The sequence below is a fragment of the Ornithorhynchus anatinus genome, chromosome 16, assembly GCF_004115215.2.
Source record: "Ornithorhynchus anatinus isolate Pmale09 chromosome 16, mOrnAna1.pri.v4, whole genome shotgun sequence".
NCBI lineage: Eukaryota > Metazoa > Chordata > Mammalia > Monotremata > Ornithorhynchidae > Ornithorhynchus > Ornithorhynchus anatinus.
This window is the reverse complement of record NC_041743.1, coordinates 38,259,671-38,330,548: the sequence shown is the minus strand read 5'-3', so window position 1 is coordinate 38,330,548 and position 70,878 is coordinate 38,259,671. Positions and strand designations below refer to the sequence as shown.

Below are 70,878 nucleotides of genomic sequence, written 5' to 3'. Positions count from 1 at the left end.
TACGGTCTAGAGGGGAAGAAAGTCCACCTCTTCCAACATGCCCTTCTTGTGTGCGTATGTGTGGGTGTGGTTTGTGTTGCCGGGGGAAGGGGGGGAACGCGTTAAGCACCAACTGTGTGCCAAGAACTGTACTAAGTGCTAGGGTAGAGACAAAATAATCAGGTTGGACTCAGTTCCTGTCCCACATGGGACTCACAGTCTTAAGCGTAGGGAGAACAGGTGTTCTATTTAAATTATCTGAGCCTCAGTTTCTTCATCTATAAAATGGAAGTTAAATATCTGTTCTCCCTCCCTTTTAGACTGTGAGACCCAGGGAGAGGCAGGGACTGTGCCTGACCTGATTATCTTGTATTTACCACAATGTTTAGTTCAGTGCTTGGCACGTAATAATAATAATAATAATGTTGGTATTTGTTAAGTGCTATGTGCAGAGCACTGTTCTAAGCGCTGGGGGTGATACAGGGTAATCAGGTTGTCCCATGTGAGGCTCACAGTTAATTCCCATTTTACAGATGAGGTAACTGAGGCACAGAGAAATTAAGTGACTCGCCCAAAGTCACACGGCTGACAAGTGGCAGAGCTGGGAGTCAAACCCATAACCTTTGACTCCGAAGCCCAGGCTCTTTCCACTGAGCCACGCTGCTTCCACATAGCATGCGCTTAACAAATACCACAATTGTCATTATCATTATTTTAGTGTCTGTCTTCCCCGCTAGACTCTAAGGTCCTTTAGGGCAGGGATCATATCTGCTAAATCAATTCTGCTTTCCCAAGCACTTTGGGTAATGTTCTTCACACAATTGGCATTCAACAATCAATCAATGGTACTTAATAAGCGCTTTCTGTTTGTACAGAACGGTATTAAGCACTTGGGAGAGTCCAGTACAGTAAGTAGACATGATCCCTGCCCTCGGAAGTTTACAGTTAAGCTGGGGAGATAGCCACTAAAATGACTTACAGGTAGGGGAAGCAATCGAATATAAGGTATGAGGCTAAGGGTAGGAGCATAAGAAAATGATAGTCAATATTGTACTATTGATTGATTCTCAACCACAGCGTGGGGTTTTCATCTTTTTCTATAGGAGAACACACACTGGAGTTCTTGTTAGAAGCACAGACCTCAAGTGGGAAGAAGAGAAAGGAAAACCTCTGAGGAAAGTCACGAAAACATTGATGCTCAGGGGGTGATTTGGAACACGAAAGCCCCCAGTGATTAGTTGAGTCTGTGCCAAACAGTTCCAACTTCTCGGAGACAATGGAGCGGAGAGAGGAAGGGGGAGGAGAGAGAGAGAAGCGCCAAGAACCCCCTTCAGCGAAGGACACAGAAAAATGAGAGTCCCTGGTTTGAGCCGAGAATGCCTTCCCCTCAGAATTACAAAGACACCAATTAAACTGGAAATACAGTAGGTGCCGACGTCTCTGGCCCAGGATCCGGCTCTGCCTGAGATCCATCTACCGTCTGTCACGTAGGAAAAGCCGTCCCTCCGTGACAGGCAGAAATGACAAACTGAAAAACGACCTCTGTATCTTAAAAGTGGAAGGGGCCTGCCACAGGCAGAAACTTTTTCTGGCCTTCTTCTCCAAAGGAGGAGAGATCCTGGTTTCAGCTGTGAGCGTGCAAGCCTCTGAGTCTGTTTGTGGGTGTGTGATGGGTGGGTGTTTGTGACAGAGAAACTATGGATGTGTGTGTGGATGTATGTATGGAAGGGGTGGGGTTTTTAAGATGTTAAGTGTTTATACTCTGTGCCAGGCACTGTTCTAAGCATTGGGGTAGATTCAAGCTTATCAGATTGGACACAGTCCCTGTCCCACGTGGGCTCCCTGTCTTCATCCCCATTTTACAGATGATGTAACTGAGACACAGAGAAGTAAAGTAACTTGCCCAAGGTCACACAGCAGACAATGGGGAGTTGGGATTAGAATCCAGGTCCTTCTGATTCCCAGGCCCATGCTCTATCCACTAGGCCAAGCTGCTTCTGGCGACGATTAAAGCTACTGGCTCCTATTACCGTAAATTTTCTCTGAAGAAGTTCCCTAAACCTGTTTGGTGATGTTATTAACGATCGTGGTGCCAAGCCGCCAGGGTAGATACAGAATAATCCATTCGGACACACACCTACAAGGGGCTCTCAAGCTAAGGGAGAGGGAGATCAGGTATTGAATCCCCATTTTACAGGTGAGGGAAGTGAGGCACAGACAAGTCAAGTGATTTGCACAAGGTCACACAGCAGACAGGTGGCAGAACTGGGATTATCAATCCATCATATTTATTGAGTGCTTACTATGTGCAGAGAACTATTAAGCATTTGTGAGAATTCACTATAACAGAGTTGGTAGACAGGTTTCCTGACCACAATGAGCTTACAGTCTAGAGGGGGAGGCAGACATTAATATAAATGAATAAATTATGCATATGTACATAAGTGCTGTGGGGCTGAGTGGGGGTGGGGTGAATAAAGGGAGCAAATCAGGACGTCACAGAAGGGAGTGGGAGAAGAGGAAATGAGGGTTTAGTCAGTGAAGGCTTTGAAGGTGGGGAGAGTAATTGTCTGTCGGATATGAGGAGGGAGGTCGTTCCAGGCCACTGCATGCCCAGGTCCATGCTCTTTACACTAGGCCACACTGCTTCTCTGTTTGCTTGTTTTATAGTATCTGTTAAACTCTTACTATGTGCCAGGCACCGTACTAAGCACCAGGGAAGATACAAGCTAATGAAGTTGGACACAGCCAATGTCCCTCATGGGGCTCACGGTCTTCACCCTGATTTTACAGAAGTAACTGAGGCACAGAGAATTCAAGTGATTTACCCAAGATCACACAGCAAGTAGGAGAGCTGAGATTAGAACCCAGGTCTTCTGACCCCCAGGTCCGTGCTCTTTCCACTAGGCAAAGCTGCTTCCCTGTCATAGTGTTCACTGGGTCACTGTACCTCGAGCTCATCTATCTCACCAACTGCCCCTTGCCAAGCTCTGACTCTGCCCTGAAACTCCCTCCCCCTTCATATCTGACAAGCCATCACTCTCCCCAACTTCAAAGCCTTATTAAAATCAAATCTCCTCCAGGAGGCCTTTCCCAAATAAGCTCTCATTTCCCCTACTCCATCTCCCTTCTGCATCGCCCATGCACTTGGATCTGTATCCTTTAAGCACTTTGCTATTCACCCCCCTCTCAGCCCCAATGTACTTATGTACATATTTTCCTAATTTATGTTATTGTCTGCCTCCCTCTCTAGACTGTAAGCTCCTTATGGGCAAAGACTGTGTTTACCAACTCTGATGTATTGTTCTCTCCCAAGGGTTTAGTTCAGTAAGTGCTTAATATTGATTGATAGAGACCCCCCCCCACCCCACAAGGACAGGAGTTTGAAACAAAGTGAGGGGAAGACAGGAAGCCCCAAGAGAGCAGCCTTCCTGCTGATAAGGGAAAAATCAGAGGATGCTTCATCATGGAACTAGATTCACAAGGACGGAAGAGAAGGAGGGGGGTGAAAGAAGGGAGGAGGGAGAAGAGGAGGAAATGGGGAAGAAGAGATGAAAAGAGGAAAGAAGGGAGGGAGAGAGGGGGAAGGCAGTGCTGGAAAGGAGCCAGACATAGGGAGGGAAGAAGGTGAGGAGGAGCGAGGGAAGAAAGAAAATCCCCCAAAAGCAATGAAAGATATTGAATGTTCCCAGCCGATTCCTCCCTGCAACAAATTTCGGCTGATGAGTTGGAAACAGTGAAAGGGGAAAGGCCTTTGGGAAATACGATTATCTCTATTTTCCAGAGAGCGGAAAGGGGTTCAGATCATTGTGCAGTCTCCAATCTCACTTCCTCCAACAAGCCTTCCCGGATTAGGGGCCTTTGGATCAAGTTACATCTCCAACTCCAGAGCTCTCCCCCACCCCACATGGTGGTCTCCTTAAGACCTTGATCTGACCCACCCACTAAGTGATCTCTCACTTTGGAACCGGCATTGTAGTGGGTGCTTAGAAAATTAAAAGGAAGAATATTGAAAACAGTCCCTTTCACCCAGAAGTAGAGGGGACATGGGGATGCGTGGGTGTGCCTGTATGTTCATGCATATGTACACATGTGTATGCACATGCAGGTGTATGCAAGCAGATGTGTGAGCATGCCTGTGTGTGCACGTGTCTGTGCAAGGGTGGGTTGCAGGTATGTGTGCAGGAGTGTGTATGCATGTGTTTGTGTGTATGCAGGTGTACTCATGCAGATGTATATGCATGTGGATAGGTGTGTGGGGGTGCAGGTGTGTGCACGGGGGTGTGTGTGTGTGTGTGTGTGTGTGCGTGCGTTCACTTTCCGGGCCTAGGCCAGATCCCGTCCCCTCTTCCCTCCCCACTTCCACCCACGGGCTCCCAAGACCCCCCACAACCAACCACCTCGGCATGAAATCTGCAGAGTCGGAGAAACGGAACCCGGAGGCTGGCGGTGTAATTAGGAGCAATTTCCTTTTGTTTGCTATCAAAAGAATATGGGGAGGGGGCTGGAAGAGGAAAGTGTTATTTTCTCCTTGAGCAAGAGGGAGGATGAATAAAAGGTGCAGCAGTTCATGAATAAAATCGCTTCTATTTTTATGTACGTTCGGTATTGGCAGCTGTATCGCCAGAAGATTTGTCCAAAACAGCCATGCAAATACACGCCTTTCCCAATGAATTTCAATCAGATAGTCTTTCTGCAAAGAGTAGTGATGGTGGGGAGGGGATGGGGGGGGGCTGGGGGAGGAAGAGAGAGGGAAGATTCTTTAAATGCCTCAACTACTCCTACCTCCTCCAAAAAGCACTAGGTCAGGTATACAGCTGGCTGGGGGCGGGGGAGAGAAATGGGGAGGGGGGAGGAGATTCGACATTTGGTATTCTGCTGTTTATCTCTCGGTTCTGCTAATGCTCGGGCTGCTCACGTGCGAGTGACAGCGGGGAATATGGAAACGGCAGGCCTGGGGCCTCTATAATATCGCATGATCCGCCCGCTCCTCTCCCTGATATTATCCCCTCCCCACTGGATTACTGAAACGGGTCTCCTCACCTCTGGCCTCTCCCCTCTTCAATCGCTGCTACATTTTTTAGACTGATGTATTGTTTTTTGATATGAGAAAGGACGTCTCTTCCCTGTTCAATGGTTTCCCAGCTCTTCTCGGATTTTAAAAGAAACTCCTTTTTGGTTTTTTATGGCATTTAAGCGCTTTCTATGTGCCCGACACTGTACTAAACCCCGAGGTAGATGCATCAGATTAGATACAGTCCCTGTCCCACATGGGGTTCACAGGCTCAATGCCAGTTTTACAGATGAGGTAACTGAGGTACAGAGAAGTGAAGTGATTTGCCTAAGGTCACACAGCAGACAAGAGGCAGAGTCAGGATTAGAACCCATGTCCTTTTACTCCCAAGCCCATGCTCTTGTTACTAGGCCATGCTGCTTCTAGCCTGCTTCAAGCAAGGCAGCCCCACCTGGCTCTCCAGTGCAAGGATGGAGTTGGTCCTGCAAGGAAACTCAGCTGTGTCTAGTAATAATTATTGTAGTATTCCTTAAGCGCTTACTATGTGCCAGGCACTGTTTTAAGCACTGGAATAGATACAAGATAATCAGGTCCCTGTCGCACAGAGGGCACACAGTCTCAGTCCCCATTTTACAGGTAACTGAGGCCCAGAGAAGTGAAGGTACTTGGCCAAGGCCACACAACAGACAAGTGGCGGAGCAGGGATTAGAACCTAGGTCCTTCTGACTCCCTGGCCCATGCTCTAATAATAATAACTGTGGTATTTGTTAAGCGTTTACTACGTGCTAAGTAAGCTAGTACACTGTACTAAGCACTGGGATGGATACAAGCAAATTGGTTTGGACACAAGCAAATTGGTTTGGACACAGTCCCTGTCCTACACGGGGCCCAAAGTCTCAATCCCCATTTTACAGAAGAGGTAACTGAGGCCCAGAGACGTGAAGTAACTTGCCACAAGACCACCCACCAGACAAGAGACATTCACTAGGCCACTCTGCTTCTCGACTGAAAAGACCAAGTGAAATGATGTAGCAGCTTCCCAGCAAATCCAATCCACACAAAAAAAGGGTTTGAATCATTCCCTCACAGGTCATTCCAGTGACGCTCAAGGTCTCTGTATGACCTTCCCAAAGAGGCTGAGGGGAAGACGGTAGGCAGGGAAATGCCTGAACTACTGCCCAGACTGCTTCTCACTAAAAGTAATAATGGAGTGTTTGTTAAGCTCTTAGTAGGTGCCAAACACTGTGATAAGCTTTAGTAGGGAGAAGACAACCGGATCAGACACAGCTACTGTCCTACATGGAGTTCACAGCTTAAGATGAAGGGAGAATGGCAGTTTCATCCCCATTTTACAGTTGAGAAAACTGAGGCCCAGGTATGTCAGGTGAAAAAACAGAGAGAGCCCAAGGAGTGGGGGGTGAAAGAGGGGCTCAGAGAGTTCTTGGGGCCACTTAGATTGTTAGTTCCTGGGAGTCTCTTGAGAAACAACATGGCCTAGTGGAAAGAGCCCAGGATTGGGAGTCAGGAGACCTGAGTTCTAATCCTAGTTCTGCCACTTTTCTACTGTGTAACCCAGGGCCTCCATCTCCTCATCTGTAAAATGGGGATGAAATATCTGTTCTGCTTCCCCCTTAGAGTGGAAGCCTCATGTGAGACAGGGACCATGTCTGGTCTGATCACCATATCTCTCCAGGTGGTTGGCACAAAATAAGCACTTAGCAAATCCTACAATTAACTACAATTATCATTTGTCCCTGGATTTACCCAACCCTGCATCCATCTCTCAGTACAGACCCTCCCTTGGAGGGACCCCAACTCAGGCCACAAGTGACTGGGATCCAGGGCTTGCAGTTGTCCACTAGAGCCCCTCCTCAATAAATTCATCAATCAATCACATTTATTGAGTGCTTACTCAGACCACTGCCCTTAGTGCTTAGGAGAGTACATTACAACAGGATTGTTAGGCATTTTCCCAGCCCACAATGAGCTTACAGTGTAGAGGGCCCCTCCTCGCCTTTTGATAAAGAGCAACCAGTTTGATTCTTTCTGCAAACTTTCCGTTCGGCCCCACCACCGATCCAAAAAGAAAAAAAAACCAGAAAAGAAAAATCTATATTTTGTGGTGTTTCTAATTTAGCCCAAATCAAGCTCTGGGGCTGAATATCCCCGCTCCGATCTTTACTTCCTGCCGAAAACCTGGAGAAGCAGACCGGCATGTTAAAACACAGCTAGGCCTTCAGTTCAGGCCGCGGTCCTGGTGCTTCTCTGTTATAAATAAGAGAAAAGGAAAAGGGGGGAAAAGGTGAAGGCGGGCAGCCCTCAGAGAGCTCATTAGCTCAAAATGCTCTTCAACTTTTACCTTCTGGTCCTCTCGCCCGCTTCAGTCAAGCAGTCGACCAAGAGGGGAGGAAGAGACGGAGAAAGATTGATGGGGAGGGACAGAAGTAGAGATGGGGAGACAGAGAGATTTATGGAGAAGAATAGAGACAGAGCTAGAGACAGGGAGACACAGAGAGACTGATAGGGAGAGACAGAGAGAGAGAGAAGAGACAGACAGAGAGACAAAGAGGCAGAGAGAGAAAGATGAAGGAGTGGGGTTGGTAGGAGACTGTGTAGAATACAAAGGAGAAGTGGAGCCAGTCAGAAGAGGTCCAGGGAGGGTTGAGCTGGGAAATGCCGTTACTTCAACTTGCAGAGTTTTGCTTAGCTCTCTTTCCTCCCCGCAGTCAATCAATCACTGGTATTTAGTGAGTACTTACTATGTGCAGAGCACTGAATTAAGCACTTGGGAAACTACATCACAGAGTTGATAGAAGCAATTCCTGCCCACAAGAAGCAGCATGGGCTAATGGAAAGAGCTCAGGCCTAGGAGTTAGAGGACCTGGATTTTAATCTGGTTTTGCCTGGTTTTGCCACTTATCTGCTGTTTGATCTAGGGCAAGTCTTTTCACTTCTCTATGTCCTCAGTTATCTCATCAGTAAAATGGGGATTAAGACTGTGAGCCCCACGTGGTACATGGACTGTGTGCAACCTGATTATCTTGTATCTACCCCAGCACTTATTACAGTGCTTGGCACAGGTAAATGCTTAATAAATGCAATTAAAAAACAACAAGGATCTTACAGTTAAGCACTGACTGTCACCTAACTGGAGAAGGTGAATCAGCTATTGATCAATAACAAAATGATCGTAGAGGGTTTTGGGTTTTTCTAGTTTTTTTGGTATTTGTTATACTTTTACATGTGCTAGACACTGAAAGTGCTGGGGTAGATATAAGATAATCAGGTTGGACCCACCTGCACCTCTCCCTTTCTTCCTATCTCAGCCACCAGCAGTAACAAGAGTAGATGTTCTTTAATCAATAACAATAATTATTATGCTGATTGTTAAGGATTTAATATGTGCCAAGCACTCTACAGGCTCACAGTCTAAAGGGGAGAGATCAGGTATTTAACACCCACTTTACAGATGAGGAAATAGAGGCACAGAAAACTTAAATGACTTACCCCAGGTCACATGGCAGGCAAGTGGTGGCATCGGGTTTAGAACCCAGGCCCTCTGACTCCCAGCCCTGAGCTTTTTCCACCAGCTCATCAGAATTATTTAGTAGTAGTAGTAGTAATTATAGTTATAATGGTAATAATAGTAGTAGAAATAGCAATAATAAACTCATTTTGGGCAAGGAACTTATCCACTAATTCTGTTGTATTGCATGCTCCCCGGCGTTCATTACAGTGCTCTGCACACAGTAAGCACTCAATAAATACGATTGAATGGTCTCAAGATTAATCTTTTTTCTACTGAGGTCTTCCTGGCTGTGTCAGTGCCTAAGCCCTCATTCAGTGGTGAGGTAATATTGAGAAATGGGTAGCTTTTATGGACAGACAGCCTCGTTTCGAACCTATGAAAGCAACCCTGAGTAACTGTTCTTGGTAAGAAAGTGGACTCCAACTGCAGCAAGACAGAGTTGAGTTAGACGCAAAGAACTTTCTCCTCTTCTGATTTCCATTCCTGTCCTCGATTCCCTCCAAAACAACACTGCCCTAGGTGTTGGAAATCACTGGAGAACAAGGCGTTCTCCTCTTAAGGGTGTTTTTTTTCCTCCCTATACAATCTCCTTCCCCTGTATTTCAAGCTAAGCCTCACTGTCAGTTGGATAGAAACAAATGGCTGACTTAATGGCTAGACCCACATTAAGGAGAGTGATGTCATCTTAGACCACAAAGGGTGATGGTACAGCAATGATGAATCATGGTGGCATTGAGACCTGTGTGTTTACAGCAGGGGATTTCAAGGCCCTGAAATGACCCCCTCCCCTTTCACCTTTCCCCCTCGGGAGCTAGAAGAGTTAATACACCCTTCAAAGTGTTTGACACTCCCTGGGAGGGACTGAAGTCCCTAGCTTTTTACAGCACAGATATTTCCAGTGGTCTGTCATGACAGCCCAGGTGATACCCAACAACCTCTTAGAAACCAGGCTGGTGTTTGCTTCAGTAAGAGATGAGGAACGTAGTCTGCTTGCTTCTGATAATGAATAAAGATTGCTCCACACCTGTACTTCAAAAATGAAAAGCTGGCACCCCTGCATTGGTGCTAACGGATTCTTTGTGCCAACAGAGGTTGTGGTGGTAGAGATAAAGACTCCACGGTTGCCACTGAACTCCAGGAAAAAAATCCACTCTTTCCAAAAGCACTGGGCAGATCTCCCCCACCTTCAAAGCCTTATTGAGGGCACGGCTCCTCCAAGAGGCCTTCCCAGATTAAGCCCCACTTTTCCTACTATCCCCCTCCTTTCTGCATCGCCCTGACTTGCTTCCCTTTGCTCTTCCCTTCCCACCCCCACAACACTTAAGTATATATCTGTAATTTATTTTATTTGTATTAATGTCTGTCTCCCCTCCTCTAGACTGTGAGCTGGCTGTGGGCAGGCGGTGTCACTGTTTATTGTATTGTTCTTTCTCAAGCGCTTAGTACAGTGCTCTGCATATATTGAGCTTAATAAATATGATTGAATGAATACTTCCAAACGGGGGATTCAGTCTGACCTCCAGCAAGAGGAAAGGGAACCAGGGCAATGGAAGGAGATAGCATGGGTAAAGCAGAGAGAGCGGGGAAGAAACACTTTTACAGATGGTGAACTCTGCTGCAAGTAATCTGCAAAAGGGATAATCCACTCGTGGGTATCTGAAAATTGGTTGTTTACAGCCACCTCTTAAAATCAATCAGGGGCCAGGACCATTTTCCGCTTAATGTATAAAGGATTTTCCAGCCAAAAAAAAAAAGAGATGGTCAACCCCTCGAGGCCAGGGACTTCATCTCTTTTATGGTATGCTTCCCAGAGCCTAGTAAAGTGCTCTGCACACAATAGGTGCTCAGTAAATACTGATGATGACAATGATGATGACAACTCTATTGATTCTCTCTACAATTTTCAGCTTTAAAGTATTAAATCAGTTGATCAGTCAATGGAATTGACTATCTACCTAGTACAGAGCACTGAACTAAGTATTTGGGAGAGCGCAATAAAGATATGAACATGGTCCCTCACTCAAGAAGCTTACAATATCTCTCGGAGACAGATGCTAAAATGAATTGGGAAGCCGTGTGGGTCAGTGGAAGGATCACAGGCCTGGGAGTCAGAGGCTCTGAGTTCTAATTCAAGCCCTGCCACTTTCTGCTGTGTGACCTCGGGCAAGTCACTTCACTTCTCTGTGCCTCAGTTCCCCCATCCGCAAAATGGAGGTCCAATCCCTGTTCTCCTTCCTACTACCTCTGTGAGGCCCATGTGGGGCATAGGTGCTTAAGAAATACCACAATTATTATTATCCTGTTTCTACCTCAGCGCTTGGTACAGGGCTTGGCATATAGTGAGCGTTTAACAAATATGCCAATTAGAGGAGGAAATTTTTGAGTACAAAAGGTAAACGCATTTAATCACTGGAACGGTCTTCTCTCCATTCTGCTGCTCAGGATGATAGATCTAAAGTGACTTCCTCTCTCTTCCCCCTTCTTGACAACAGCTGCCATATGGCCCATCTCTCTCTGGGACTTCAGCCACGAGGGCGGCAGCTGCAAAAGTGGCCCAGGCCGAGAGGAGGCAAAAGTTTGTCTCTTCCCTACAAACAAAACCCCAACCATCTCTGCGGCGCAACATGAATAATTAAAAGGCAGAATGCAAAGTGGTCCCTTCTGAGCCCCCGAGCTCGGAGAAACAGGACGGGCCTCATTAAAAATCAGAAACGGATCCCATTGTTGGTTGGTGCCAGAGCCAAGCTCCCTGAGGAAGGAGGAGGAAATGGGACGATGGGAGGCTTCCAGGGAGCTTCGCAGAAAGGCGGCTTAGAGAAACAGTACTGCGACTGGGAAATCGAGTCAGGATCCAACCGGGAATTTTTCCAGGCCGGATCAGCCCACCCCAGGCCCCCACAAGAACCGGTTCCTGCAAACACACCTTGAAAGAGAAGGAATTGGGGGGTCCTGAGGAATCTTAGGTTCAGAAAATGGGTCTGAGGCTGCTAGGGAGAAGAGAGGGAGTTGAAGGCAATGGAAGGGAGGAGCAGGGCCAGGGAGATTCCTGCACGAGGACTAGCAAACAGGTTTCAGGCTTTAATCATCAGTCAGTCAGTGGTATGACTGCTGTGGGATCTTGGACAAGTCACTTCACTTCTCTATGCCTCAATTTCCTCATCTGTAAAATGAGGACTAGGACTGGCAGCCCCTTGTGGGACTGGACTGTATCCAACCTGATTAGCTTGTGTCTACCTCGGTACTTAGTACAGGGCCAGCTAAATAAATACCATGAAAAGAAAAAGCTGGGGTGGGCTATAGATGAGGAGACTTATATGGAGCACATTGTCAAGGCTGAGTCCTTACCCCTTTCCACCTTCCACACTCCAAAGAGACTGAGATGGCTAGCCACAAGGAATGTCGGAAGCCCGATGGGCAAATGTTTCTAGCTTTCTAGAGGTCTTGTCTCCCTGAGCTCTTCTTATCCCTCTGGAGTGCCTTAGATTGGGAGAGACAGTCTCACCGTATTTGGGATACACTATTATTAGAAAGTAAGCAAGTATTAGATTTGTGTACGTGTGCACACACATGTCCGCACATCCCATTTGCACAGGTATTCCTCTAGCTTATTGCTTCCAACTTGGCCAGCCAAACGTTATTAATCACTGTGGCCTTATTGAAACGATCTGGCTAAATGTTTTCTGGGAGAGATAAATTGGTTGCCCAGCTGGGGGACTCCTCTTTATGGGTTGTCCTTCCCCCACAGCTGGAGCCGTGAGAGAGGCTGAGGCAGAGGCTGATCCAGAGAGGGCAAGGGGGGCAGAAGGGGAGACCAAGTCTATCACCCTCCTGCAGATGCCAGGGATTGTTGCTGAGGAAGCTTCCGCCATCCCTTCCCCTTCTGCTTCCCCGGGCCTCTCCCCTTTCCACCTTCCCTGTCTCTTTCCCTCTCCCCTTTTCCCTCCCTCTTTCCCTTCTCCACATCTTTCTCCTTCCCCTCCTCCTCCTCACTCTCCACCCCTAGACAGATGGATCTGGTGCTGAATTAAAAGGAGCCAAAAACCAGAGTCCCAGGCAAGATTAGAACTAGGCCCCAGTTGAGGTGGTAATATCCTTCCAGAACTTGCTGGATCAAACGACAGAACCTGCAGCCTCTCCCCTGATGGGGGGGGGGCGAAGAGAAGAGGATGGAAAAAGTCATCTGAGGCTGCCTGGCCCTTGTAGGGGTCTGGACAGGGAGAAGGCTGCAGTTCATTACCCTTGGCATTATACTTTAAAGCCTGGTGGCCAGAACGTATCCATCCCCATTCTATGACCCCAGGGATGTTCCCGGTCCCTGATTTGCAATCTCTGCAGCATGGCCAGCCGATGTTTGTTTGGAGAGTTCATTCATTCATTCAGTCATATTTATTGAGTGCTCACTATGTGCAGAGCATGGTACTAAGCGCTTGGGAAATACAATTCAACAACAAAGACAATCCCTGCCCACAAAAGTTACTCTACACTATGATGGCTGCTGGGCAGAAGACAATAGATTCAATAGACATGATCCCTGCCCTCGAAGAGCTTACAGTGTAGCAGGGAGACAGACCCTAAAGTAATTTGCAGACAGAAGGGAAGGGGAAAGTGGCTATGTAGGTGAGTAAGTGCTTAAGTAATAGGGAATGGAGGAGGGAACTGGTATGTTGTCTTCCTTCCTGGTGTCCTCTAAACTGGGCACTGAGCTGGAGGGAGAAGAGGGAAGCTGTGGAAGGAAGGAGCAGAGGGCCTCTCCGTCAGGGGCATGAGAAGGGTGTAGAGTGATGAATTGCAGTAACTGGATAAGGAACACAGCAGAGACCTCCAGGCAACTGGTGAACAGCGGAGGAAGCCAGCGAATTCATCATTCGATTGTCAGAGGGAGAGCCTGCGTCCACTTCCCCCAGTTCCCTGATTTATTTTACAGCTCAGGAGGGGGACTCGGTCTTGCCTTCTCCCTCGCGCCTAATGATCGAAGGCAATGAATTGGGTCCCCAAATCAAGTGCCGCATTTTGGCTGACCAAGGAGGGAGGTGCAGGATGCTAGAAAATCCAAATGAGGTCGCTTCCTGCCATCCTCACTGCCCCCAGCCCCTCCTCACTCCCTGATCTCTGGGGCAGGAACATTGTGCCTCCTTAGACTTCATTTGCCATTTGGTTTTCAAGGTGGTCAGATGGGAGCCCTCAGAGAAGTGGCCATTGGAGAAGCAGCGTGGTTTAGTGGAAAGATCAGGGGCCTGGGAGTCAGAAGGACCTGGGTTCTAATTCTGGCTACACCACTTGTCTACTGTAATGGGATGAGAACCTGTGACATTTGACTCCCATGCCCGTGCCCTATCCGCTATGCCGTACTGCTTCTCATAAGTATAATAGTAGTAATAGTAGTAGCAGCAATACTAATAATAATAATTATAATGGTATTTTTAAGCACTTACTATGTGCCAAGCAGTGTTCTAAGTGCTGGGGTTCATTCATGGTTATCAGGTTGTCCCACATGGGGCACACAGTCTTAATCCCCATTTTACAGATGAGGGAACTGAGACACAGAGAAGTGAAGTGACTTGCCCATAGTCACACAGCTGACAAGTGGGGGAGCCGGGACTAGAACCCATTACCTCAGACTCCCAAGGCCGTGCTCTTTCCACAAGCCACGAGCAGTAGTAGTAAGAGTATTTGAGTACCTACTTGGTGTTAGGCTCTTGGGAGGTACAGCTGCTCCACCACTTGTCTGCTTTTTGACTTTGGGCAAGTCACTTCACTTCTCAGGACCTCAGTTCCCTCATCTGTAAAATGGGGATTAAGACTGTGAGCTCTATGTGGGACAGGGACTGTAACTTCTATCTACCCCAGCGCTTAGTACACAATGCCTGGATTATACTATGTGCTTAGTAAATTCCATTTAAAAAAAAGAAAGCCATTGGCTCCCTGGGCCAGCTACAGAGGGGAGAAGAGATGAGAGCCCAGGGAGATGGTTTCTCCGGCCCTCTCACGGCCCTAATAAACCCCCAAGGCCAGGTTCCCTCTCAGTACCGAGGTGCCAAAGCAATCCAAATGGCCCCATCCAGATACATTCTTACATAATCTGCCGATCAAGAAGGATGGCTCTCAGCAGCACCAGGTCAGCTCGCAGCCAGGGAGCTGGTTTGAGTGGCAGAGTTCTCTGCCTCCAGCAGAAGAAACGGGACTTGGAAGGAAAAGATGACCGAATGGACCGAGAGGCCGGACAAACTCACATTTGCCCAGAAGAGCCATCTTGGAAGCAGGCGGGACTCGAATGCCAGGAGAAGCAATCAGACCTAGGTTGTCCAGGGTGCCCTCTGGGAGCTGGTTGCCCTACATAAGATGGATTTAACTTTCCTGTTCTCCAAGGCAAGCCACAGTGGGTGGAAGGGGGCAGGGGCTTTCCTCTGGCCCCCCAGCCCTCTCCCCCCACAGTCTCACACCCTGGTGATTGCTGCTTTTTGGAGACACCCTCAAGTAGGATCTTCATGGAACTGCCCCCCCCCCAGCCTTTGACTGTGTTCATTCAGGAAATGAAACTTCATCCCCTAAGACCCAAACTGTGGAAAGAGGAAAGTGGAATGAGGGAGTGGGGAAGGAGAGGAAAGGGGAAAGGGGACGAGGAAGGAAAGGAGAGGGAAAGGGGAAAGAGAGGGGAAGAAAAAGAGATGAGATGAGGAAACTGAGGCACAAAGAGAATAAGTGGCTTGCCCAAGGTCAGCCAGCAGACCAGTGGTAGAGTTGAAACTAGAACACTGGTTTTTTAGGTTGTGAGCCCAGTAAGGGACAGAGATGATATCTAATTCCCACCTGGGCATCCTTTCCCAGCATTTAGTACAGTGCTTTTCACACAGTAAGCTCTTAATAAATACTATCACTACTGCTGCTACTCCTACTTTGGTACCCACTCCCATGTACCTTCCACTAGACCACGCTACCTTCTGATCCTGATTGTCAGGCTGTTCTGTAGTTCCTAAAGGTCGATCCCTTATAGTAGAACAGCTGCACCTGTATTCCAGACACAGACCTATCTGAAAAGGACCCTTTTGGGGTGTGGGGTGAAGGAAGAGTACTTAAAAGTCAGCTCCAAACAGAGTGGCTTTTAGATATGCAAATGAAATTTTTTTTCCAAAATGTGATAGAGCTGCATGTCTCCTCTCCCTGTCCCCAGGCCCCCAAAATATCATTCTAACCTTCAGATGTGTAATCACTGTCACCGGCTTTATCTAAAGTTCTCCAGGTGGGATTGAGCTGGAAGGGAAGGAAGTGCAGATAAGATCCCGGTCTGTTTCTCCGAAGTCCTTGGAGCTTTTAATAACAATAATAATAGTATTTTTTAAGCACTTACTATGTGCCAGGCACTGGACTAAGTGCTGGGATGAAGACAAGCGCTTAGTACAGTGCCTGGCACAAGTAAGAGCTTAATAAATACCACCATTATTATTACTATTATCATCACCCCCTCCTGATCCCAGGACTGAGGGAAGCCCTTTCGATTTCAGGGCTTGTTGTCCGCTGGAAGGCAGACCTTCCCACGGAAATGAGTGAGGGGTGGGAGCAGCTCAAGGCAGAGCTCATTACACACCACAATCTTGATGCTCTACATGTGGTCCTGTATGCTTGCCTGGATGGGAAACTCGCCAGCCCCTTATTTCAGCTTTTATTGGGTGTTTACTGTGGAGAAGGCTAGCCGGGGACACAGGTGTCCTACCTAGAGTCAGAGGAAGGGGCAAAACTTCTTTTAAAAAAAAAGGTATTTGTTAAGCACTGACTATGTGCCAAGCATTGCTCTAATCTCTGGAGCAGATACAAGTAAATCAGGATGGACAGAGTCCATGTCCCACATGAGGCTCACAGTCTTCCCCATTTTACAGATGAGGGAACTGAGGCCCTGAGAAGAGAAGTGGTTTGGCCAAGGTCACCCAACAGACAAGTGGCAGAGCTGGGATTAGAACCTGGGTCCCTCTGACTCCCAGTCCCGCGCTCCAGCGACTAGGTAACGCTGCTACTCTTCTGGATGAAAGACAGGGTCTGATGATAGTGGGAAATGCCAGAAAACCAGCCCCAGGAGATAGATTATTGTGAAAGCAGAGCCTTCCTGCGGGAGTCTGACCCCCCTCCTGCTTCCACCAGGAACGAGCCCATCGAAGCAGGCTTGCGGTTAGTTGTAGGCCCACTATGTCCATCTGCATTGCTTCTGGTAGGCCAGAGGGAGGAAGCAGTGGCTGCTTTGTCTTGGTCTGTGTTAGAGAAACAGCATAGTGGATAAAGTACGGGCCTGGGAGTCAGAAGGACCTGGGTTCTAACCTTAGCTCCGCCACGTCTCTGCTGTGTGACTTTAGGCAAGTCACTTCACAACTCTGTGCCTCAGTTCCCTCATCTGTAAAATGGGGATTAAGACTGTGAGCCCCATGTGGGACATGGACTGCCTGTATCTACCTGATTAGCCTGTATCTACCTCAGCCCTTAGTTCAGTAACAAATACCACTCAAAACAAAAATAAAGTGGATTTTTTTTTTTTTAGTAGGACGTTGATGATGGGGTCTGCTGGATTGGGGGTGGGAGGGGGAAGGAAGGAGTTTCAAGCAAGAAGGAGGGTACGAGCATGAGGTCAACAGCAAGATGGGCGCAGTGAGCGGAGCCGGGACTAGAACCCAGATCTCCTGACCCCTCATCCCATGCTCTTTCCAATGGGCAACACCGTCTCTTAGGAGATTAATCCCGGGGTCTCAGAGTTCATTATTATTGGCAGAGTTGGGGGGACCACCCCTTTTGGAACAGTTAGCGCGATGAAAGAACCAACATGTAATCCGATTTGGGGACCGAGGAGATGAACAAAAAAGCCCGAGATTGGGAGCTGATGAGATGATGATGATCATAATTATGATAATGATTCCCAATATCAAAATAATAATTACATAAAAGAATGGTCCTTATTTGTGGGTGTGCTGCAGATCCCAGCCTGTCTGAGTCACACCAGCGGTTGGAGAGAACAATTCTTCTCCCCTTTGTGTTTGCCGAAGCCCCTGGAAGGATGTCTGGCTTCGCTTCAGTTTCCTCTCCTGTCCCACTATTCCCCAGCCCGCACACTTCACTAACCCACTAGCCCCCAGCCCACACACTTCACTTCTCTAACACCAACCTCCTCACTGCACCTGGTTCTCATCTCTCTCACCATCGATGTCTTGATCATACCCTCTCTCCTGCTTGGAGCTCCTTTCCCCCTTCACATCCGGCAGATTACTGTTCTCCCCATCTCTTTCCTGTTTAATGGTATTTGTTAAGTACTATGTGTTGAACACTGTTCTAAACGCTGGGTTTAGACAAAGTCCCTGCCCCACAAGGGGCTCACAGTCTAAGTCTAATGGGTATTGAATCCCCATTTTAGAGCTGAGGAAACTGAGGCACAGAGAAGTGAAGTGATTGTTTAGACTATGACCCCATTATTGGGCGGGGATTGTATCTGTTGCCCAATTGTACACTCCAAGCGCTTAGTACAGTGCTCTGCACATAGTAAGCGCTCAGTAAATACTAGTGAATTGAATTTACCCAAGGTTACTCAACAAACAATTGGTGGAGCCTGAATTGGAACTCCGGTCTTTCTGACTCTCAGGCGTGGGCTCTTTTCACTGGGTCAGGGGGCTTTTAAGGGCAATCCAAAGAAATCTCACCTTCTCCAGGAAGCCTTCCAAGACTAACCTCTTATCTCTCCACTTTATGTCCCTTCCAACTGTGTCACTTGAGTCCATGCCCCTTAAGTACTTAGGTCTTCACTCTTCCTCCTTCCCCCTCAACCTTAAATCCATGGCCTTATCATTTCTGTCTCCCCAAGAGACTGTAAGCTCCTTGAAGGCACGGTATTCTCCTGAGTTCTTAGTATGATGCCCTGTATACAGTGGGAGCTCAGTAAATACCACCGATTCAATTGTATTTACTGAGTGCTGGGTGCAGATGATGATGATGGAATTTGTTAAGCCATGTGTCAAACACTGTTCTAAGCGCTGAGGTTTATCCAAGCTAATCAGGTTAGACACGGTCCCTAGTCCACCTAAGACTCACAGTCTTAAATCCCCATTTTCCAGATGAGGTCACTGAGGCTCAGAAAAGTGAAGCGACTTGTCCAAGGTCACACAGCAGACAAGTGGCAGAGTCAGAATTGAAATCCAAACCCTTCTGCCTCCCAAGCCTGAGCTCTTTTCACTCGTAGGGACCTCAATTCAGACTGGAGACTGTAGGCTTAGGATCTGAGGATTACAAATAATGGGGTGAATAGGGGGAGCCCTAAGGGATAACTTTTTCTTTCTTCCTTCCAACTTCTGCTTAAACAATGCCTTCTGGCTAGTTTGCTTCCCATTCACCAGTCACTGCCACCTCACAGCAAAATACAAATGTTTCCCAGGTCCAGAGCCCATTTCTTCAACAGGTCTACCCTCGAGGAAAAATGATGGATAATTTGAGCTGTCTTGACCACTTACCTGATATGCATCTGAGATCACCCTGGGGGAAGAAAGGAGCTACTGAACTTTCTCTGGCAAGGGAAGAAAAGAGAAGCAAGCATGGCCTAGTGGCTACAGCTTGGGCCTGGGAGCCAGAAGGACCTGGGTTCTAATCCCAGCTTCACTACTTGTCTGCTGTGTGTCCTTGGGCAAACACTTAACTTCTTTGGGCCTCAGGTACCTCAGCTGGAAAATGCAGATTAAGATTGAGATCCATGTGGGGCATGGACTGGGTCCAACCTGATTAACTTGTATCTATTCCAGCACTTAATACAGTGCCTGATATATAGTAGGCACTTAACAAATACCATAAAAAAGAGATCCAGGGTAGGAGAATCTGGGCTCCTCGTGGATGTCACTGCAGTCACACCCCCTTCCACCAGGCCAATTAACTCTCTGGACTAACCCATCCCTTATTAATAATAATTATGTATTTGTTAAGCACTTACTATGTTCCAAGCACTGTACTAAGTGCTGAGGTAGATCCAAGCAAATCGGGTTGAAACAGTTCCTGTCCCCTGTGGGGCTCACAGCCTCAATTCCCATTTTACAGATGAGGAATCTGAGGCCCAGAGAGTGAAGTGACTTGCTCAAGGTCACACAGCAGACCAGTGGCAGAGTCGGGATTAGAACCCATGACCTTCTGATTCCCTGGCCCGGCTCTAGGCACTACGCCCTGCTGCCTCTCCCTCCCCTGGCCTCCTCTGCCTTCCACTGCTTCATGGAGGCCCTAATGCCTTTTTCCTTATCCCTGTCTCCAGAACTCCTCTCTTCTTTTTCAAAAAGAGATTGCAATTTTATCGTCTTCTCCTTTAGGCTGTAAACTCATTGTGGGCAGGGAACTTGTCTGCTAATCCTATTGTATTTCCTCTCCTAAACTCTTAATACAGTGTTCTGCACATAGTAAACGCTCAGTAAATAAGATTGATTGTTGAGGACCCCTTGAGGGCCAGGGAGCTTATCTAATTCCCCCCGGCTACTCTTTCCCAACTGGTAGAATAGGGCTTTGAACACAGTAAGCGCTTAATGAACACCATTACTTCGAGCACTAGGAAGAAACTTCTATGTCCTCCTCTTAAATCCCTTCTTCTCCCCACCTTGAAAAAAAAAAAATTACCTCCCTCAGTCATCTGACCATCCTCACGAGGTTCTAGCCCAGCCTGCCAAGCCCACTGGGTAGCTTTTCCCCTGCTGGAGTGCTGACACAGTATCAAGACGATGGGAGCCAGTTGGTTTGTGTTAATTAAACTCAGAGTGTTAACGTTCGGAGAACCTCTGCATTCATTAGCCAGTCGCATGTTCACACTGCTAAGAGCGGAGAAACCCTGTACGACCTTCCTCTCTCCTTATTTACAGTCACTTAAGGGAACGAAGCAATCAGTGGTAGTTAGGGAGCACCTACTTTGGGTAGATCACGGTTTTAAGAGCTTGGGAGAGAACCAAAAACATATTAGACAAGCTTCCTGCCCTCAAGGAGTTTACCATCTGAATAGTGAATTAAGCAATTGGGAGAGTACAATGGAGTTAGTGGCACATGATCCCTGCCTTCAAGGTCCCCAGAATCTACTGCGTGCAGAGCATTGTGCTAAGCGCTTGGGAGAGTACAAGAGCTGTAATAGACGCGGTTTCTGTCCTCAGAGTGCTTAACATCTAGCACCAAGATGTCCCTTTTCCAAATGGAGGAGAGTGGGAGGGGGCGCTGGGGCTGGAGTTGTTGGTGAAGGTTTAATGCTATGTTTCTTCTGATGGAGGGGGACAGGGAAGACAAGGAAGAAGAAAAAGAAAGGAGGAAGAAGAGAGGAAGGAGGAGGAAGAAGAGGAATAGTAAGAGGAGAGAGGAAGTGTCGAGAGAAGAGTTGGAGTGGAGTTAGCAAAAGTAAAGGAGGAGAAAAGAAGGGGAAAGAATAGGAAACGAAAGAACATTTTGGATCATTTTCAGAAAGACTTCCAAATAGTTGGAAGAAAGAACAGACTGTAAGCGCATTGTGGGCAGGGAATGGGTCGGTTAATTGTTGTACTGTACTCTCCCAAGAGCTTAGTACAGTGCTCTGCACGTATTAAGCACTCAACAAATACAATCGAACGAATGAACGGGCTCCCTAAGGGGAGAGAAGAAAGAAAGATCAATGACGAGACTTGGTATATTCTACCATCTCGGTTTCCCTGTCAGGACCTTTTCCAACCCAAGCATCAATGGGCCTAGAACAGAGAACTCACACTCTTAATAATAATGTTGTATTTGTTAAGCGCTTACTATGTGCAGAGCACTGTTCTAAGCGCTGGGGTAGACATAGGGGAATCAGGTTGTCCCACGTGGGGCTCACAGTCTTAATCCCCATTTTACAGATGAGGGAACTGAGGCACAGAGAAGTTAAGTGACTTGCCCACAGTCACACAGCTGACAAGTGGCAGAGCTGGGATTCGAACTCATGACCTGTGACTCCCAGGCCCGTGCTCTTTCCACTGAACCACGCTGCTTCTCTTTCTTCCCATGAGTTGCCTGAATTGGGGTGCCATGGTGACTGCTGCCCCTTCCAACCAACTGAGAGCACCTGGGACATGTGTGAATTAGTGACTGGTGGCCTGATGATACTCCCCCGGCCAGCTGGCAGGAACTCATCCTGATGATACTCAGGCTTGCTTTCTGCTGACTGGCGAGGGGCCGTGTGCGGTTTGCAAAAACTCGGGAGTATGTGGTGCTTTCTTCACGGACACAAGGGACTGCTTTTAACAAACGCTGTGAGGAGGCTGAACACTCCAGGCTTTCCAGTCTTCCCCTTCGCTTAGCTTGTGTAGAAATAACCTGTGTGTGGTCTTTGGGGAGGCTGCGTGAACACTGCATACTGATTAAGTTTAAAAAAAAAAAAGAGGGGGAAAAATAGCAGAAACAGCAGAGTTTGGAGTCAGTCGCTCAGGTACACAAACACATACACACATCCTCTGGGAAATGGATGAGGCTTGTGTACGGTGAGATACTAAGCTTAGCAATTCGCTGCTGACTGCTTCTCCCTCACCATTAGATTATGACGGATTTTTCTGACTAGCAATCTTACTTACAGCCAAAAACACCAGGCTGAGGGAAGGAGGCTTTGTCAAGACGTTCGGAAGCCTGAAGTTGTTTTGTGGCTATTTTTTCCACCCCAGGGTGAGTGAAGCCACATGAGAACTCCTCTAGAGTTAAGCAAACCCAGACTTCCAGCTGAGAAATGGCAGGGAGGAGATGGGTTTGCTAGCCTTGGTAGTTGCTGAAGGAGAGAGAGGGCTCTTTTCCACTATCCAGCACGTGTGACCATTAATCAAACATCCATTAATCCATCAATAGTATTTATTGAGTGTTTACTCTAACATACCAAGCCCCGGAGCAGGAAGAAACCTCAAAACCACAAAACCTCAGAAGCTGGGCCTAATGAAAAGAGCCTGGGCCTGGGAGTCAGAAGACCTGGGCTCTAATCCTGGCTCTGCCACTGGCTTGCTGTGTAACCATAGGCAATTCACTTAATTTTCTGTGCCTCCGTTTCCTCATCTATAAAATGAAGATTCAATACCTGTTCTCCCTCCCGCTTAAACACTGAACTCCAGCTGATCTGTGTCCACCCCGATTATCTTGTATCTACTCCAATGCTTGGCACATAGTAACCCCTTAACACCTCCCATTATCAACATCAAAAGACTGCCTCGTCCATCCCAATGTCACCTGGAAGGTGACTGCCTAAACCACACACCTGCCACAGAGTCTTTCTTTAAAGATCTCTTAGGATAGAATCTCCCCAACCTTCCCCGAGAAACTTTATCAGCATTTAACCTCCCTGATGTCCAGGAAGTCCTTCCTTGTGTCTAACCCAACTCCCTCTTGCTGCAATTTAAGCTCACTTCCTTTCGTTTCAGACTCTGGGTGTGAAACCTACCTGGTCAGCCTCTTCATCTTCTAGGGTCATTCTCCCACCTCCAGGCCAGATTACTCCAACACTTCAGGGCGGGTGGGGGCTCTTTCTTTTCTCACCCCGACCTCACAACTCTCCCAAAACTAGATCCTGACCTGCCACCATTCCGCTCCTATGGAGGGAGCTGGGGCTGTTTATAAACACGCCGGGGAAGTCTTGGCTGGCAGAGGCCGGGCCTGGGATGGGAGGGAGAAAGAACTGGCGCCGACATAGTTAAGTATTGGACACGTGTCGTTCCGTCTTGCTGTTGCTACGACGCTGCTGCTCTCTACTGGAAGAAAGGGGCCAACCCAGTTTTGAGAGTCACCTACACTGGCACTGGAGGCATCTATTAAGCTCTTACTATGTACCAGGCAATCTCCTGAGCACTGGGTCATTAAAGCAAGATAATCACATCAGATCCAGTCCCTGTATCCATGTGAGGCTTGCAGTTTAAGTAGGAGGGAGAACAGGGATTTAATCCCCATTTTACATATGAGGAAACTGAGGCAGAGAAAAGTGAAATGATTTGCCCAAGGTCACAGAAGAGGCCAGCGGCAGAGTCGGGATTAGAACCCAGATCCTTTGAAGCCCAGGTCTGTGCCCTTTCCACTAGGCCACACTGCTTCTCTTAATGGGAAAAGTGTAGGCAATAGTATAATAATTATGGTATTTGTTAAGCGGTTACTATGTGCCAAGCATCGTACTCAGCACAGGGGTAGATTCAAGATAATCGGGGCCCACATGGGGCTCACAGTCTAAGTAAGAGGGAGAACAGGTGTTGAATCCCCATTTTGCAGATGAGGGAACTGAGGTATATAGAAGTTAATCTGATTTGCCCAAGATCACCCAGCAGAGAGGTGTTGGAGCTGGGATTAAAACCCAGCTCCGTTAATTCCCACACCTCTTACACATAGTAAGCATATAACAAATACCATTATAAAAAGTGGTATTGAATTCCCTAAAATTCCGCTAAAAACTGGGAGTCACTTCCTCCAGGAAGATCAACATGGTACAATACCATCAAGAAAAGAGCTGAAAAGGAAAAGAAAAAGAACATCTTTGTGAGCAGAAGCTTTAAAGGATCTTGAAATAAGAGGCAAAAGCAAACAGCATCAGAAGTTTAAAAAAAACCATGGTGTTTGTTAAGCGCTTTCTATTTCCCAGGCTGTATCAAGTACCAAGATAGACAAAAGCTAATCAGGTTGGACACAGTCCATGTCTCACATGAGGCTCATAATCTTAATCCCCATTTTGCAGATGAGGTAACTGAGGACCAGGGAAGTGAAGCGACTTACCCAAGGTCACACAGCAGACAAGTGGCAGAACTGGGATTAGAACCAAGGTGGTTCTGACTCCCAGACCTGTGCTCTATCCACTAGTCTACGCTGCTTCTCAAAGGACAGTCCTTGTGTGCTCAGTGGGGTAGAGGCTGGGAGAATCCACATTGACCTTGGCGCACACACGCACGCACACACACGCACGCACGAATTTCCCCAGAAGTGACATCACGTTGGAGCACGAAGAACAGCTTTAAAAATTTTGGTTTCTGAAGGCCCACCCCCTTCTGTCCCCTCACACAGCCACTGACCCACACAACGTTTGATAATAATGTTTCTTGCAGAGATTGCCCTCCCCCCTTGTCATTCCCTGTTGTGCCTGGCTCGAGATGTCATCCTGCCTGAAGGCAGAGGGATGGACAGGATGAACCTTGGAGGGCCGTGCCTCACAGCAGATTCTCTTCTGGGAGCCTGTGGAGATTATGGAGATTAATCAGATGTGTTAGCTTGGGATATAACGGGGAGGGGGGGTTGAAGGAAGCACAGAGTGAAATGCCTCTTGTTTCCCAGAGAGCTGCTGGAGATTCTTGATAGATCACTGACTACTTTACTGCCTCCAGTCCTCCCCAATCTTGTGAGACTGGAGTGACTGGCTGGCCAGCAGCTGACCAGTTCTCCCTTCCGGGGCCCAGCACAGGGTCTGGATGTCAGACAGGCCTACTGGTCTAAAGAGAGATCCCACCACCTCTCCAAGGGGGTAGGGAAGGGTAGCAGCCACTGACCTCTCCTGAGGCATCTCCCTGCAGGGAGAGTGATGTCTTATCCTCTAGATCTCACTTTGAGGCTCTCTCACCCTTTGCCTCTCTGTCCCGTGCAATCCCAGTGTCAGGCACTGTCCTAAGTGCTGGTATGGATACAAGCAAATCAGGTTGGGTACAGTTCCTTTCCCATGAGAGGCTCGCATTCTCAATCCCCATTGTAAAGATGAAGTAACTGAGGCACAGGGAAGTGAAGTGACTTGCCCAAGGCCACACAGCAGACAAGTGGCAGAGCTGGGATTAGAACCCATGATCTTCTGATTCCCAGGCCCGTGCTCTGACTAGTAGGCTATGGACCACCCAGGTGGGGCAGCTCTGGGGAGGGGGGAGGGACTGGCTCCAGATCTGGAGGAGGAGAAGGAGGAGGAAGAAGAGGAACTCAACATGCCGGGTGGCCCTACCTCACCCTTTCCTCCTCTGGGGTCCCCTTTCCCCTTCACCTCCCTAGCCTCCCTCATACTCACGCCCCAACCACCCACACGGGGCTCTCCCTTCCCCCAAATCTGTCTCTCCATGGCAACCCCGACTCACAGCTCCGGTGTGGGGGGGCTGGCCCCTCCTCCATTCCCTTTTCCCTCTTTAATTTTTCTGAAATGATTGAACTCTGAACAGATGCTGCTTAATTTGACAACTGTCCTGTCAGTTTGGATTTGAAGGCAGAGCTGCGGCCTCGTTTGCCAGGGGAGGAAATTGACTTGAAGGGAAAGAGATGGTGGTAGGGGGAGAGGGGCAGGGCGTGGTAGGTGGAAGAGGGGTACTGAGCTGGGGAGGGACCTCTTCTGGGGTGAGACCCCAGGAGCTGGGCCCTTCAAGGGTCACCTTGCCTATCCCCCTGCCTCAAAGCCAGACTGACACTCAGTTCGTGTTTTAAAAATTCAATCAATCATATTTATTGAGCGCTTACGGTGTGCAGAGGACAGTACTAAGAGCTTGGGAGAATACATTATAACAATATATAACAGAGTTGGTAGACACATTGCCTGCTCACAACAAGTTTACAATGTAGGTGATCCTAGAATTACAGCCTCAGGTGATCCTTTGGAACAGGGTCCAGAGAGGGGCTGACTGAACGGTAGGAGAAAGGTTTGAGGGGGGGCCCGCTTGGGGTGGGGGATGGTAGAGGAGCCGTGGGCTGGCTTATCAGATGAAGCGAAATCTTCTCCGTGATGGATCTGGGTAGAGGAATTCGTTATTTCAGGTGGAAAGGACTATTGATGAAATATCAGCCTCCTTTCCCTTCAAAAGAGAGAAAGACAGAGATCTGTGGAAGACAGAGTGGCAGGGAAAGAAAAAAATCCAAGATCAAGGCAGAAAGACAGGCTTTATCATTAAAACCATTGCTCCGCTTCCTTCTCTTTCACCTTCCTCTTGTCCTCATTCCAGCCCTCCTCCTCCCCACACCGTCTGTCCCCACAAGGAGCTGAATTGTGGTTGATGGGCTGCCAACCATCCACCTGGAGTCAGGAGGTGAGAAGCAGGGGAGATGGAGATAGCAGAGCGGGCAGGGCACAGACTAGAAGCCCTGGGCTTATTTGCTTTTGTTTTTCCAAAGTCCCCAGGATCGCACCCTAAAACGACACCTGAAAAGACATACAGATGACTGTGAGACTCAGCCATGTCTGAAGAAAACTGCAGTAACTTACCAGTCAGTCAGTCGTATTTATTGAGAGCTTATTGTGTGCAGAGAACTGTACTGAAGTGCTTGGGAGAGTACAATATAACAATATAATAGGCTCATTTCCTGCCCACAATGAGCTTATAGTCTAGAGTGGGAGACACATTAATATAAGCGAATAAAATTCCAGAGGGGGATGAATAAAGGGGACAAGTCAGGGCAATGCAGAAGGGATTGAAAGAAATGGAAAATTTGAGGGCTTGGTCAGACAAGGCCTCTTGGAGGAAATGTGCCAGGGAATCCTATACCCAACTCAAAACCTTCACTGGAAGAATTCTGTTACCTAGGTAGCACGCCACCCGACGACACATTGAGAAGGAAGTTGAAGGAAATAGGCGATTTCTTTGGAAGACAGAGTGTAGTGACTACAAACAGCATCAAGTGAAGGTCTGCAGAGTTGTGGTTCTGTCCAAACTTCCCTGTGGTCTTGCTACAACCACCTCTGAAAACAGTATCATAATCAAGAGACCTGGGTTCTAATCCCGGCTCTGTCATTTGCCTGCTGTGTGAACTTGGGTAAGTCACCTAACTTCTCTGGGCCTCATTTTCCTCATCTGTGAAGTGGTGATTTAATGCCTCTCCCTTAGACTGTGAACCCCAGCTAGGGCAGGGACTGAGTCTGATATGAGTGTACAGTATCTATCCCAGAATTTATTACAGTGCTTGGCAGAGTAAGCTTTTAACAAATACTACTATTACTATTATTATTTTGATTGTTCTTAACACTAAGTGGCAAAGCAGGGTCACACACAATGAGATCCTGGAACCAAGTCAGTATCCTGGCTTAGAAGCTATGCTCACGTCAATACAGCTTCACAAGGTGAAGCGTTTGAAGAAAACGGACATTCATAAGACACCCAAACTTCTTATGATGAAGTCCTGGATAATAACTGGGCTATTTGCCAAGTGCCATGCCCTGAACTAAGCAGATTGGTTTCAGTTCCCATGCCACACGAGGCTCATAGTTGAAGGGGGTGGAAAAACGGTACCGAATCCCCATTTTACAACTGAGGAAATGGAGGCCCAAAGTAAAGCGACCTGCCCAAGGTCACACAGTGGGCAAGTGACAGATCCAGGATCAGATCACAAGTCCTCTGATTCCCGGGTCAGTGCTCTTTCCACTAGGCCATGCTGTTTCTCATTTATGTGCGTAGGCATGCGCGGTATTTCTGTGCCTGTGCCTGTGATTTTAAAGGCAGGCAGACACTAGCTCAGGGTTATGGCAGGTCACACCCCTGAAAAACAAACACAAAAATGCGGTCTAGTTTACACCCCAGGGATTTTCCCAGCTTCTGGGTGTAACGCTCATTACCAGTGGACGGAAATAGGACACAGGCACCGACAGTGACGGCTTTCTTGTCGATCCCAAATTGGTGCTGTTGTTGCTGGTGCTCTATTTTTGTACCTATATTACTATTAATGTTATTACTCCTCTCCTCCTCCTCCTCCTATTTCTACTACTATTATTACTATTACTTCTGCTACTACTATTACTACCACTACTAATGGTATTACTATTAATACTACTCATTCAATCATATTCATTGAGCACTTACTGTGTGCAGAGCACTGTACTAAGCATTTGGAAAGTACAATTCAGCAACAAAGAGAGACAATCCCTGCCCATAAAGGGTTTACTACAACTACTTCGACTATTATAACCACCATTACTATTATTAATAGTATATTTTCATTGCTGCTAACTATCCCTTATTGCTCCTGGTGGCCTCCACCCTCAGGAGCCCCATCACAGCCACAAGACTGAAAGAGCCCCAGGATCCCCCCCAGATTAAGAACTCAATCTCACTGTCTCTGTCCTGGGCATCCCTCTAAATGAAAAGCAGTGTGGCCTGTTGGCTAGACCAAGGGCCCGGGAGTCAGAAGGGTCCAATCCCGGCTCTGCCTCTGTCTGCCCGGTGACCCTGGGCAAGTCATCTAACTCCAAATTCCCTAATCTGTAAAATAAGCATTAGGACTGTTAACCCAGTGACAAACAGAGACCGTGTCCAACCTGATTTTCTTGTACCTACTCCTGCGTTTAGCACAGTGTCTGGAACATAGTGAGTGCTTAACAAATACCATAAAAAAAAACAAAAACTTCTGCATCTGCACTAAGTTATTATAACCGAGCACGATTTGAGCTGTGTCCCTAAGGCGGGACTTTGATATCAGGAGGGAAAAGAAGATACTCTAGGAAGTCAGAAAGGCATGCCGAGTTCACAGAGCATGACCTGAGATTAGACCCCCGACTCTTCCCAGCCCCCCAAAGTAACCATAATGAATGCACATTTTAATTAAAAAGTAGGCTTTTTGTAGTTTAGTAACTCCTACATTTCTAGTTTTCATTGGACTGCATGTCTTACCTGCCTTGACCATATGCCTCTGGTGTGTGTGTGTGTGTGTGTGTGTGTGTACTTCAGAGCCAGTGTGCTTTAATTGAAGCTTCAATCTCTCTTCCTCTCCTGTGCCCCCCTACAAATTGCTCCTGCAGCTTAGTTCTGTTGTTTAATTTTGCTGAACACCAAGTCCCAACCCCGTGCTAATTGGTTTTACTCCAGCCTTTTGTGCCTCCCATTAAACGAGAAAATGCCACCCATAAAATTTTCATTTTAAAATCCGCCTTGTTTGTTTTACATTGAAATTACCCGGGGCCGGAGCAGCGGTTCCAGCCGGAGGGAAAGGGATACATTTTCATTTCATTAAGGCATCTTTGGTGAAGATAAAAAGAATCTGAAAAATGAGAGTGAATGAGAGGCGGGGGAGGAGAACTAGGGAGAATTAGAGAGAACGAGAGAGAGATTTAAGCGAAATAAGCGTGGTGTTTCACGTTTCACACCATGCTTGGGAGCAGGGCCATTAAATCAATCAATTAATCAATTGATTGAGCAATTAAGCAATTATTGAGCACTTACTATGTGCACGGCACTGTACTAAGTGCTTGGGAGAGTACAATACAATAGAATTAATGGATGCGTTCCCTGCCTATAATGAGCTGACAGTCCAGAGAGGGAGACGGACATGAATGTAAATAAAAAAGTAAATTACAATATATAATTTAAAGATGAGGACCTAAGTGCCATGGGGTTGGGGCACCAAATCAAATGACCAAACGTTACAGATCCAAGTGCAATCTGGTTGTTCCCAGGTTTGGAGCTGTAGGGGGAAAAGACTGATTTGGGGAAGCTAGATCCAGACTTTTCTCCCCCTGGCAAAGGTCAAGGATCCAGAACTTCCTCCAGATCCTCTCATCCTCTAAAACAGCCTGCAGCTGGCATAGAATTCTTCCTCTTCCAGTTGTATTACCAGGGCTTGCCCATAGCTCTTCCTGCCCCAGCTCAGAGCTTCCCCCACCTCAGCAAAGTAGATATTGGAATAGTAGCAGAAGCCGGCACACTAGCATTTATTAAGGGCCCACTTTTTTTTTTAGTGGTACTTGTTAGACGCTATGTGCCAGGCACTGTACTAAGGCCTGGGGTAGATACAAGCGTAGTACAATGCCTGGCACATGGTAGGTGCTGTAACAAATACCATGAATAAACAAAATAAATAATAATAAGCTAATTGGGTTGGACACAGTCCCTGCCTCCCATGAGGCTCACAGTCTTAATCCCCATTTTACAGATGAGGGAACTGAGATACAGAAAAGTTAAGTGACTTGCCCAAGGTCACATAGCAGACAAGTGGAGGAGGCAGGATTAGAACCCAGGTCCCTCTGACTCCCAGACACCTACTCCATCTACTAGACCACACTGCTTCCCCTTTTTGGTGCCATATGCTGTACTAAGGGCTTGGAGAGTACAGAATAAAGGAATGATACAGCCCCTTCCCACAAGAAGCTTATATTCTAATAGAGAAGATAAACATAGAAATATTTACACCTAGAGTGGTCAAAATAAAAACTTGAATAAACATATATCCCCGAGCATAAATGCATTCATAAGCATGAGAGGTTTCTGATAGGATTATATGTTAGGAAATTAATTGGGGAAGGCTTCCTGGAAGAGGTGAGATCTGGGGAGATTTATGAACATGGGGAGAGTTTTGGTCCATTGGATTTGGGGAGACAGTGTGAGTGAGGGGATGGAGGTGAGAGAATGGAGAGTGAGTGCTGCTAGAAGGTTGGTTTGGGAGGAACAAAGAGAGCGAGTTGGTGAGTAGCCAGTGAAGAGCCGATAGGCCAGGTGAGGTGCATTGGTGGAGATACTTGAGACTAGTCCTGAAGGGTTATTGTTTAATGTGGAGAGATGCAGGGAACCAGTGGAGGGATTTGAGGATCAGAGAGATATGGGCCAAGCGACGACTCCCAAAGGAGGTGGTATAAAGGCCCTGGTAGGCAAGACATTTTTGATCCTCTTTTCCTTGGAGACACACTTCTCTTGTCTTCATTCACAAAGACAGAAATGGGGTCTCCTCGGGTCTTCTGAGGTCCTGTCCACCTCAACCCCCAAATCTTCCTCCTAGTCCCCCTCCCCATAGCCCAGCAGCCTTTCTGAGAAGCTGAGAGGAGGAGGTGGGCAGAGGGAGGGACCAGGAGCTGGAAGTCAAGTTTCCTCCTCCCCACTCAAAAGGCTTGCCATACATTGCTGCCTCCTCCCACCCCAAATGCTATTTGAGCTCTGCTGCTGCCGTCTTTATGCCCCATCCCCTCCACAAAAAAAAACCTGGAGGTCCCACACTCTCCAAGGGGAAGTGAGGCTGGGCTGGATGCAAAGATGACCTTCTTATCTCTCCAAGAGGGGGTGCCTCAGTTATCTCATCTGTAAAATGGGGATTAAGCCTCTGAGCCCCTTGTGGGACATAGACTGTCTCCAACTTGATTAGCATGTATCTAACCCAGTGCTTAGAACAATGCCTGGCACATAGTAAGCGCTTAACAAATACTATAAGAGAAAAAAACCACTTGCCAATAACTGAGGGTCTTGGAGTTTCCTTCCCTGGAGATCTTAAGCCAAACAGACAACTAACTGTCTAATGTAGTCTAGTCATACACTTTCCTTGAGGCAGAGGGCTGGACCACATGGCCTCCATGTTTTTTGAGCCCCTAAAATGTGTGCCTATGTAGACACCTAGGGATTATAAAACAGAGCTAAATAAAGATCCCAGCTTTCAAGTAGCTTCCAACTGAAAACAGAATTTAGACTGACAAAATGTCAAGCAGAATAGTTAGGAATGCATGAACTTAGATAATCAGTATGACAAACACAACCAGGGGAACAAATAAATAGTATGGTATTATTAAGACTCCACTATGTGCAAAGCATCATGCTAAGTACTGGGAAAAAATGACCAGATTTAAAAACAAAGTACATAGGGGAATACATTCCACCAGATTGATTCCGCTAGAGGGCAGAGGCTGTGTCTACTAACTCTTTTGAACTTTCCCAAGTGCTTAGTATACTTCTCTGCACAGAGTAAACCCGGAATAAATATGATTGATTGATTAGGGAATAAACGTGCCCTGAGATGGCCGCAAACATGGCATGACCAGGATGGAATAGAAGTCAGGAAAGTCTTCCTGGAGGAAGTGGCTTTGTAGAAAGGAGGATTTCTAACATACCCACAAGGGCCTTTCAGCCCTAGGATGCTATGCTTCTGTAAACTTCCTCCCATCTGTCTGCTCATGATTTCATTTCAGACCCCATTTGATGGTGGATTTTTTTTTTCTGCCTCTTACATCTAAACCATCTCCTTTCCTCCTCTCCCCGACTGTTGATTTCCGGTACCGGCCTAAAGCGTCTGAATCACCATCCGACTTTGCAGGGTGTCCCCTCCCCACTCCCCCACCTCCCACCCACTGCCATTTAAAAATGTCCCTTTCTTTCCCCATTCTCTCACCCACTGCCACTAAAAATGTCCCCTTTTCCCCACATTCTCCCAACCACTGCCACTTGAAAATGTCCCCTCCTTCCCCCCACTCTCCCACCCACTGCCACTTAAAAGGTCATTTCATTTCTGGAAAAGAGAGCTCCGGAAAGAGAAATCTCCCAGTGTTTAGTATAGAGCTCTGCACAAAGTAAACACTCATTAAATCCCATTGGTTGATGGATCGATTGATTGAAAATGGCCTGAGGGCCTCAAGTTGAGTAGGGCTATTAGTCGGGACCCTCTGGGGAGTGGGGAGAGAGGAGGTGGGTTTGGGGAAGAAATATGAGCCAGATAGGAGATGTCTGGATGAGGGAAGTTGACTTCCAATCCAGGCAAGGGTCCCCCTGCCTACCCCTCTCGATTTCTGGGCTATGCCCAGTATTTAAGCTGTGCTCTGAGAAAACCAGGGGTGAGGCTAATTTGCAATTTATTTGCAAGCTTCTCTTGTATGGATAAAGCCTACCAAAGCCTCCAATCTGTCCCCAGTCCTGTTCTGTGGACTGTTTCTTTTCCTGAGATTCACCCCGAGCACTAGGGCAGGAACTAAGCATTTCTGAAACTTGGGGAAGTGGGGTGAGCAGGCATGGAGTCATCCCCACCCTCTTGGGGGTAAAGGGGAACGTAAGTCGTTGGCCTGGGGGACACGTCTAGGAGAGGGATTGGCTGGGAGGTTTTCAACCAGAGGCACAGAGCCTCTGTTCCCTCATCTGCAAAATGCAAAATCTCCTACTCAGACTGTGAGCATCCGCCCCAGTGATTAGTAATTATCCTTGCTACATAGTAAGTGCTTACCAAACCCCACAATCATTATGAATAAGGCACTGAAAGTGGGAAGTGTGGTGGCCCGGGTAAAAAGAGAGGGAGGGCATTCCAGGCCAGAGGGAGGATGTGGGAAAGGTCTCAGAGGCGAGGAGATCGGAACAGGTTAGCACTAGAGAAGTGAAGTATGAAGGCTGGGCTGTATTAGGAGATCAGAAAACTTCACCACAGATGGCCCGGCCCGAGCAAGCAGAACCTAGACTACGTCCCAAGTGTGCCGACTCCCAGAGATGTCCTTGTTCGTGGCTGAGTGGAAAGAGCACGGGCTTTGGCGTCAGAGATCATGGGTTTGAATCCCGGCTCTGCCACTTGGCAGCTGTGTGACTGTGGGCAAGTCACGTAACTTCTCTGTGCCTCAGTTACCTCATCTGTAAAATGGGGATTAAGACTGTGAGCCCCACGTGGGACAACCTGATTCCCCTGTGTCTACCCCAGCGCTTAGAACAGTGCTCTGCACATAGTAAGCGCTTAACAAATACCAACATTATTATTATTATTATTATTATGGACCACCAGCAGGGCTGTTGACCTGAACAAAACTGGGTGGAGGTGAGGGGTGGGGGCAGCCTTCCTCAAGAGACAAATGCAGAGACAGAGACTGAGAGATCGAGGGATCCAGAGGCCGGGTTGGAGAGAATCAGAGAGAGACTTTTAAGCATGCAGGGAGGGGGCAATTTGGGGCCGGGAAAGGGAGAGGGGGAAGAGCAAAGTGGTGGGTTTGGGCCTTGATCCCGCGGACGGCGTTCACGGGACAACAGCGACCCATGGTGGTCCATCGGCAGCATTGCAGACTCCGACTCCCCTAAACCTTTTATTATTATTAACATTAATAATAATAATGTTGTGGTTGTTGTTTTGTTGTTATTATTATTAAGTGCCGTCGAGTCTTTTCCGATTCACAGCGACTCCATGGATATACTTTCTCCAGAACGTCCTGTTCCTCTGCCCTAATCCACAACCTTTCTAACGTTTCTTCCCTTACCCTTGTTATGGTCTCTATCCATCTAGCTGCCGGACTGCCCCTTCCACATTTTCCCTGGACGTTTCCTAGCATTAGTGTCTTCTCCAGATAATTAGTCCTCCTGATTATGTGTCCAAAATATGCCAATCTAAGTCGAGACATTTGGCCTAAGCCTTGGGACTTAATAGTTGTGGTATGTTAAGCGTTTATTATATACCAAACCCTGTTCTAAGTACTGAGGTACATACGAGTTGAGCAGGTTGGACGCAGGCCCTATCCCCCATTGGGCTCACACTCTTAATCCCCATTTTTTTTAAGGATGAGGCATAGAGAAGTGAAGTGACTTGCCCAAGGTCACACAGCACACAAGCGGTAGAGCCGGGATTGAGTTGCCGAAGCCACCACGCCCCAGATCATCATCATCATTACCATCAATATCATTATCAATGGTATTTATTGATGCTTACTATGTGCAGAGCACTGTACTTTGTGCTTGGAAGAGTACAAAACAACAGAGTTAGTAGACACATTCGGTGCCCATAACGAGCTTACATTCTAGAGGGGGAAACACACTTAATATAAGTTCCAAGTCCATCTTCTGGAGAAGCGTCATCAACGACAAAAGCAGAGCCTGGGAGTCAGGGTGGAGGACCTTGGGGGAGAGCATGATGATGATGATAATGATAATTATAATAATAATAGTATTTGTTAAGTGCTTACTATGTGCCAAGCACTGAACTAAGTGCTAAAGTCCTTCATGGGGCTCACAGTTTAAGCAGGAGGGAGAACAGGTATTGAGTCCCCATTTTGCAGATGAGGGAATTGAGGCACAGAGAAGTTAAGTTACATTCCGAGTCTTGGGTCTGGGATAAGGCGGGAGTCTGGACTTGAAAGATCACACTCTCCCAGCCCTGCTGGTCTGTGTTGGAGTGGCCAGGGGTGCAGGGTCTGAACCTCTAGACCAAATCGCCAATCGGGATGGGGGACAGACATAGAGCAGGGGAGCACTCAAGGAGGGGGGAAGACAGACCTCACCTACCTCACCTGGGAGAGCGCATCCAGGTATCCCCAGGGCAGGTGAGCACCAGAGGAGAAAGGGCGGGGAAGACAGAGTCAGAGAGCATCAGAGGCTTCAGTGAGCCTAGGGAGGGGCTGGGGGGCTGGCTCTGCACAGCCCAGCCCTGTCTGAACCTCTGCTACCCAATTCCTTTTCCCTGATCCTGCCTGGTCCCTCCTTCTTCTCCTCCTTCCCACTCCCACCAACAGGGTAGGGACTCCCTCTCCAGGCCCACACAACAAGGCAGGGTCCCCCTCTCCAGGAACACCCAACAGGGCCAGAACCCCTTCTCTGGGTCTACCCAACAGGGCAGGGGCCTGCAGCCAAAAACGTCCAAGACCCTGCCTCAGTGGAGGCTTCCCCCTCCAAAGCCCTGTCCTTTGCCTTGGACTTCTCAGTTTCCCCCAAGGCACTTTGTGAATGCTTTAGGGAGGAGGGACCCTGAATGGGGAGTCCAGAGAGGCCTGGGGTGGGGATCAGGACCCAGGTAGGGGGACCCTGGGGTGGGAAGCCTCCAAGATGGAAGGGTGAACCATAGATCAAGGCTAGAGTCCCTCCACTGTCCCTCTGGCCTAGCTTAAAAACTCCCTCTCAAACACTTCCCCCTGCCCTCCAGGGTCCATCCAAGCCTTCACACTGATCAGTCCTAAAAACAGAATGACACTGCAAGGGCTCATCTCATCCAACCCCCTGCCTCCAGCCTCCAAGGATCCCTCCCCATCTCCACCTCCAACCCTGGCCAGACAGATGAGACTCTCCCCTGGTTTAAAAAAACTCAAAGGAAAGGGACTCCACAACTTTCCCAGGCCCTGGTCCCCTTGCCTCCCACCTCAGGAAGTTCTACCTGAAGTCTAACCTAATTTTTTTTAATGGTATTTGTTAAGCACTATGTGCCAGGCACTGAGATAGATACAAACTAATCAGATTGGACACATCCATGTCCCACATGGGGTTCCTAGTATTAATCTCCATTTTACAGATGGAGAAACTGAGTCCAGAAAACTGAAGTGACTTACCCGAGGTCACACAGCAGACACGTGGCAGAGCCGGGATTCATTCAAGTCATATTTATTGAGTGCTTTCTGTTGGCCGAGCCCTGCACTAAGTGCTTACTAGAGTACAATGCAACAGTAAACATCCCCTGCCCACGATGAGGGATTAGAATCCAGGTCCTTCTGTCTCCCAGACCTGGGCTCTGTCCATTAAGGCCACGCTGCTTCCCGCCCTTTCTCACTTCCGCTGTTGTTCATCCCCTCTCCTTTAGTTCTCGCTGGGCTAAACTGCCCTTCAGCTAGAAGTAACTGCCCCTCTCCCCCATCGTGTCCCAGGGTGAAGAGAGTGAAGCTACTCCCTTTCTCCCTCGTCCCCACCCCCTGGCCTCCACTCCTACCTCAACACCCCTCCCCCAGAGAATTGAGTCACCCCCTGCTGTCTGCAATTCCAGGGAATGAAGACATTCCAAGCAGGAAGGGCTCGGGGCAGGGACCTGCCCGAAAGAGCAGGTCTTCCATTCAACCCGTCCGCCCATGGGATTGAGATGTTGCCCCCGGCACAGCCCTACCAGGAACCCAGATAACCAGCGCCCAGGTGTGGGGCAGTTAATTCCAGGAGGCTGGAAGCCTGGTTTTCCAGGCTGGCTCTGCCCTGAGCCATTCAGAGTCAGTCGCAGTCCCCTCCGGGCCTCGGTTTCCCCTTCTGCCTCCTGGGACTGTCATGAGTGGGTCCTTGGGGAACACATCGTGGTGGGCAGGGGGAAGCTAAGGTGGGAGTGGGGAGGGGGAAAGTGACTCAAAGCACATGCAGAGACTGGAGTCTGGGGGCAGAGCTGAGGCCACAGCAGTCATCTTAAAAATTACCGCTGTTCATTTGCATATCGCTCTGTCCTTTGTTTTCACGCCACTCATTTAAGCCCCAAATACCCCAAAATCTGTCCCACCCTTCTGGCTTTCTCCCCAGGGATTTCCCCACCTCAACAGCACCCTTCAGTCACATGCCCTTCGGCCCAGAGCTATGAGTCTTAATTCTCTCCCTTTCGGTGGTCCTGGCTTTTCCCCTCTTCCCCCAAAGTCTCCAAATTTTATCTTCTTCCTTTTCATTTCTCCCAGACTCCCTGCTCCTCTCCCACAAAACCCCATCTCCCTGCCCTTCTCCCCTAGTGCCTCCAACCCCTGCCCCTTTCCCCAGAATTTCCAGCCCCTACCCCTTTCTCTTCCCTCCAAGAAGGCAGCTGTTTAAACTCCAGGCTCAGGTGGGTTACTTCTGGGAAGGGGTGGAGTGCCACACTGCCTTGGTTTCCCTCTGTCTCCTTTCCACTTTCTTGGGGAAGGCAGCCCCGGGGAGAAGCAGGTCCAGGAGAAAGCCATAAATATCAGTTCTCTCTTCCCTGTTGCCTCTCCCTCACCTCCCCTGAGCTCAAGGAAGTTGTTCAACTGCCTTCCCCAACCTCCAGGCCCCAGGGCTCAGCCAAGGGGGTGGGGATAGGGCAAAACCAGGTGTCTAGGCTCAGAGAACAGTTCCACCAGAAGCAGCGTGGCCTAGTGAATAGAGTTTGGCCTAGTGAATAGTGCCTGGAAGTAGAAAAGACGACACTTGTCTGCTGTGAGACCTTGGGCAAGTCATTTCTTTGGGCCTCAGTTACCTCACCTATAAATTGGAGATTAGGACTGTGAGCCTTATGTTGGACATAGACTGGGTCCAACCTGATTAGCTGATTAGATTAGTTGAGTGTTATATTGTACTCTATTTCCCTTTAGACTGTAAACTCGTCATGGGCAGAGAATGTGTCTATTGTTTTATTGTACTCTCCCAAGCACTTAGTACAATGCTCTGCACACAGTAAGCACTCAATAAATACCACTGACTGACTGACTGACTCTCCCAAGCACTTAGTACACTGCCTGGCACATACTAAGCACTTAACAAACACCATTTAAGAAAAAGAGAGATGAAATGACCTCGGAGTCTTATCTGGAACTCCCTGCAGCTCTGCTGGGTGGAAAATCACCGTGGCTTAGTGGAAAGAGTATGGGCACTGGAGTCAGAGGTCATGGGTTCTAATCCCTGCTTCGCCACTTGTCAGTCGTACACAGATACACACCCCTCCACTGTCTCTGCTGCATCTGCAGACCCGCAAACTCTGCCTGCTGCCAGGCAGTTGTGTTTGCTGCAGGATGCAGGGTCCCTGATCTGTCTTCATTGCATCTGCTTTTCCATGGAAGTGTCTTTGCCACGACTCCTGCCCTTCTCTGGGGAACAAAGCAAACAAATGGAGGCCTTGTGGCAGGGGTGGGGCAAAGGCAGGGTCAAGAAGCCAGGAGTTTCAGTCCTGGTCCTCCATTAGTCTATGTCACCTTGGGCAAGCCATTTAGCTTCTCTGGGCCTCAGTTATGTCATCTGTAAAATGGGGATTAAGACCATGAGCCCCAGGTGGGACAACCTGATCACCTTGTGTCTACCCTAGCACTTAGAACGGTGCTGGGCATATAGTAAACGCTTAACAAATACCATTATCATTATTATTATTATTCATTTATTCAGTCATATTTATTGAGCACTTACTAATAGTAATGCTGTTGGTATTTGTTAAGTGCTTACTATGTGCAGAGCACTGTCCTAAGCGCTGGGGTAGATACAGGGTAATCAGGTGGTCCCACGTGAGGCTCACAGTCTTAATCCCCATTTTACAGATGAGGGAACTGAGGCACAGAGAAGTTAAGTGACTTGCCCACAGTCACACAACTGACAAGTGGAAGAGCTGGGATTCGAACCCATGACCTCCACCTCCCAAGCCCGTGCTCTTTCCACTGAGCCACGCTGGGCAGAGCACCGACCTAAGTGCTTAACTAACAAAAATAATAATGATGGCATTTGTTAAGCGCTTACTATGTGCGAAGCACTGTTCTAAGCGCTGGATAAAAATCAATCACATTAATTGAGCACTTACTGGGTGTGGAACACTGTACCGAGCGCTTGGGAGAGTACGATAGAGCAGAGGTAGACACATTCCCTGCCCCCCCAAAAAACAAAGAAAAGTGGAAGGACTTCCTGGAGGAAGAAGGGAGGGAGGAAAAGAGGGAGGTGGGCCGGACATGGAGATGGACTTCCGGACTCTCGCCCAGGGTCCGGGCCTTTTGGAGCGGACCAACCTCGGGTTCCAGGAGAGGGCGCAGCAACCTTGGCCATTTCATCCACAATTCAACATCTAATTCCTGCTCCTAAACTGGCGAGGAAGCAGTTCCTTGGGAAGGGAAGGGCAGGGCCAGCAGAAAACTAGCCCCCTGCCGAATGCCCTCTGCCCTTGTCCTTATCTGCCCCTACTTCTAGGCTGTAAGCTCTTTGGGGACGGGGGACCAGTCTGCCAACTCTGTTATACTGGACTCTCCCAAGTGCTTAGTTCAGTGCTCTGCACACAGTAAGCGCTCAATAAATCCTATTGATTGAATTATTGCTTCTTAAAGGTTGGGACCCTCCGTGGAATCGGTATCCCGACCCCAGCCGGGAGGGGGCCGGGATGTGGGCCCCACTCGCCCTCCGCCTGCTAGAAGGGATCGGGGGGGGTCATGTGCAGCTTAAGACATTGGCGGTCGCTAACTCTTCAGCAGTGTAATCACCGGTATCTGGCCTGCAAACTGGGCTGGGACTGAGGATGCCTGGGTTCTGGAATCTGGCTGGCATCATGGGTGTCCTGGAGCAAGTCAAGTAGCCGGGTGGCCTAGTGGATAGACCACGGGCCTGGGGATCAGAAGACCTGGGTTCTCCTCCAGGCTCCGCCACTTGTCCACTCTGTGATCTTAGGCAAGTCACTTTCCTTCTCTGTGCCTCAGTTTCCTCATCTGTAAAATGGGGACTAAAACTGTGAGCCCCATGTGGGACAGAGACTATGTCCAACCTTATTAACTTGTATCTACTCCACCACTTACTACAGTGCCTGGCCCATAGTAAATGCTTAACAAATACCATAAAAAGTCCCTTTCCTGGGCTTCAGTTTCCTCATCAACCAATCATATTTACTGAGCACTTACTGTGTGCAGTACACTGTACTAAGCATTTGAGAGAAGGCAATACAACAGAGTTGGTAGGTTCATTCCCTGTCCACAAAGAGTCCACCAAAAAAAACACCCCAAAACCAGCCCAGTTTAGCTCCTTTTTATCTGCGTCTAATTCCCACCTGCATATTCTTTCCTAGAACTTAGTAAAGTGCTCTGAACACAAAAAGTGCTTAATAAATACTATTACAACTGCTACTACTACCCAGTGCTTAGTACAGAGCTTGGCACATAGTAAACGCTTGACAAATACCATAATTATCATTACTACTACTACTGCCCCAGATTAGACTGTAAACCCGTCAAAGGGCAGGCACTGTCTCTATCCGTTACCGATTTGTACATTCCAAGGGCTTAGTTCAGTGCTCTGCACATAGTAAGCGCTCAATAAATACTATTGAATGAATTAATTTTAAGGGCTGGTACGGAAAGAGAGGCAACAGGGGGGCGGTCCGGGGGTGAAGGCATCAACAACCCCTATTCATGCAGCCTCTTCCACTCTGCCTCTTTAAGATCCTTGAGTCTTCTAACTATTCTACTCTCCCAAGCTCTCATTTCAGTCCTCTGCAGGCAGTAGCCACTCAGTCAATACGATTGATTGATTGAGCAGAAAACGGCTATGTGGAGTCCTGCAGGTCTGATCTCCCCGACTCCACCCCAAACTCTCCCATTTGCCCCCAGCTGGAGAGCCACCACTTGGAGCTTTTTAGAAGGAAGTTCCCAGGATATTATTAATTAATCAGTCCCATTTATTGAGCGCTTACTATGTGCTAATAGGTTGGGCGAGTACAATATAGCCAAGTTGGTAAACACACCTTCTGCCCACAGTTATATTAATATGGTTATGTATTCTTGGAAACAGTTATCAACTTCATCATCTCTGCCAAACTGGCTTATTAAGATCTGGATTTGAGAGGTCCTGATTCAGACCGATCAATTGCTCTTTGGGTTAAACTTAGAAAGGAGATAAGACCAGCAAAAAGACACCTTTCCCTCCCTGCCCCTCCCTTCCCCTGTAAGCACAGGAAAAGCAATTGAAGCCTTAATGTGGATTTGAATTCTCTGAGGAGCTGGTGGGATCCTGGCAGCTCCCAGGAGGAAGTGGGAAGGGCGAGATTAAGGAGGGAGAGGGAAGGGCGGGAACGGGGGTTCCCCAGCTCCCCGATTCAAACTCAACTGAAAGCAAAGAGGCCTTGGCTTTTCTGAGGACGCTCTCTGGCTCTGCTCCCACCCAGGGGTTTGATGGGCTCCACCCAGCCACTCTTGGCTCCCAGAAGGACAGAGGCACCCGGAAAATCACCCCCGGCCCACGGCCCAGCTCTCCGAGGAGAGGAATCAGGGAAAGAGGAGAGGTCATTTGACTAAGAAGCTGGCTGGGTTGGGGCTCCCTGCTTCCTGGTTGAGAGTCTGCTTTGCATGTTGAGCCCACTGGGGTTTTCGCCTGAGCCAGTGAGTGCTGGGAAAAGGCCAGGGGGCAGGTGGAGTCTTATGAGACATGCGGACACATCAAGGCTGGAATCCTAGATCCAAGTCCTGGAAGCAAACCTGGAGAAATTCATTCAGCTAACCACTGTCTGCGGGCACAGATTGACTTGGCCAGAAACAAGCCCAGAAATGAAAGCGTTTTTGGTTAGGAGGAGTAGAAGTCTCTGGCCAGGCTGTGTGCCTGCAGTGTGTGTGCAGCATAGGACATAAACACACACACTGATGTGGGAGAACAAAGGTATGGGAGTGCTGGGTGTGTGTACGCGTGTGTATATGCAATGAGAGTTATTGTGTGTGTGTGTGTGTATGCGTGCACACCCTGCTGTGGGAGAGTACAGGAGTGAAGAGGGCGACGGGAGTGTGTGTGTATATGTAATGAGAGCTAATGTGTCCATGCACAGTATAGGACATATACATACACACCTTGATGTGGGAGGATACAGGTATGGGAAGTGCGGGAGGGTTGGAGGGGTATATAGGCAAAAAGAGCTAATATGTGTGTGTGCGTGTGTTTGTACATGTGTGTATGTGTGCAGTCTAGGATGTATACACACACATCCTGACGTGGGAGAGTACAGGTGTGGGGAGAACTGGGTGTGTGTGTGTATGCAATGAGAGCTAATGTGTATGAGTGTGCATGCAATGAGAGTTCGTGTATATGTGTGTGTGCAGTATAGTGTGTGTGTGGTAGATGTGTTCATTCTGGGTTTAGGGGGCCTGTAATTGTAAATCGTATTCAGCACTGGTATGTGTGTGATATCGAGCCCTAGCAGTTCTCAGAGCGCGGAGCTTTGTACTCCTTGTTTGGAAGCGTCCCATAAAAATAGAAGACAGGGCCTCTGCTCTCAAGGAGTTTACAACCTTACTGGGGAAACGGAAGAATACAAATGATTTATAAGTAGTGGGACAAGGAGAAAGAACACTCCCATGGTCAATAGCAGGAGTGTGGCAGCATAAATAGTCAGTCGATCATATTTACTGAGCGCTTACTGTATGCAGAGTACTGCACTAAGCGCTTGGGAGAGTACAATATAACAATAAACAGACACATTCCCTGCCCATAAAGAGCTGCATTCTGGAAGGGGAGACATGCATTAATAGAAAAAATCAGTGTAAATCAAGTAAAACGTACTTGCAAAGAAAAGATATAGAAATGAAAGCACTTAGGGCAGTCCAGGATCTGATAATATCACAGGGTTTCTGTACATCAGTGTAATCCCGGATAAGTGTGTGTGTGTGTTTCTGTGTTTGTTTGGGTGTCATATCTGAATGTTTTCCTAAGTGTGAATAAGGAATACCAGAATTTGCATATTAACTCCCATCACTGTGGAGTGATCTACATACGTTTGTGTTTAATGTGTGTCAATATGTGTTGATCTCGTGTGTAGTGGGGCAGTGAGAGTGTGTATGAGAGTGTGGGAGCATGTGTAAAGCTAACATCTGGGGAGAAGTCCGAGCTTCCTCTTCCTCCTCGCGAATCTGAGACCCAAAACTTTAAGGATTGTTCCATCGATTGATTCTCTTCCTGGAGCTGGAGGGCAAGGAGTTTCGGAGCTGGACTCAGGGCACCAGGGAGGAGGGAAGCCAGGCCCCGCAGCAGCATCCCATCTTCGTCACAGTTCTCACCCCTGTCCCCGTCCCCCATGGGACCTGCCACCGGCGCCCAGGAAACCCCCTACCCCCTGCCTGAGATAAACGGAAACCCCCCTACCCCCTGCCTGTGATAAACGGCTCGTTTAAAAATTGAGGGGAGAGAGGCTGGGGGCAGGGGACCAGGCCAGGGTCCCTCCGACGAGAAGCAGCATGGCCTAGTGGCTAGACCCCGGGCCTGGGAGTCGGAAGGTCATGGGTTCTAATCCCGTCTCTGCCACTTGTCCGCTGTGTGGCCTTAGGAGAAGTCACTTCACTTCTCTGCGCCTCGGCTCCCTCATCCCACAGATTGAGACTGTGACCCCCACGTGGGACAAGGGACTGCGTCCAGTCCTATTTCCTTCTAACCGGCCCAGGCCTCGGTACAGCGCCTGGCACACAGTAAGCGCTTGGCAAATGCCATCCTCATGATCGATTATTATTCCCGGGGGGGCAGCAGGGGCCTCCTGGGTGACTCCGGCCTGCGGGGCGGCCCAGGGGTGGAGCAGGTCCGAGGGGAGGAGCAGGAAGAGGAGGTGACCGCTCCGCCCCCCGACCCCGGGCCTCCTCCTCCTCCTCCCCGCTGGCCTCCTCCTCCTGCTCCTCCTCGCCTCGGCTTTTCCGCGTTGCCACCACGGCCACCTGCCCGGACCTGCCCCTGCTATAAAGCGGCCGGGCCGGCCCCTACCCCCGACAGTCCTTCCCCCATGGAGACGCCGCTGCCCGCGGCGCACGGCCCGGTGAGGACCCCGGGGGGCTCGGGGAGGGTCCTAGGACGGTCCCGGCTCCGGGGGAGGGGGCGACGGAGGGTCCGAGGAAGGGGAAGGGGACCCCTCTGCGCCCGGGACTCTCACACCCTCTCACTCACTAACACGCTCACTCCACGGAGGACGTGGCACTCCCTGGTGCGCGCCTGGGGGGGAAAGACTCTTTCTCCTTCCCCCCTTTCCCGCCCCCACCCCAAACTCGGAGAGGTTGGAGAGGGGGCTTCGTGGCGGTAGGGCGGGGCCTCCGGAGCTGGTGGAGGTGGCGAAGGGGTCTGGAGCCTCGGCTGCGCCCCCCTCCCAGGGCGCCCGGCCCGGCCAGTCCTGCGCACAGGGAAGACTTGTCTCCGAACGTGTTTCCAAACTTGGAAACTTTCCTCCTGGGCCTCTCCCGGGGACCCAGGTGGCCACGGACAGCCCGGCAGGGCCCCGATCTGGCCTCGGAGCCCAAGGGTCCCTCGTCTTCACTTCCTCCGACCCCCTCCTCCCAGGGCCACTTCCACCTTCTCCCGGTCTCTTATCCAAACAACTTCCTCCTCCGCAGCAGTCCTCCCTCTCCCCTTCCCTGTGAGGCCGGGCCGGCCGACCCTTCCGGGGACCACCCCTAGTCCCGGGGCTGGACGCGGGGACCGGGACGGGAAGGCCAGGCAGCCCCGAGGAAAGCTCTCTGAGATCGTTGCCTCGCCAAAGCAGCCCTAGCCCTAGCCAGGATTGCCGGGGGGCCAGGACCAGAGGTGCGAGGGCTAGGAGACGGATCCGTAGGGTCCAATACAGCCCCTTCCCCAGGCCGGGGGCCAGCTTCTTGACCCCGGCCAGACGAGGGGGGCCCGCACAGAGCTTGTGCGTCAGATGGGTGGGTGGGTTGGAGGGGGGGGACCAGGGGAGGGGCTGGCCTTGTTTTCCCCTTGGCCTGGCCTGACCCGCCCGGTTTTGCCGGCCTGCAGGATCTGAGGGGGAGGCCGCACCTGGAACACCATGAGCCTGGACGCCTTCGTCCACCTACCGAGCTCCGTCCTGGACCTTCCTCCCCAGAGTGAGTCGGCCTCCCGCTCCCTCAGGGCCATGAATCCCGGACGCCGGAGCCCCCGAGAGAGCCGCCCCGGCAGCCCTGCCCCGGGGGCCGTAAGGGGCACCGGCGACCCCCGGCCGGACCCCGCCGAGGAGACCGAGATGCAGATGAAGGTGGACTTTTTCCGGAAGCTGGGCTACTCCTCGGACGAGATCCACGCGGTGCTGCAGAAGCTGGGCCTGCAGGCAGACACTAACACCGTCCTGGGGGAGCTGGTCAAGCACGGTGCGGCCGCCGACCGCGAGGCCGGGCCGGAGGAGCCCGGGGAGCCTCCGCTGGTCCCCCGGGGAGGCGGCCCCCCGAAGGCCCCCAGCCCCGTGACGCCGCCCACGGAGGAGAAGGAGGGCAGCAACCTGCGGCCGGTGGTCATCGACGGGAGCAACGTGGCCATGAGGTGAGACCCTGGAAGAACTCAGCGCTGCGGTGATGATGATAATCCTAGCGACAGTGGTATTTATTCGGTTCTTATGTGCCGAGGCCCGGGGTAGATACAAAAGAAACAGATCAGACCCAGTTTCCAACCAATCAGCCAGTGGTGTGCTGAACCCTTATGATATGCAGAACACTGTACTAAACGCTTGGGAGAGTACAGTAGAGTCGGTAGACACAATCCCTGCCCTCGAGGAGCTGTCCCACACAGGGCTCACAGACTAAGAGGGCTTTTTATCCTCATTTTACAGATGAGGACACAGAGGCCCAGAGAAGGGAAGTGACTTGCCTAAGGTCCCACAGTGGGTGAGACTAGCACCCAAGTCCTCTGACTGGCAGTCCCATGCTCTTTCCACTAGGTCATGTTGCCTTCTCAAGGCAGGGAGGGACCTCCGGGCATCACCTCATCCCTTCCCCTGCCTCCATGCCAAGCCCTTTGGGTGCCGTTGCCTGATGCCAGTGCCTTGGAGTAAGGGAACATGGTGCTCCTTGTTCTGGCTGCCACATCCTTGTTGACTCTGGGGCACCTGGGCTGGCATAGCTCTGCTAGAGAGCAGCCAAGGCCCATACATCCTAATCCCAGCTTTGGTCTCCTTCTCCTGAGCTGCAAAATCAGGGGAACCCACTCGGGGGGGAGGGTGAGGCAGTTAGGAGACTGGCCTACTCAGAAATCAGGTTCTTTGTCCTGGGGCTCCTGAAATCCTGGTTAATCCCCCCAAAACCTAGCCATCCCACAATCCTCTGGGGCTGGTCTCTATAGGTTGCCTGCCTGGGCACTAAAGTGCAGCTTGAGCCTCGGGGATTCTGGCCTTCGCCCAACCTCCATCCGTCCCAGTGGTTCGGTGACGACCGGAACCGGCCGAGGCCGGCGGGACCGCGGGTCCCTGTGGGTCGGGCTGGCAAACGAGCAGGTGAGAACGGCACACGGGGTTGCTGAGCAGGGCCCTCAGGTGAGCTGGTGACTCACCACGCCCAGCTCCTTCTTCCAGTCTCTGACTCAGGGGACTGTCCCCACAGAGCCCCGGGCCAGGCCAAGCCTCTTCCTAGAGATCCAGGGCCGATCCGTCTTGGCCCTTGGAATTGGCAATGGCTTTGGATCTCCTTAGCCCTTTAGGGAGTGCCAGGGCCCACCCAGGTGGACACCTAGGCCTTTTGGACTTGGGGTGGGGTCAGCGGGAAGGGTGACCTGCCTCCCTCCACCATCTCCCTGCCTTGGACCCAGCAGGGGATCAGACCCTTTGGGGCCCGCGGTGAAAAGCTCCAGAAGGAGCTGAGAATGGGTCCTGGACTCTGGTGGCCTCTTATGTGGAAGTCACGTGGCCTAGCGGAACGAGCCCCAGCCTGGGAGTCAGAGGACCGGGGTTCTAATCCCGGCTCCGCTACCTGCTTGCTGAGTGATCTCGGGCAAGTCGCTTAAACTCTCTGTGCCTCGGTTTCCTCAATATAAAACTGGGATTCAGTACCTGTGCTTCCTTCTACTTAGACTGTGGATCCCATGTGGGACAGGAACCGTACCTGACCTGATTACCTTGTATCTAATGCAGTGCTTGGCACATAGTAAGTGCCTTAACAGATACCACTGTTATTATATAAAAGATGACGTTTCACCAACTTCCAGAATCCACCCTCCTCCCAAGAAGCACCCAGGAAGTCAGATCTCCAAGCAGCCTTAATTAGTCACCTGCTACACACTGCTGTTTGCCCCGATAGCCTTATGGCAGCCATGTGTACTTGGGGGTGGGGGGGTGGGGAGAAGGAGGGAGGGACCAGCTCCAGACTGCAGTCCTACCTGCCTGAAGACTGACCTCTAGCCAGAGGGAGGTTTTGACACCTGATTTGTTGTTTTGGGAATAGGCACAAGTTCCCCCACCCCCTCAGTCAGTCAGGGCAGCAGTTGGAGGGGGCCGGGCCCTCCATAGCTGTGCTGGACATCTCCAGGGGACCAAACTAACCTCTACAGGTAGCAGACTGACCTGTACAGGGGCAGAAGACTGTGCTGTTTGACCTCGAGGGCCCTTCCAGGTGTGGGTAGATTCACCCCCAGGTCCCATCTCTCTCTGGCTTCCCCCTACATCCCACCTGCCCCTTTATAGTAAGCCAGTCTCAACATGGGCTCACCGCCCTGTTCTCCAGGGACAGAGTCGTCTGAAAGGAGGCCAAGGCGGGGCAGCAGGGAGAGAAAAATAACAACGTGAACTTTACCCAGTGAGAGGGCGGATTCTCTTTAGAAACCAAGACTCTGGACACAGAGGGAAACTGAGGCCCCCTGGGTCTGCTCCCGTCGTAGAGTCCTAAAAGTCAAGCCCAAGCCTCCAGGCAGGATCTCTTTTGCTGGGACTTCTCTTCACCTCAGTGGGATCCCACGTCAGTGAAGACTGGATGGAGGGAAGTTGTGGTTGGAGGCAGGGGGATGGACCAAATGACCCAGACTGGCCCTGCCCACCTCTGGGGTTCTGAGGCCTTTAATCAGTGGCAAGACAGACCTCTAGACTATAAGCTCTTTGTGGGCAGGGAAAGAGCCTACCAGCCCTGTTGTATTACACTCTCCCAAGCTCTTAGTACAGAACTCTGCACACAGTAAGCACTTAATAAATGTGAGTGATTGAATGATTGAAGACAGGTCCTCTCCCATCCCAGGCTGCTCAAAATGCTCAACGAGGACCTGGCCAGACAGGTCACTCAGGAGAGGGTGGCCTGTGAGAAGCAGCCCACATCCCCGCCCCCTTCCCGGCCTCTCCTGACCTGAGACCAGACAGGGCAGGGCCTGACTCCCCTCAGGAGAGTCCCCATGCAGGGGATGCTGAGGAGTCTGGGAGGGAGTCTGGCACTCGCCCTGGGATCTGAGATCTGCCCCACGTGGGCTGACCAGTCCCAGAACTGAACTCCTACCTGGCTCAGGATCCCAGACTCTGCCCCGAGGAAAAGTAGATGGGGTTTTCTCACGAAAATAGCGGGGTCGCAGGTTGGACTGCCCCCAGCCTGCGATGGGTAGGGTGGTATGGGAACCAGGAGAAGGCCTGTACTGTCCTAGAGGATTGTGGGTTGCAGAGAGCCTCACCCCTCTTCTTCCACCTATCCCTCCCATCCGCTACCCTTAACCGTTATCTTAGACCCCACCATTACAGGACCTAAGGCGCTTCCCGTCCCCAGCAGAGAGTCTCCTTGTAGCTCAGATGCGGAAACTGAGGCAGGGAGCCGGTCTAGTCCCCGACTGGGTCATCCGGTGAGTCAGGCGCCGAGCTGGGACCAGAGCCCAGGTGTCCCCAGCTCCCGACCCTGGAATCTGTCCACCCCACTGGCCCTTCCAGTTCCTAGATCCAGTCTGGGCAACTCTGGCTCCACTAACCCGGCTCTTCCGTGCCCCAAGATGACTTTGCCTCGGGGCATTCGACTGTCGGAATTATCGGCCCTGGCAGGGCCCTGGTAGTTAACTCACTCTCCAGTGACTCGGATCCCCAAGGCTCTCGTGAATTCCGTTTCCTGCCTTCCCTTCGCCCTCGTAGACCTGGTTGGAGGGTGAGCAGGGAACTTAAGGAGGGGTGAGATGTTGGTTTCGGGGGGGGGGGGGCGGGGGCGGACTCCCAGCGTCCTGCCTGTGTATCTTGCTTGTGAGTGACTCTACAGCTTTGTGTGCGTGTGGTGTGAGGGGCCTGTTTTGACTGACCCGGGGGTGTGTGTGGTGGGGGTGATGAGTGGACCAAGTCTTCAGCAGGCAAAGGGCAGGGGCTGTGGGTCACCCCCGCCCTCCTGGGTCTGGAAGCAGTGGAATGACCCGCCTGTGTTTGCCACGCGAGCGGCCTGGGGATTTTTTTTTTCTCTTGAGAAGCTGCAACTCTAACCGGGAGGGGAATTCCAGCCCAACACTTCCTGTACTCGCCGCAGCCGTCGTCGCCACTGTGTAGTCCTCGTACATTGTTCCCTGCCCAGCGTCTTGCACAACAGCCCGGCCCCCCCCTCCGCACCAGCCATATGCAAATCTCGGTGGAAATTAACCTCTCGTTTCCTTCTAAGGGAATTTTCTCAGCCAGCTGCCAAATCCGATTACCCAGCTGGCCTGGGAGTCGCTGCTCCCGGGCTCCCCGAGCAGAGGGATGGGGTGACACTCCCCTCACAGCCGAGGGGAGAGGCCAGGAGGGGTTTTCCAGTGTACAAGATGCTTTTTTCTGAGGAACTGGGGCAGGGGCCCCTCACTCCGGCCCCCAGGGAGGGACTCATTTTTACTGTTGGAGCCCAAATTGCAGCAAGAGGGATTGCGGTTAGACACACGAGGAAGCAGTCTGTGGCTGCCAAGGTTGTAAGACCAGCAAGGGGGTCAGGAGGACCGATTTTTTTCCACCCCAGAGGTCAGAAAGCCAAGAGAGCGTTCTGGTGTTTGGGGGTGACCTATGGGAGGTGTGGAGAAGGAGACTGGTGCTGGGCCTAAGGGAGTCGTCACTGGGTCTTCCTCAGGGGTGTTTCACCAGCTATCGTCTCTCTGCCAGGGGCCCTGGGCCGCTCAGTTTGGGCTCCCAGAGAGGCTTAGTTTTAATGACTTGTAAGCAAATGGCCCGTTTCCTATTTCACTTTCCTCTCTCCAGAGTTGAAGAAAGAACAAAGTATTTCATCAGTTTCAGAAAGAAGAGGGGGTTTTTCTTTGTGGTTTTTAGTTGGGTTTTTTTTTTCTTTCACTGTTGAGTCGATTCTAAGTGCCCGACCCCTAAAGAGTAAGGGGGTATCAGGAGAATCCCTTCCCCAAGGCCAGGGTTGGTGGTGGTAATGGTCCTGACTGGGAGCCACAGTGCGTGGGGCACTGTACTGAACGCTCAGCTCTCAGCCCCCGGCATGGCACCAGGAGGAAGGGGATGCAGGTTGGAAGGTGAAGGGAAATCCCGAGCTGGGGCCAGGGCAGGTGAGGGGGAACCCTCTCCACATCACCACACCGCAGCACCTGGAGAAGCCGCCCGGGGAGGGCCGTTCTTGAGATGGATTTGTGGTGTCACAAACTGGGGCCTCGCAGGGGCGCCCAGGGCCTAAAATCCACAGTAGGTGATGGCAGCTTGGCCTCAGGGAGGGAGAGGGAAGGCGGGCAGGGAGCCATTTTGACTATGAGGAGAGAGTTTGTCCATGACTCAGAGTGTGTATGTGTGTATGTGGCTCTGTGTGGGTACGTGTGCATGTGGGTGTGGATATGTGTGAATGTAGGTGTCCAGGCGTGTGTGTCACTGTGTATGGGTGTGTGAGCGTATCCCCATTTCACCTCCACCCCAGGGAGGGACAGGCCTCCTTCACCCCTGCCTCACTCCTTCCTGGCTTCCCTGACCCTGGTGGATCCAGCTTTTCTACCCAAGATGGGCGGGCAAGGGCGTCGAGAGCCAGTGGAGGGAGCCTGGATGGGCGGAGGCTGGAGCTGGCCAGCGGGCAGAGTATTAATGGCATTCATTAATAATAATAAAATAAGAATAATAATGGTGGTGTTTAAGCACGTACTATATGCCCAGGCATTGTACTAAGCGCTGGGGTGGGTACAAGCAAATCGGGGTTGGACACAATCCCTGGGGAACTCACACTCTCAATCCCCATTTTAGAGATGAGGTAACTGAAGCACAGAGAAGTGAAGTGACTTGCCCAAGGTCCCACACCAGACACGTGGTGGAACAGGGATTAGAACCTTCGGACTCCCAAGCCGGTGCTCTATCCACTACGCCATGCTGCTTCTCAAGCGCTTACTGTGTGTCGAGCACTGTTCTGAGGGCTCTGGCAGGTCCAAGTTAATAATAATAATCATGGTACTTGTTAAGTGCTTACTATATGCTAAGCATTGTTCTAAGCGCTGGGGTGGATACAAGGTAGTCAAGTTGGAAACAGTCCCTGTCCCACATAGGGCTCACGCTCTCAATCCCCAATTTCCAGGTGAGGTAACTGAGGCCCAGAGAAGTGAAGTGACTAGCCCAAGGTCACAGAGCAGACATGTGGCAGAGCCGGGATTAGAACCCATGACCTTCTGACTCCCAGGCCTATGCTCTGTCCACTAAGCCATGCTGCTTCTCAATCTGATCAGACATAGTTCCTTTCCCCCTTGGGCTCGCAATCTAAATAGGAGGGAGAACAGGTATTGAATCCCTATTTTGCTGATGAGGAAACTGAGACACAGAGAAGTTTCGTGCCTTGCCCAAGGTAACGAGGCAGACAGGTGGGGAGTCATGATTAGAACTCTTGACTCCCAGGCCCAGGCTCTTTCCCCTAGGCCATGCTCCTTCATCAAGAGTTAAATTGGCAACAAGTGTCAAGGTTCCAGGGACAGGGTTGCGGGGGGAGAGACCGGGGTGAGGGGGGGCTCACCCTTCTCCAGATGGAAGGCACTGTCTCCTTGGGATCCATTGTCTCTGCGATCTCCAGTACCTGCATCCCATTCCCAGGACTCTGCCTGGTTTCTAGGAAGAGGCAAAGAGGGAGCTGGACTTTGCAGTTGAGCAGGCTTGCAGACACGCACACACCCCTCCCCCCTCTCAATTTATCCAGTTTATCCTCCCAGGACAGGAAGCAGAGAAGTTTCTCTTACCCACAGAGCCTTGTGGTGGGTGTGTGTGTCCATTTACATCCCGGATTCAGGCTTCTTCCTCCTGCTTTCCCCCAGGACACAAGACCCTGCCAGCACAGTCCTGGCTGAACTCTCCAGCCCCAGCTGCGGCCTCTTTGTGACCGCACATATTCTGGTTTTCGTTCATTCATTCAATAGTATTTATTGAGCACTTACTACGTGCAGAGCACTGTACTAAGCGCTTGGAATGTACAAATCGGCAACAGATAGAGACAGTCGCTGGCTTGCAGTCTAATCGGGGGAGACAGACAAGAACAATGGCAATAAATAGAGTCAAGGGGAAGAACAACTCATTAAAACAATAACAAATAAATAGAATCAGGGTGATGTACATCTCATTAACAAAACAAATAGGGCGAGGGGGAGGAGCAGAGGGAAATGGGGGGGAGAAGAGGGTTTAGCTGCCGAGAGGGGAAGGGCGGGGTAGAGGGAGCAGAGGGAAAAGGGGAACTCAGTCTGGGAAGGCCTCTTGGAGGAGGTGAGCTTTAAGTAGGGTTTTGAAGAGGGGAAGAGAATTAGTTTGGCGGAGGTGAGGAGGGAGGGCGTTCCAGGACCGTGGGAGGACGTGGCCCAGGGGTCGACGGCGGGATAGGCGAGACCGAGGGACGGTGAGGAGGTGGGCGGCAGAGGAGGTTTTCTCTCTGCCCTTCCATGTCGGGGTACATCATCGTGGTCTAGCTGCCCAGTGGTCATCCCGTCCATCCCCCTGCCTAAGAGAAGTAGTAGTCGTGGTAATTTTTGAGCGTCCGCTGGGTACAGAGTACAGTACTGAGCGCTTGGGAAAGTACAACTACGGAAAGGACATGTTCCCTGCCCACAGGGAGCTCACACTGGAAATGGGGAGAAGCCCTGACTCCTGCCTTAACAAAGCCTGTCGGTTTCATTTAAACTCACTCCTTCCTTCCCCAGTGTTTCCATCTCTCTCATTGCTCTGGAGACGCAATCATTCAATCCATCACTGGTATTTGAGTGCTTACAATGTGCAGAACACTGTACCAAATGCTTGGGAGAGTATCCTAATGAGAACCTTTCCCGCGTTCTCCTCCAGTGGGCCCTCTGGGAGAAATAGAGGGTCCTGTCTTCCCCCCCATCCTCCCCAGCAGGCTTTTCTCCCCTCCCCCTGCTGTCAAAGGGGGACAGAGTCTGGGCAGAGCACCTCCACAACCTTGCAGTCCCTGGTGTCGCTACAGGATGTGGTTTCCAACTCGCTTGCTTTTTTTTTTATAACATGGTGATTATGTTTTAATTGCTAAATATAAATCGAGAATTTACATACGAGGGAGGAGGGGGAAAGGCGGGGGAGGGACGGGGGAGGGAGTCGAGGGAGGCCGAGCAGCTTTACAGACGGGCAGAGGCGGAGCGTCGGGTTGGGGGGAACTCCAGGGGGGCAGCCCGGCCTTACCATACAGGCAGGGCTGCCTCTCTTGCTCAGGGAGACAACCAGCTTCTCCTGCAGAAAGTTGTCTGGGCTCGGATCGTGCCGGCCCAGGAGGTCATCGGGGGGTGTGAACCTGGAAACGACGAGAGGGGTTCGGGTGTGTGGTGAGGCCTGGTGGGAGACAGTTACCCGCTATGCCAGTCCCTGTACCCGGAGCCGGGAAACACTCACTGCCCCTTCGCCTCAAGTTAATCTACGATCCTCGGCCCCGACTGGCCCACCCCCTCGCTCGTCCCTATGCCAGTGACGAGTTGGGCCTAGGGTTGCCTGGAGACCAGAGAGGGGCAGGACAAGCTGTAGGAAGCAGGTCCTGAGGGGATGATGCAGGGGGATCGCCCATGGGGGTCCCTGGCATCCTGGGTCATTGACCCACCCTTCTCTCTCTACACTGGCTCCTGGACATCACTAATGCTGTGGGGTGGCAGCTTCCAGTCCAGAACTTCCCTCCCCGCCATCCCCCTGGACGCTCCCTCTTTGTCCTCAGATTTCCATCCCTGCCCCTTTCCCAAAATCCTCTGGGTAGGTTTCTGTGTCCCCATTCTAGCGATGGGACTCAGGGCGGGCAACAGAATGACTCCATCAGTCCCCAGAGCTGGCGGTGAAGGTCTGCCCCAAGCAAGCACATGGGACCCATGAAAGGGCCACAGTCCCTGTCCTCGGGGAGCTACCAGTCCAATAGGGGAGGCGAAGCAGACTCAGAGACGAGAGCCGTAACCTGGATGTGTGGCCGCAGGAACTCTTGGCCCGGGGAAGGAAGGGTCATCCTTTGGGTTGGTGGGTGGGAGGTTGCAGGGCGGTAAACTCAGGAGGGCTTCTTGGAAGAGGTAGACATGCACTGGGGTGTAAATGAGGGGTGGCCTCCAAGTGCCAAAAGCAGAAGCCAGGAGATCGGCTTGACCCGGTTTTCCTCTACCCCGCTGGAAATCCCAGCCCTGCCCCTGCGATCCCATCTGCTTCCGGATGGTTCGGCCAATCCTCTACACTGTAAACTCATTGGGGGCAGGGAATGTGTCTGTTTACTCTTGTATTGTGCTCTCCCAATTGTTTAGTACAGTGCTCTGCACCCGGTAAGCGCTCAATAAATATGATCGAATGAATGAATTCAGAGCCTGGGCGGTGATGGGGGTGACGGGATGTCCAGACTGCCAAAGATCACTACAGCCATTCTCCTTCCCCCGGGGCAGACCCACTCCAGATTTGCCCAGAACAATGAGGAGCAGCTCTGTGAAAGTCTCTCCCCCACACCCCCACTCCAGGGAAAGAGACTCCCTCCCCTGCCTGAGGAGGCCAAGTGGACTCCTGCTCTTTCATTTTCAGATTGAAACAGATCAAAGATGAATCTCCCCAGTGCCCACGCATTCTTCCCACACAGGGTCAGAGCATTGGAGCCAGCTGACCCCTCCCTTCATGCCTCTCCACCCCTCCTTCCTGTCCACCCTGGGATACCCAGGCTTTCCTCACCCTGCCCTCGGCCATTTTACAAGTCCATTTTAAGAGGTTGGAGTGGCTCGTATTTTTATCCAGGGAATCTGGTTCCTCCTAAAATGTCCAGTCCCGGAAGCACCTTCCTCCCTCCCCCCGCCTCACCTCTGGAGCTGGTCAGCTTCCTCCTTGGTCACCAAAACAGTTTGTTGTGGGGGGTATAGGAAAGGGGAGGTCTGCCCCCGCCCCATATTTACCCAAGTCTCTGATGCCTCCTGTCTGCCAATCGTCCACCAGACTGAAGGAGAGAGAGGAATAGCGGGGGAGGGACTAGAAATTTACCAGCTGCCTCCCGACTGAGGCAGGGAATGTATGTGGGGGGGTGGGCGGGGAGGACTAGAAACTCTCCAGCTGAGGCAGAGGATAGGGAGAGAGGGATAGTAATAATGTTGGTATTTGTTAAGCGCTTACTATGTGCTGAGCACTGTTCTAAGCGCTGGGGTAGACACAGGGGAATCAGGTTGTCCCATGTGGGGCTCACAGTCTTAATCCCCATTTTACAGATGAGGGAACTGAGGCACCGAGAAGTTAAGTGACTTGCCCAAAGTCACACAGCTGACAAGTGGCCGATCCTGGATTCGAACCCATGACCTCTGACTCCAAAGCCCGGGCTCTTTCCACTGAGCCACGCTGCTTCTCTAGAGAGGCTAGAACCTCTCCAGCTGCCTCCAGGCAGAGGCAGGGGGTGGGAGGACTAGAAACTCCCATCTGGCCTTGGCTGAGCCAGGGCATTGAGGGAAAGAAGGGATAGTGTGGGGGGAACTAGAAACTCTCTAGCAGCCTCCACCAACCCTAGTGTTGCAAAGAGATGGGAGGCCCCGGAGTGGTGTGGCAAGGATGAAGGAAACTGGGAGACAGCAGATTCCTGAGTGTTTTCTCACTTTCCAACAGCAGAATTGGTTCCCGAGCTTCCCATCCCGCAATGGGAGAGTCCACGTTCTGTGTGTGGGCGGAGTGGGTGGGGTGTTGCAAATCCTGGGAAGTTTGAGATTCTCTTTGGCCGGCTTCACACTCTGGGGAAAACACCACCTGGGCTCAGCTCTGTTCTTAGGAAGTGTTTAGCCGGCCCTCCTCAACAATCCAAATGACTTTATCCCCTTGGGGTGGGTTGGGGGAGATTTCCTATCCTTGCCAATAAACGACTCACTTTGGCTGTGTAAACAAGCGGATGAGGGATCCCGAAGTGATCCAGTCAATCAGTCCATCAATCACTGGACTAAGTGCTTGGGAAAGTACAACAGTGACAATCCCAGCCCTCGGGGAGTTTACAGTCTGATGGGGAGAGAGACTCCAAATTATTTGCAGTTAAGAGAGAAAAATGAAATGGAAAGAGATAGGGGAATAAGTGCTTAAATAACAGAGTGCATAAACTGATATGTACATAAGTGCGGTGCTGAGGCTATCTCCTGGAGAGAAGAAAATTAATCAGGGAATGCCTCCTGGGGGAGGAGGGCATTCTCTGAGAATGGGGAGAATTCAATAGGGGAATTGTGATCTGCTGGAAGCAAGTAAGGCTTTCTGGAGGAGGAAGGATTTCAGGAGGTTCTCTGAGGATGGGGAGAATTGGGATCGAGTGGAATAGAAGTGGGAGAGAGTTGTCAGCAAGGATCGGGGGAAGTGGGGATCAGGGGCGGGGAACCAGTTAGTGAGGGGGGCCAGAGCGTGGACTGGGAAATAATAATAATGACGATGATGATGATGATAAAATAGTGGTATTTGTTAAGTGCTTACTATAGGCCAAGGTCCCACAAGGGGCTCACAGTCTAATAAGTAGGAGGCCCAATTACAGATGTGGGAACCGAGGCATAGAGAAGAATAATTGTGGTATTTGTTAAGTGCTTTCTATGTGTCAAACACTACCAAGCCCTGGGATAGGTTCAAGATAATCAGGTCCCGCATGGGGCTCACAGCTAAGTGGGGGGGGAACAGGTATTGAATCCCTATTTTACAGATGAGGGAACTGAGGTACAGAGAATAATACTTTTGGTATTTGTTAAGTGCTTTGTGTGTGTCAAGCACTACTAAGCTCTGGAAGAAGATGATCAGGTCCCTTATGAGGCTCACAGTCTACGTAGGGAAGTTAAGTGACTTGCCTTAAGTTCCGCATCAGACAAGTGGCAGAGCCGGATTAGAACGCAGGTCCTGTGACTCCCAGGCCCGTACTTTTTCCATCAGGCCACGCTGCTTCTGAGGTGAAGTCACATGGGCTGAGAGCAGAGGTGTAGGGAAGCAGCGTGGCTTAGTGGAGAGAGCCCAGGCTTGGGAGTCGGAGGTCATGGGTTCTAATCCCGGCTCCGCCACGTATCAACTGTGTGACTTTGGGCAAGTCACTTAACTTCTCTGTGCCTCAGTTACCTCATCTGTTAAATGAGGATTAAGACTGTGAGCCCCAAGTGGGACAATCTGATTACCTTGTAGCTGCCCCAGTGCTTAGAACAGTGCTTGGCGCTTAACAAATACCATCATCATCATCATCCCTCCCCCTCCTTTCAGCCACGGGAACAAGGAGGTGTTTTCCTGCCGGGGCATCCTGCTAGCGGTTAGCTGGTTCCTGGAGCGTGGCCACTCGGACATCACCGTCTTCGTGCCGTCCTGGCGCAAGGAGCAGCCAAGGCCAGATGTGCCTATCACAGGTGTGCTGCCCCTCCCGGGTGGGGCGGGATGGAGGATGGGGCCCAGCAGCGGTGCCACCTAAGACGACCAACAGCCTTGCAGGTGACCCCAGGAGGTTACCAGCCTCCCCAGACCCAAGCCAGGGATCCATCTCCAGGGGTAGCTGGGAGTGGTTCCGAGGCAAAGATCGGGGTGGGGGGAGCGCCGGACGCCTGGCTCCCTTCACACCGTAATCTGCCCGCAGGCTACTCTCAGTCTCAGGACACCCCAGATTTACCGATTCATTTTCCAAGACTCAACCCCACACCCTTTTTTGAGGAATCTATGATTTGGCTTTAAAGAGCCGTGGCCCCCCACCTGTGGGGGAGGCGTCCGTGCGGACTCCCCCGCCCGCTGACCCGCTCCCGGCTCTCAGACCAGCAGATCCTGCGGGAGCTGGAGCGGAAGAAGATCCTGGTGTTCACCCCGTCACGGCGTGTCGGGGGCAAGCGGGTGGTGTGCTACGACGACCGCTTCATCGTGAAGCTGGCGTACGAGTCGGACGGGGTCGTGGTCTCCAACGACACCTACCGCGACCTGCAGGCCGAGCGGCTCGAGTGGAAGCACTTCATCGAGGAGCGGCTGCTCATGTTCTCCTTCGTCAACGATAAGTACGGGCGCCCCCTCACCCCCCGGGCATCCCTACCCCCAGCCCCCAGTGTCTGACCCAAATCCCTCTCACCCTTTCCAGGTTCATGCCCCCCGATGACCCCCTTGGCCGGCACGGTCCGAGCCTGGACAACTTTCTGAGGAAGAAGCCCGTGGTCCCTGAGCACAAGAAGCAGCCGTGCCCTTATGGTAAGGCCGAGCTCCCCTCCTGGAGTCCCCCCCGACCACCTGCCCCCCACCTCGACTGTCCTGTTAGTCAGTTCTATTTATTGAGTGCTTACGGTGTGCAGAGCACTGTACTAAGTGCTTAGGAGAGTACAATACAACCATAAGCCGACGCATTCTCTGCTCGCAACGAGTTTACGGTCCAGAGGTAAACTAGACTCTAGACTCTCTCTGATGCCCTCTCTGCCCACACCCCTTGCTGCCCCTACCTCTCCTCACCCGACCACCACCCCGGTCCCCCGCCGCACACCTCCACATGCCCACCCACCCTGCAACACCTCCAACCTGCCAGGTAGGAGACCTGGTCTACTCTGTGACCTTGGGCAAGTCATTTCAATTGATCAATCAATCAATGGTATTTATGGAGCGCTTACTATGTGCAGAGTACTGTACTCGGCACTTGGGAGAGTACAGTCCAACAGAGTTGGCAGACACATTCCCTGCCCACAGTGACCTTACAGTCTGGAGGGGGAGACAGACAATATAAATTATTTATAATATATAATTTAAAGATATGTACATCAATGCTGGGGGATTGAGGGTAGGGTGGCTGTGTGGCTTAGTGGGTAGAGCATGGACCTGGGTTCTGTTCCCGCCTCCGCCACTTGTCTGCTGTGTGACCTTGGGCAAGTCGCTTAACTTCTCTGAGCCTCAGTTCCCTCATCTGTAAAGTGGGGATTAAGAGTGTGAGCCCAATCTGGGACAGGGACTGTGTCCAACCTGATTAACTTGTATCTATCCCAGAACTTAGGACAGTGCTTGGCACATAGTAATCACTGAAGAAGTAAATAAGCACTGAATAATAATTATTATTATCCAAACGCATAGATGACACAGAAAGGAAAGGGAGCTGGGGAAAAGAGGGCTTCACTTCTCTGTACTTCAGTTTCCTCATCTGTAAAATGGGGGCTCGATACCTGTTCTCCCTCCCCCTTAGACTGTGAGTCCCAGGGTAAAAGGTCAGCCAGTCGTATTTATTGACTGTCCAGGTACTGTGTTTGACCTGATTTTCTTGTATCTGCTCCAGCATTTACTGCAGTGTCTGGCACAGAGTAAGCGCTTAAACAGCACAATTTTTATTATTACCAATTGCCCCAAGTTCTTCCGCCCCTCTCCCCATCTCCTTCATTCATTCATTCATTTATTCAATCAATCTTATTGATTGAGCGCTTACTCAGTAAGCGCTTGTCAGAGTACAGCACGACAACAGACAGACGCATTCCCTTCCCGCAACAAGCTCACAGTCTCCTACTTCCCCAGCGGCCCTCAGGCCTCTTTCCCTTCCCCTCCCTTCCTCGTCCCCCACCTCCCGGGCTAACCCACTTCCGATGTCCCCAGGGAAGAAGTGCACCTACGGCATCAAGTGCCGCTATTACCATCCAGAGCGACCCAGCCAGCCTCAGCGCTCCGTGGCCGACGAGCTGAGGGCCAACGCCCGGCTCTCCCCGCCTCGGGCCCCCGCCAAGGAGAAGAGCCGGGGCCGCCCCGCCCAGCGCCCAGGCGAGGGCCACCCCAGCACCCCCCACAGGAGCCTGGAGGCCAAGACTCCCACCCCCAAGGCCGGGGGCAGCGGGACAGACCGGCCGGGCCAGAGCTACCCCGCGGGCGGGAGCCTCCCGGCCAACAACGGGACCTTCGGCACCCCGGACTGCTACCCACCCCCGTCTCCTCACCTCGACTCCCTCCCCTTGGCCTCTCAGGACCAGCTGGACTCCGGCCTGGGATCCCTGGAGAGCCAGATGTCCGAACTGTGGAGCTGCTGGGCCGGGGAGCACCTGGAGTCGGCCGGCGGGGGCGGGCGGCCCAGAGTCTCTTACCAGCTGCCCCCCAGCCTGGAGCCGGACCCCCACGGCCCTCACCCCGGCTACCACCCTTACGGGGCCGAGCCCGCCCACCCCCGGTCGTCCTGCTCCTTCTCGGGCTACGGCCGCCCCGCCCCCGGGGCCGGCACGGGGCAGTACAGCATCCCGGCCGAGTTCCCCCCGGCCCCCGTCCACCCTCCCAGAGAGTATTGGTCCGAGCCCTACCCCCTGCCCCCGCCCACCCGGGCCCGGGCCGCGGCCCTCCGGGACCCCCACCGCCTGGTCGCCCGGCCCTTCGGCGACGCCGGGCAGTGGGTGGCGGCGGCCGACGGCTTCTCCAAGGAGCGGGCCAACGTGCAGGTCAAGCTCTGCGGCATCTTCCCCCCTCACCTGGTGGAGGCCGTGATGAACCGCTTCCCCCAGCTCCTGGACCCGCAGCAGCTGGCGGCCGAGATCCTCACTTACAAGTCCCAGCACCAGGGCCTGTGAGGCCAGAAGCCCGGGGCGCCAGCTGCAGCACCCGGAGCAGCGCGGGTGGTCGGGTGGCACGGGCGGGAGCCCGGGCCGGGGGCCCCCCACTCACCGGTCCCCGCCACTCCGTATCCGTCCCAGCCTGCGGGCCTGAGGGCAAGCTGGTGGGCGGTAAGGAGCCCCCACCTCCTTTCCTCGCCTGAGTGGGGGAGCCCTCCTAAGGAAGGGAGGAGGTTGGATCAGGGGCAGAAACAGAGGAGTTGTCACCCCCCCACCCCCTCCTGCCAGAAACCAAGGGTTTTTAATGATTGTTCTGCAGGGTGGAGTTTTCCACAAAACTGATAAAAGTATGTGTGGAGTTGGGGGGAAGCAAACCAAAGAGATATGTAACAATTGGTTCTGGTCAAGGGCTACAGAGACTCTTTCTCTCTCTCTCTTACTGTCTCTCTGTCTCTCGCTCTCTCTTTTTTGATGTGTTAGTAGTCCCTCTGCCTTTCTCTCTCTGTAGACTTTTCCCTTGGAGAGGCCAGAAGCGATTAACCTGTTGATACACATTGTATCACCTTTCGTTCAGCCCCCGTCCTGTGGCTAAAACTCCGAATCCTCCTCTCAGTTGGCGAAGATGAGGATGACGGGGGGAGGCGGGGTTGGGGTTGGGGAGACAAGGCCAAAGTGCCATTCTGGGGGTGTCATTTTTCCTCCCTGCTCCCCGAGTCCCTTTGCCCGTCGCCACCCCTGTTCCCCTCAGATCTTCTCCCCGCCCCCACCCCTCCCAAATCCGTCCGCGGGACAACAGCCGCCTCTGGCTGGTTCGGCACCGTGTGCCCCATGAGACCCCCGCCCACCCCCCAATTCTGGGTCTCTCAAACCTTGTAAGCCAATGACGCCTCCGCTATGGCGAGGTTTCATGTTAGTAAGCAAAATGCTTTTTAATAATCGTGATCTCTGTCTCCTCTCATTTCCAAACATCCCTGGGACCTGAGGGAGGGTCCGGGGAGGGTCTCCGTGAAGCTCTCCCGAGGGCCTGGTTGGGGTCTGGAGGGGAGAGGGAAGTTAAGGAGAAAATAGTCCATAGCTGCAATATATCAATAAAGGAATTGGAACAGGCCTGGAGTTGTCCTTTGAGGGGGCGAAATAGGGTTACCAGCTCTTAGGCAAGAGGGCCCAAGACCCAAGGGTCATCATTCCTTTCCCCTGCCTTCGAGCAGGGCTGTCCCCCTCCCTCTCTCCCATTCACTTCACTTTTCTGTGCCTCAGTTACCTCATCTGTAAAATGGGGATCGAGACTGTGAGCCCCATGAGGGACAGGGACTGTGTCCATCCCAATCTGCTTGTATCCACCCCAGCGCTTAGTAGAGCGCCTGGCACTTAGCGCTTAACGAATACCCTAATTATTATTATGTCGCCAAGCTCAACCTGGGCCTTTGGCCTCGCGATCTCTCGCTGGATGGCAAAGGTCCCCAGCCACTTCCCTCTGAGAGGAAGCAGAGGTGGGTTTGACCCTCCCATCTCTACCCACTCTCTAACCTGACTCAGAAGGGACTGCACCACCCCTGAGTTTCCTTTCCTCTTTGTGTTTCCAAGAGGAACACAGTCAACCCCCCCTCAAGGTCACTAGCTTGGACTTTCCCTCAGCCTGTACCCACTGGGTCCAGCAGCCCAATGCTCTGGGTAGTTGTAGGGGGGAGCGGGTGCTTGCCAGAGATCTGGGCCCCAGACTTTCCCACACTTTCCTGCTTGTGCCAAGCAGAGCTGATGGTCAGTGGAGGCCTCGTTCCCCTTTCCCGTTTTCAAGTTGCGGATTTGTGGGTTTGGACCGATCCTATGCTGTCAGCACCAGGGAGTGGGGAGGGGGATGTCAGCCTGCCAGCTTTTTCAAGTGGGACCTTGAGAGAAATGGACCTACGGGAAATGAAATTAGCTGGAAGACCAGTCTCCCCTGCTCAGGGTTGGGTCCTCTGGGAGTAGGGGAAGCCAGGAGGGTACAGGGCTAGCATGGAAAGATTATGGCATTCACACCTGGTGAGGTGAAGAGTCAGCCTGGCCCTGAGTCACTGCAGGATCCAGTCACACCACCCAGCAGGCAAATTCCTGGATCGCCAGGTGGTGGGGTGGAGTTTCCAAGGGCTCTGGGATTCGGTAGTGATGTCATGTGTGATATTTCTGGTAGGGGCGGGATTTGGGGGAAAAATCTAAGAAGGTAAAGTAAAAAATAAATGATGGTAGTTGTTAAGCGCTTACTATGTGCAAAGCACTGTTCTAAGCGCTGGGAGCTACAAGGTGATCAGGTTGTCCCGCGTGGGATTCACAGTTTTAATCCCCATTTTACAGATGAGGTAACAGGCACAGAGAAGTTAGCTCACTTGGCCAAAGTCACACAGCTGTCAAGTGGCGGAGTCTAGATTAGAACCCACGACCTGTGACTCCCAAGCCCGGGCTCTTTCCACCGAGCCACACTGCCTCTGCCATCAAACCCAGCGACCCCTGTTCTGGTCAAGGGGAAAGGGGGAGAAGGTCGGACCTGCCACTGTGTTTTCTATGAGACCATTTTGACCCCTAGAGATGCAAGGGAAGAGGAGAAGATCTTATCTCATGATCTTTTAGGGGAGAGAAGTCTGGGAGACCCCCTTAAAGCTCCGCTTCCCACCACCACTCATGTCTCCTTATCGCCCAGGTAAGGACTCAGTCTGGGACTAAATAATAATAATTATGGTGCTTGTTTTGCACTTACTATGTGCCAAGGACTGGGACAAGTCAGGTTGGACACAGTCCCTGCACCACATGGGGCTCACACTCTTAATCCCCATTTTAAAGATGAGGTAACTGAGACCCAGAAAAGTGACTTGCCCAAACTCACATAGCAGACCTAATGGAGCCAGAATTAGAACCCATGACCTTCTGACTCCCAGGCCAGTGCTTTAACCACTAAACCACGCTGCTTCTCAATTACTTTCATCAAAGTATTTATCAAGTACACACAATTGTGCCAAACACTATGCTAAGAGCTAGAGGAGAGGCCGAATGGCCTAGTGAGCTCCCCTCCAGACTGTGAGCTTGTTGTGGGTCAGGAATGTGTCTAATAATGATAGTGATATTTAAGGGCCTACTATGTGCCAGTCACCGTACTAAATGCTGGGGTGGATACAAACAAATCAGGTTGGATACAGTCTCTGTCCCACATGGGGCTCACAGCCTCGATCCCCATTTTAAAAATGAGGTAACTGAGGCACAGAGAAATGAAGCGACTTGCCCAAGGTCACTCAGCAGACAAATGGCAGAGCAGGGATTAGAACTCATAACCTGACTCCTAGGCCCGTGCTCTATCCTCTATGCCATCCTGCTTCTCAAAGCTTCTCAGGCTTCTACCAACTTTGTTACATTGCACTCTCCCAAGGGCTTAGTTCATTCATTCATTCAATTATATTTATTGAGCTTTTATTGTGTGCAGAGCACTGTACTAAGCTCTGGGAAGTACAATTCAGCAACAAAAGCCTAGTATAGTATAGCTTAACAAGAGCTCAGTATAGCGCTCTGCACGCAAGTAAGCACTCAATAAATGTAATTGACTGTGGGAAGAGCACAGGCCTGGGAATCAGGAGATCATAGTTCTAATCCTGGCTCCTCCACTTCCTGCTGTGTGACCTTGGACAAGTCACATCTTCTCTGCCCCTCCATTTCCTCCTCTGTAAAAGTGGAGGGTAAATACCTCTCCTCCCTTTCCCACGCTGCGAGCTGCTAGGCTGTGGAGCAGGGACTGTGTCCGACCCTATCGGCGTCTAGTATATCTACCCCTGTGTTTAGTATAAAGCTGGCACAAAGTGTTTGAGTACCACAGTTACTTGGCAGAAACGTAACAGATCAGACACAGTCCCTATCCTACGTGGGGCTTACACCTAGGGGAGACGGATAAAGACAACTACGACAACAGGATTGCAACAACTCCAGCCAAGGAGTCAACAAACCCGAGAGAAAATGTCCAAGATGAAGGAATAGATCTTGGAGGTGGGGAACTCATCGGACTTCCCAATGCTCCAGGTAAACAGATCTTAGTTACAAACCTTCCCAGCCTCCCTTGGGTCCTAAAGGCTGCAAAAGTCTGAGATTTGTTATTCTTATATTTGTTAAGCGCTTACTATGTGCCAACCACTGCTCTAAGCGCTGGGGTAAATACAAAGTAGTCAGGTTGTCCCACTTGGGGCTCACTGTCTTAATCCCCATTTTACAGATGAGGTCACTGAGGCACAGAGGAAGTGAAGTGACTTACCCAAGGTCACAAAGCAGGCAAGTGGCGGACTCAGGATTAGAACCCATGACCTTCTGACTCCCAGGCCCATGCTCTATCCACTATGCCATGCTGCTTCTACTGTTTGCCAGGCATTGCTCTAAGCACTTGGGTAAATAGAAAGTAATCAGGTTGGACCACATTATTACCATAAAACAAATAAATACATAAAAATAAACTTTTGCACACAATAAGGGCTCAGTAAGCGCCACTATAAACTCACTGTGGTTAGGGAATGTCTACCAACTGTGTTATATTGTACTCTCCCAAGTGCTCTGCACACAGTAAGCAGTCAATAAATATAATTGATCCGTAGCAGGGGGAAGGGTAGCTTCAGGTGGAAATAGTCTCTTTGCCCTTTGGAGGCTTCCAGCTCCTCCCGTGACCCTGGGTGTGCCTTCCCGCACCGCCAGGCCTGGAGAATAACAATAATCCTAATTTTTTTTTAGCACTTACTATGAGTCAAGCACTGTGCAAAGTGGTGGGATGAGATACCATACAATCAGATCATAGTCTCGTGGAACTCGGTCTAAGAGGGAGAGAGAACAGGTATCTCATCCTCATTTTTACAGTGAGGAAACTAAGACATGAAGGAATGAAGTGACTTGTCCAAGGTCTCCCAGGAGGCTCGTGGTGGAGCCCAAAATAGAGCCCACGACTCCTGACTCCCAATCCTGTGCTCTTTTCACTAGGCCACGCTGCTTCTCACCTGGTAGTGTTTTTTTTGTTTGTTTTTTGTTATTTGTTAAGCCCTTAGTCTGTGCCAGGCACTGTTTCTCTCTCTTGCTCTGTCCCTCTGTCTCTCTCACTCTGTTTCTCACTCTGTCCCTCTCTTTCTCTCACTGTCTCTCCTTTTCTTTCTGTCACTTTGTCTATCTCTGTCTTTCTCCCACTGTCTCCCTCTTTCTTTCTCACCCTGTCTCTGTGTCCATCTCTCCCTCTCCCTCTGTCTCTCACACTGTCTCTTTCTCTGTCCCTCTCTCTTTCTCTCTCCTCCACAGTATCCCAGGCTCCGGGCCTTCCCCTGCCCTGAGCCCCCTGACTTCTGTGATCAATCACCCCACGGGGTCCCCAACGAGGCTCTGTCCCTCTCCCCAGGAGTCCGGGGCTGGGAAAGGGGGTGAGTGAGTGAGTGAGTGAGTGAGTGAGTGAGTGAGTAAGTGAGTCAGCAGGCTAGGACTGAGTCACTGGTGCAGCAACAGCAGCGATGACTTCCGGTGTTTTTCCCAGCAGGGCCCCGGCAAGAGACCATATCTGCGGCCAGATTCCAAGGTCTGGTCGCCCCTCCCTCTCCCCGCCTCCCCACCCTCTGCCCTCTTTCGGAGCCGTCTCCCCGACTAGATTCTGGGGAGACGCAGGCAACTCGACCCAAAGAAATGCCTGTGGGCCTCGGTATCGGACCACCCGCGTTCTTTCCCAGGCTCTGCCCTCCGCTTAGTAATACTGTGCTATTATTACTAATAATAATAATGTTGGTATTTGTTAAGCGCTTACTATGTGCCGAGCACTGTTCTAAGCTCTGGGGTAGACCTAGGGGAATCAGGTTGTCCCACGTGGGGCTCACAGTCTTAATCCCCATTTTACAGATGAGGGAACTGAGGCCCAGAGAAGTGAAGTGACTTGCCCACAGTCACACAGCCGACAAGTGGCAGAGCTGGGATTCGAACTCATGAGCCCTGACTCCAAAGCCCGTGCTCTTTCCACTGAGCCACGCTGCTTCTCACTATTACTATCGAGAAGCAGCGTGGCCTAGTGGAAGGAGCACGAGCCCGGGAGTCAGAAGACCTGGGTTCCAATCCTGATTCCGCCACTTACCTGCTGCGTGACCGTGGGCAAGTCGCTTCACTTCTCTGCGCCTCAGTTCCCTCATCTGCAAAATGGGGATTCAATACCTGTTCTCCCTTCTACTCAGACTGTGGGCCCCGTGTGGGACCTGATTATTGTATATCTACCCCAGCGCTTAGTACAATGCTTGGCACATAGTAAGCGCTTAACGAATACCACAGTTATTCTTATAAATGAATGAAGTATGCTAATCCCTGGGCTAAACGTTTAAGGGGGGGAAGGGGGTTGTTTGAAATCAATCCAGACTGGATCCCTAACCTATAAGGGGCTCACAATTTAAGTGGCGGAAGATTGAATGTAATCTAATCGATAATGCAAACAAGTTAAAAATCAGAAATCACATTTCCACAGTAAAACATGAGGGGAGGACAATCTTCGGCCAAAACCTTTCCTAGCGTTCTGAATGCTGAAGTAGCCCCTGCCCACCCGGCACTCATTCATTCCCTCAATCATATTTGTTGAGCACCACTCCTGCAGGAAATGCTTAGTACAGTGCTCTGCACACAGTAAATGCTCAATAAATACCATTCATCGACCCCGCTGAGGGCAGGACTCAACCGCCCCTGTGGCGGTCAGCAGGAAAGGCGAATCACTGAACTGCCCCGCCCCATCTCCTTACCCACACACACAAATACAAAAAAGCATCCACACTTGTACCGCATCAGGAAAGAGATGGAATGACTTTGCCCAGTGGAAACAGGAACAGAGAGGTTGGGTGTGAGACATCTGGGTTCTAAGCTTAGCTGGGCAAATTGCCGAGTGACCTTAGGCTGGTCACTTCCCTTTTTGGACCTCTCCAGTTGTCAAAAATAGTCACTAGCAGATCATTTTATTTAGCTCCCAGTTGGTTCCAAAGCCCCAGGCCCAGCTTGACCCTACAGAGCCAGCCCAAAATAGGGCGCAGCTGACGGACTGACAGGACAGCAGTATGGCCTAGTGGCTAGAGCACAGGCCTGGGAGACAGAAGGACCTGGGTTCTAAACCCGGCTCTGCCGCTTGTCGGCTGTGTGACCTTGGACAAGTCTCTTAGCTTCAGTTACCTCTCTGTAAAATGGGGTTGACTGTCAGCCTCATGTGGGACATGGACTGTGGCCAACCTGGTTAGCTTGAACAGTGCTTAGTACAGCTCCTGCCACATAGTAAGTGCTTAACAAATACCATTTAAAAAGAAACCAGAATCTAGCCAAGGATCTGCCCCTGGGGCTCTATGGAAGGAGGTAGACTACTCTGCCTCCAGGGGATGTGCCTGTTTCTCAGAGGTGTCAGGGGTGACATTGAGCGTGAGACCCAGGGGGCAAACAGGGGCAAAGAGGAAGGTGAAGGAGATGTTCATTCATTCATTAGTATTTACTGAGCGCTTACTATGTGCAGAGCACTGTACTAAGCGCTTGAAATGTACAAATCGGTAACAGAGACAGTCCCTGCCCTTTGACGGGCTTACGGTCTAATCGGGGGGAGAGGGACAGACAAGAACAATAGCAATAAATAGAATCAAGATAGCCATAAATAGAATCAAGTTGTATGTCCCCTCTCTCCATTTTTCTCCCTTACTTCCCTTTTTTCTCTCTTCCTTCCTTTCTGGTTCCTGGAGGGTGTGGGAGAGATTGAGAGGATTTGTAAATGTCTGTTGGGAGGGAGGGGCAAGAAGAGGAAGAGGGAGGGCGGAGGAGATGGAGGAGGAGGAGGAGAAAGAGGAGGGTGAGAGGAAATAGGTTACATTGGCATATGCCAGTCATCCAGCTCAGCTCAGAGAGAGGAAGGCAAGTCAGCGAGCTTGGAAATGAGCTCCTGGTTTTCTCACTCCTCCTCGCCACTCCATCCTCTCTTGGGGCCTCGCTCCCCTCCCCTCTGCCAGGCAGGGCAAGGGGAGGCAAATGGTCCTGGCACAACTTGGGCTGCCAGGTTCCTCAACCCCCTCAAAGCCCCTCAAGCTGAGGAGCCCCAGTAGGGGGGACAGGGGAGACGGGAGAGGTCGGGGGGAGTATTACTGGGGCTCCTCTCCTGCCCTGATCTGGCCCAAGGGCAGGCAGGGTCACCCCAGGCCGGACCAGCCCAGGCCCTGGTTACCGGAGTTCCCGGCTGCAGGACTCATCCTGTCTTCTTGCAAAACTTCCCCTGGGGCTCTCAGGGCAGGAGCTCCTGCCAGCAAGACGCAGCGCGTCCCGAGAAAACCCCTGGGTTCTAGAGCAGGGAGCTGGCAGCGCCCGGCTTTTCCCCGGCCGTCCCCACCCTCCGAGGCCAACCTCGGGGACCGCCCGGCCTCCCAGCCTTCTGCTTCCGTCAGCCGCGGTCGGTGCCAGCATAGCTTCTTCCTGGTACAGCCCCCCGGCCCGGTGCCCACAAGGATGGTGGGCACAAGCCAGGGCCAAGGAAAATCCTTCTTCAGGGGCAGCTGCAAAAGCTGAAGCCTGGGGTTCTGGGGGGCTGACAAGAGGACCACTCCCCCCCCCCACACACACACTCTCTGCCCATCAGGCCCTGGACTCCCCGAAACCTTGGCCTGGGCACCGTGTGTGTGTGTGTGTGTGTGTGTGTGTGTGTGTGTGTAGAGGTGATATCAATAGATCGATGGCATTTATTTAGTACTTACTACGTGCAGAGCACTATGCTAAGTGCTTGAGAGAGGACGAGACAACAGAGTTAGCAGGCAAGTTGCCGGTTCATAAAGAGGTTGCAGTCTAGAGGGGTAGACAGACATTAATGTAAATAAGTAATCTCTAATATATAATTTAAAGATCCCTCCACGGCCCAAGCAGAATCGCCCCGAGCTAACCGCCCCAGGAAGGGGTTTGGGACCCCACTGTGGTCGGCCGCCTCGGAGAGAGGTCGGGGATCTCTCCGTTCCCGACAGGGTAGCAGATGCCAGGCAGAAGCATCTCGGGGGAGAGCCGAGGACTCTGGCAGGACTGCCAGGAGAGAGGGTGAACGTGCCTGGGACGGCCCTGCCTCTCTCCCTCCGTGCTTGGTGGCTGCCCGGAGAGGAGACACCCAAAGGTGTGAGCCCAGGGAAGCAGGGGGAAGCAGAAGGCAGGAGCCAGCAGGCTGCCCACGTGGAAGGATTTGCATATCACAGGCTGTGCCGGTTTGGGTTTCCTTAATTGCAGGCCTGGCTTCCCAGCCCTAGGTGAAACCCTAGCCAGCTTGCCAGCCTCCCTGTCCACCTCTCCCACTCCCTTTCCACGCAACGGGAGCGCCCAGGCTCACTACCCTGCCCCAAACTTCGGGTGGCTCACCCAGAACTTCCTTGCCCTACTCCTGAGAGAGAGCTGAGCCGGTAGAGGGAAGGGCCTGGGAATCCCCTGACATTTGGGGAACTAAGACCCAAGGGGGAGGGTCTCTTCAGGGCAGGCAGCTGGGGCCTGGCCCAGTTTCGGCATGAGAAACGGTGTGGTCGAGTGACTAAAGCACGGGCCCGGGAGTCAGAAGGGCCTGGGTTCTAATCCCCACTCCGCCACTCGTCTGCTGGCTGTCTTTGGGCGAGTCACTTCTTTGTGCCTGCAACCTCATCTTTAAAATGGAGGTTAAGACTGTGAGTTCCACGTGGGACATATACTGGGTCTTTTTTTTTTAATAGTATTTGTTAAGCGCTTACTATGTGCCAGGCACTGTACTAAGAGCTGGGTAGATACAAGCAAATTGTATTGGACACAGTCCCTGTCTCACG

The 70,878-nt window shown here is 51.1% G+C and overlaps 1 protein-coding gene across 1 annotated transcript; it reads left to right on the top strand.

Annotated features, from left to right (window-relative positions):
* The first annotated feature begins 44,169 nt into the window (after positions 1 to 44,169).
* On the top strand, positions 44,170 to 62,195 carry ZC3H12A (zinc finger CCCH-type containing 12A). The gene is made up of 6 exons (XM_029081560.1): positions 44,170 to 44,309; positions 45,278 to 45,796; positions 57,822 to 57,961; positions 58,357 to 58,591; positions 58,672 to 58,778; positions 60,153 to 62,195. Exons 2-6 carry the CDS (start codon positions 45,309 to 45,311, stop codon positions 61,103 to 61,105), a joined length of 1,923 nt encoding a protein of 640 aa, XP_028937393.1. The 5' UTR covers positions 44,170 to 44,309; positions 45,278 to 45,308; the 3' UTR covers positions 61,106 to 62,195.
* Positions 62,196 to 70,878: the final 8,683 nt, after the last annotated feature.

Bases quoted from the DNA above. Each gene is read 5' to 3' on its own strand.
- ZC3H12A (XM_029081560.1), top strand. From the start codon at position 45,309: ATGAGCCTGGACGCCTTCGTCCACCTACCGAGCTCCGTCCTGGACCTT. The intron at 45,797-57,821 runs GTGAGACCCTGG...CCCTCCTTTCAG, and splicing joins GGGAGCAACGTGGCCATGAG to CCACGGGAACAAGGAGGTGT. The intron at 58,779-60,152 runs GTAAGGCCGAGC...CGATGTCCCCAG, and splicing joins GAAGCAGCCGTGCCCTTATG to GGAAGAAGTGCACCTACGGC.